We start from the raw sequence: 72,089 nt of genomic DNA, 5'->3' as shown, positions 1-72,089 counted from the left end.
TCTGATGAGGATGCCCTGAGCAGCCCCACAGTGTTAACCCCTTCACTGCCTGCCACCCCTCATTCATTAAAAAAGAACATTAAAGCATCTGATTCACATACACCTTTGCAGCCTAATTCTGCGGCACTAATTACTGAAGCAAAAATGCGCTCACTGTCTTAAGTTATGTATACACAAAGATATACAACAAGCCTTTATGTCGTTTCAATCTGAAATTACAGCTATTAGAGAACGTACCTCACATGTAGAGAATAAACTGGAGGAGCTGATATTTGCTAACGAGCTTGTTGAGATAGCCAATTCCATAGAGCATGCCCTAGAGTCCATAAAAATGGCCGATACTGAAGAACGATCCAGAAGGAATGACATAAGGCTAACAGGTATTCCTGAAACGGTTAAAAATTACGAACTTAAAGGTTTCCTCACCGACTACTTTACTGCCCTGCTTTCCGAGACCCGTCCACATGGCCTAGTAATTGACCAAGCGCACAGGCTCCCCGAGCCCAAGCCTCTTCCTAATTCTATCACATAAAAGACAGACTTATGGAAGCTGCCATGCTCTTCGTCGATCTATCCGCTACTACACTTCTATGTAGAAGAACATTCGCAAACAGTACTAAAATTTTGAGAGAAAATGGCATCACATATAAACGTGGTTATCTGGTGAAGCTGATTATCACTAGAAACGGAACGAAGTTTGTGTGACAGTCACCAGAGGAGGCTCTAAAACTCTGCACTGAATGGAATATTGCCTCACAAGATCCGCCTGGACCAAGTGGAAAAAGGACCTCTCCATATATCCATGAGGAGTGTTAAAGAAGTACCAATGGCAAGCCCAAATAATTTTCTTGCTACTCCCTGCCATGTGTAGGCCGGCGTTACCTTCCGAGAATATGTGAGCCCCGTTTCTTTTTCCTATCGGGTTGTCTGCTTTCTAATACCGCCATGCTTAGCATGAAAATTTCTAGTAATCCGAAATTCCAGTTCCCCACTAGGACTATGGTAATGTTGGTACCATTGACCCTTATGTTTATTCTGTTAATATTTTTTTAGTCCGTGTTTTAGGGCTAACTGCTTTCTTCAATACTACTGTATTACTGTGTAATGTTTACAGGTCCGAGAATTGGAATACATATTGTGACCGGATGTGCTTTGGCCGGAAGAAGGCTGGGGGACGCCCCGAGGTGATTATACTCCTCCAGGGGAAGCTCTCCAGGTTCCCTCCCAGCCTAATCCGTATTTAATGTAACATCCACGAATGTCAAAGGTTTAAATTCGCCCTTTTTAAATGTCACTGCTATGGAGATAGGCCAAAGTGACAAACGCGGATATAATAATAATAATAATCTTTATTTGTATAGCGCCAACTTATTCCGCAGCATATTCTATGTGTCGAAGAAACATTTAAATAAGGAGGATATTTTTAGAGTCAACCACAAATGATTTCCTCGAATATTCTCATGACCAGCAATGCACAAAAAATGAAAAGTGATTTTAGCCGTTAAGGACACGGTAGCATTTTCTGTCAAGAAGGCGATTGTTGACGACGGCGGACATTATATTATTCTGGTCTGTTCCATCAACAATACTTCTCTCAATAATAACCACAAGGTAGGCCCCTTAATACTAATTGTGACTTTAACAAACTTTGCTGGCCCTCTATGGATTCATTTACTTCAGAACCCACCAATCGACCTACCACTTTGGTTTCTCTCTTCCATAATAACTTTTTTGATTTGTGGTGTATTCATCACCCAACAGAACCAGACTACACTTTTTTCACACATCCTCATGAAGTGTATAGCAGAATCGACTTTGTGTTAGTGGAGAAAATCCTTATCAATAATATCCCTTCCACAGCCATAGGTACCTTATCGTGGTCGGACCATGCTCCTATAATGTCCATGCGAGACGTTTAACCAAGCTCGCATTAAAGCTTGGCATCTCAACAACTATATATTGCAACATCCAAAATATGCCCCCTATGGATCACAGACATTAGCAGATTTTTATCAACTATAATGACAATGGTGGGGGGGGGGTATCTGACCCCACCTTGGGATGCGCCCACAAGGCCTTCCATAAGAGGCCACTTTTTAAAAAAGAAACAAATTCTCTGGGATTTAACACTGCAAACACAATTATGTACATTGCATAAACGCAATATCTTACTCTACAGAAAGAGCCAAATAGAACTCTGCGGTACACCAACAACTCCACGAACTTCAGATCTATGACCACGATTTGGCTCTAAGAAAATTGAGAATGATCTACTACTGGCATGGCAATAAACCAGGAGTCTTGTTAGCTAAGCAAGCCAAAGTGCACTCCTTTAAACTCTGCATCCTCTATATCCACGGCTCGCAGAATAATAAGATTTTCATCCCCCAGGGTATTGTGGACACATTAGCAACATATTACAAATTATTATAGAAACTAGCTGATAACACCTATACTATCAAACCCGCACACATATCGATATATCCACATTCCTGAATACCAGAGTTGCCCACACTATCAGCATACGAAATAAACATTTTATTTCAAGCATTCATCACATCTGAGGTCTTGGAAGCTATTAAGTCTCCGGGCCCTGACAGTCTCACAAATGGAGTACTATAAAGCTCATACATAGATACACTTTGGCCCCTTACTTAAAGACCAGATAGGATTTATCAAGGGGCGTCAGAGTAGATGGCACACGCCGTTTTATAGATATTATCTCTATGATGTAGATCTGCTTGGGAAATTCCTTCTCTGCTCCTTGCTCTGGATGTGGAGTAGGCATTCAATCAAGTACACTGGGGCTACCTTAACCCCTTAGTGACGAAGCCTGTTTGCGCCTTAGTGACGGAGCCAAATTTTGGAAATCTGACATGCGTTGTTCAACGTGGCATAACTCCGTAAAGGCTTTACATATCCCAGTGATTCTGACATTGTTTTTTCGCCACATGTTGTACTTCATTTAGATTGTAAAAAGAGACCGATATTATTTGTGTATATTTATTAAAAGTACCAATATTGGAAAAATTTTGAAAAAATTGTCATTTTTTCACATTTTCAACCGTAATATCTCAAATATGTCCAAACATACTGTACAAATTTTTGATAAGATATGTATTTCCATCTGTTTACTTTATTCTGAATGCACACTTGAAAAACTTTTGTGTTTTTTTTAACCATTTAGAGGACGTACAAATTTAACATTACTTTTCAGCATTTTGAGGAGCACTTTGTTTTCCTGCACCAAGCCAAGTTTGCAAAGGCTCATAAGTGTCAGAATAATAGATACACCCACAAATGACCCCATTTTAAAAACTACACCCCTTAGTGTATTCACTGAGGGGGGTCATGAGTATTTTGACCCCACCAGTTTTTTTCAGGAATTATTTTAATTTAGGGGAGAAAAAATAAAATTTCATATTTTTGCAAATATGTCATTTTAAAGGCATATTTTTTCCTATAGGGCGCATGAAAATGAGGATTTACACACCAAAATGGATACCCCCGTTTCTCCCGTGCTCAGAAATATACCCATTGTGGCCCTAATCTTATGTCTGGATGCATAACGGGAGCCAAAATGAAAGGAGTAGTCGGTGTCTTTCAGAACATAAATTTTGCTTGAAGGCGTTTTAGGCCCCATAGCACTTTTGTAGAGCTCTTGAGTGGCCAAAACCAAAGAGAACCCCCACAAGTGACCCCATTTTGAAAACTAGACCCCTTAACGAATTTATCTAGGGGTGTACTGACCATTTTGACCCCACAGTTTTTGAATGAATTGAAGCAAAGCAAAAGGAAAAAATTGTGATTTTTGTTTTTTTGGCAATTCTGTCGTTTTAAAAACTGCTTTTTTGGTACAGCACACACATGAATCAAGACTTGCACCCCAAAGTGGATACCCCTGTTTCTCCCGTATTCAGAGACATACCCATTGTGGCCCTAATCTCATGTCTGGATGCACAACGGGGCCCAAAATGAAAGGAGTAGTTGGTGGCTTTCAGAACAGAAATTTAGCATAAGGGTGATTTAGGCCCCATTGCCCTCTTGTAGAGCCCTTGAGCGGCCAAAACGACAGAGAACCCCCACAAATGATCCCATTTTGAAAACTAGACCCCCTAACGAATTTATCTAGGGGTGTACTGTGTATTTTTACCCTACAATTTTTGAATAAATCTAAGCAAAGCAGTAGGAAAAAAATTACAATTTTCATTTTTTTGGCAGTTGTATCAATTTAAAAACTGTTTTTTTTGTACAGCACACATAGGAATGAAGACTTTCACCCCAAAATGGATACCCCTGTTTGTCTCGTGTTCAGAACCATACCCCTTGTGGCCCTAATCTACTTAAAGGACGCATGGCTAGGCCTATAATGGAAGGAGCACCCGTTGGATTTTAGGGTACAACGGAATAAATTCCAGGCCCCATTGCCCACTTGTAGAGCCATTGAGCGTCCAAAACTATAAAGAACCCCCACAAATATCCCCATTTTAAAAACTAGACCCCTTAACGAATTCATCTAGGGGTGTACTGTGTATTTTGACCCCACAGTATTTGACTAAATTTCAGCAAAGCAGAAGGAAAAAATTACGATTTTCATTTTTTTGGCAATTTTGTCAATTTAAAAACTTTTTTTTTTGTACAGTGTACATAGGAATGAAGACCTTCACCCCCAAATGGATACCCCCGTTTGTCCCGTGTTCAAAAACATACCCATTGTGGCCCTAATCTACTTACAGGACACATGGCTAGGTCTATAATGCAGGGAACACCCGTTGGATTGCAGGGCACAACTGAATACATTCCAGGCCCCATTGCTCATTTGTACGGAATAAAAATTGACTCCCTAAAATCCCCCCCCCTCCACGCCCTTTTCGGCGTTCCCCAAATCTTAGATAAAAGTAATAATGTGAACTGTGTAGTATTTCCAAAGACGGGTAATTATGGAGGCTGGTTGGGATGGGCACATAGGGCAATAAAATCGGGTATCCCCCCTCCTCTCATGCTTTTTGGGGGTCATTTTTTGACCTCAGTGGCGGGGATGGGGTGTAAAAAGTGGCGTTCCGTGAGTCTCCGTAAGCTTGATGAGGTGCGGCGGTCTCACACAGAAGACGCTCAACAAGCTGCTCCTGGAACTGCAGGAAGGCGAGCGTTCCCGGGGCTTCTTGTAAATTGCGTATTACAGGTAGCGGTCTGAATAACGCCGGGCTCACGCAGCCGTAGGTGGAATCTGCTTGTGGAGGCCCGCAGCGGATCCCAGCTGTGAGCCCGGCTGTGATCCTGCGTACGGCCGCGTAATGTACTGCGCATAACTGTCTACTCACACAGGCGGTCATGCGCAGTACACCTTTTTTTTTGTTTGCATTTCCCGCACCGTTGCTTAGCGATGACGCGGGTACCCGCAGCCCGTACACAATGTAGTTACGTATGGGCTGCAGGTATATCCATGACCATGGAGCGCAATGGGCTCTATGTTGCGGATATCCGCGGTAAAATAGAACCTGCTGCGTTCTCTTTTCTGCGAGTGGATTACACAATTCCAACCCGCTAATGTGAGCGGAATTGTGTAATCCAATGCGATTGATCCGCGTAATACCGCGGATCAGACGCATGCGGAATCCGTAATTCCTATCCGGTCATGTGAGACCGGCCAAAGGTAGATCGCTACCATTTTTTCACGTGACCGGGGGCCACCCGTCACTGCTCCAGGCTCTCGGTGACCGTTGGGCGCCGAGAGCAAGGAGATATTAAGTTTCCTGGGCTCCCCGACTCCTGCGCATGTGTCCGGTGTTTTGCCGGCGGTCGCATGCGCAGAATACGGGAAAGTTCACAGAAGAAGATTGCGTCGGGGTGCAAATATGGAGGCCTCTGGTAAAAAGTTTTATCTCCTCTCACCGATCGCATTGGTGAGGGGAGATGAACCTTCCCCTTTTTTTTAACTTTTACGTGATCGCCATTATTCTTTGGATAACGGCGAACACGTGATCAGGAACCGCTCACCGCGGCCCTCCGTGAAATCTCCAGGCTCTCGGCTAAGTTTTGTAGCCAGGAGCAGGGAGATTTTAAAAAACCACGGCTTTTGCGCACGCGCCTGCCACATTGGCGACGGGCGCGTGCGCAGAAGCTGGGGTGAGGTCCGCGGATAAATCCGCAGGCCTTAGGTACGTCATTTCATCCTCCCTCACGGATATGATCCGTGGGGGGAGATGAAACGCAAGCTTTTTTTAACTTTTTAAACCTTTTTTTTTTACTTTTTGCACTATTTTTTTTTTTTACCTTTTACCCCTTTTTTATTTTATTTTTTTTACTTTTTGCACTTTTTTTTTACTTTACATGATCACTGTCATCCATTGGATGACAGTGATCATGTCCCCAGTGACATCCCTCTGCTCTTGGCTACACATGGCAGCCAGGAGCAGAGCAATTTTGAATTCTCCGGGGCTCGAGTCAATGTGTCAATGTGTCAATGTGTCAATCATCGGGCGCGCATGCGCAGACGGGGATTTCGGGTCCCGGGACATCGCAGAGGACCGGGGGTGAGTATCTTCACCTCCCCTCATGGATCCGATCCATGAGGGGAGGTGAAACTTTACTTTTGTTTTACTTTTTCAACTTTTTCGCGATCACCGCTATCGCAATGGATAGCGGTGATCGCGGGCCCGGGGACCGCTCACAGTGGTCCCCGGTAACACCTCCTGGTTCCCGGCTACCTTCAGGAGCCGGGAGCCAGGAGATTTTAAATTTGCCGGGGACACCCGGGCTTCTGCGCGTGCGCGTGACGTCATCGGCTGGCGCGCATGCGCAGAAGGCCGCCGGCGGGTCCGGGAGGACCAGATCTCCGGGGGACACCGCCGACAAGCCGTGTGAGTATTTTCAGCTGCCGTGATGGATCCGATCTATCATAGCAGCTGAATTACTACTTTTTTACACTGTTTTATTTACTTTTTTGCGATCGGCGCTATTCATTTTATAGCGCCGATCGCAATGCCGGGGGGGACTGCCCGCATCCTGGGATGACAGCTCCATGCTGTCGGCTACCTGCGGGCACCAACAGCATGGAGCTGTCACGTCCTCAGGCCAGTGGGCATCAATCCAAAGAGGATGCATAAAACTACGTCCTCTAGGATTAAGGCCCACTTTCTGAGGACGTAGTTTCCCGATGGGGCCGTCGTTAAGGGGTTAAATAGGTCCTTTTGAAATTTGGCTTTGGAAACTTCTTAGTCTCTTCTATAATGGCCCTTTACTCTTCCCCATTGGCCCAGTCTCCACCCAATTCCACCCAATTCTCCATCTCCAATGCGACTTGGCAGGGATGTCCATTATTACCAATAATATTTGCCCTTTGCTCAGATGATCTGCTCATCTCCCAATATCTCCGGCATTAAAGGAGGCACTACCGAACATCGTATTGGGCTCTTTGGGGATGTGATTCTGTGATTCCTGACAGCCCAAGAGTTATTTTCGAATACAATCTCAAGTATTATTAAGAGATTTGGCTTGGTGAGCTATTATAAAGTCAACTCGTCCAAATCTTTAATGCTCAATATGGGAATCCCTGAAATCACTCAAACAAGACTACAAAACATATTTCTACATAAATTGTCAGAAAGGCAAATCCCATACTTGGGTATTACACTAACTTCCTCCAAACATCAGTTAGGCCCAGTCAACTTTAAGGCCTTACTATCACTGCTAGAAAAAGATATCAAAACCTATTCGAACTTAAAGATATCCTGATTAGGTATCCTGGTGCATCACAAAAATGTTACTACTTCCCAAAAATCCTTTATTTATTCTGCAACCTCCCTATAGTTATATAGAACCACATACTGAGCAAAATACAAAGTTTACTAATGTATTTCATTTGGCATACCAAAGGGTGGGAGTTGCAGGAAAAATTATGTATCTCCACTCCTCTCAAGGAGGTTTGGGATGCCCGTGCATAAAAAATTACCACTGTGCTGCTTTACTGGATCAAATGACGAGCTGGTGGTTAGACGATTCATCCAAACATTGGGTCCGTATTGAAGCAAGCATAGCTGGGAATCCTAAGTTTTCAATCGTGTTTCAAACATCTAGACTCTCCAATAAATGTCCTACCTCTAAATGCCCTATAATAGCTGTCATAATATCTATATAAAAAAAAGTAACTGCATCCCTAAATCTCCTTCCTCTCCAAATTCTTAGGATGCCTATGGAGGTGTCTCAGGTGTTGATACCAGACCTGGACACCTGGTTTGATAGAGGTATCTTTAGGATATATGATCTATATGAAGGAATAACACTCAAGTCATCTGCCCAAATAAATGAAGGTTTCTAGTTGCCTCATAGACAGTTCCATAAGTATCTGCAATTGCAGCATCTTCTCTTTCTATACTCTCCCCTCAACAAGTCCCCTCTTAATAAATTTAAGTCTTAATTAAAAAAAGCAATCCACGAGCCGAGGTGACAACACCGGCAAATAGCAGGACCCTGGTGGCTATAGTAATGAATACTACAAAATCCTACAAATAGAACTAATACCTACATTAACAAAACTGTATAATGACATGTACGCCCACAATTGTCAAGTTGACACGCTTCTCGACTCTAGAACTGTCCGTATATTTAACCCCTTAATGACATGGCCTATTTTGGCGTTGAGGACCAAACGATTTTTGGTATTTTTTCATCTCCATTTTTCAACAGCCATAACTTTTTTATTTTTCCGTCGACGCGGCCGTATAAGGGTTTGTTTTTTGCGTGGCGAACTGTAGTTTTTACTGGTACCATTTTATTATTTTTTTTATGATCGTAGAGAGAGAAAACGCATCAATTCTGCCATAGATTATTTTATAGCGTTAATTATGCAGCATAAATGACACACAAAATTTTTTTTCTGCAGGACGGAACGGTTACAACGATACCAAAATTCTTATATTTTTTTAGGTTTTTCCACTTTTCCACAATTAAAACCCTTTTTTGGAAATTACTTTTTTCTAAACTCACTGCATTCAAAGTCCTGTAACTTTTTTATTTTACAATGGACTGCGCTCTATGAGGGCTTATTTTTTGTGAGATGAGCTGTAGTTTTAATTGGTACCATTTTGGGGTACATACGTTTATTTTTAATCACTTTTATTACGTTTTTTTGGGAGGCAAAATGCATTTTAGCCTCAGTTTCTTAGCGTTTTTTTTAACGCTTTTTTGCTGTGCAGGATAAAAAGCATGTTCAATTTATTGTACGCTTCGTTACGGACGTGTCGGCACCAAATATGTGGGATTTTGGTTTTTTTTATGCTTATATGAGAAAAAGCATAAAAAACGTTTTTTTAAAACTTTTTTTTACATTTTTATTGTTTGTACTTTATTTTGCTCTTATTTTTACACCATCTATGTCCCTCTGAGCACTAATGATCGCTACGATAAGGCATGGCAGAACTTCTTTCCTGCCATGCCTTATCGCTTACTATAGCGATCTTAGGCAATGGCAATACAGGACACCGGTATCTGGCGTCCTGTTGCCATAGCAAACAGCCGGACTCTCGCGATGTTATCTGTGAATCCTTTTCCTGCCGCAATCTACTTAGATCGCGGCAGGGAAGGGGTTAACGCCGGGTGGGCGCATCTCCGATGCCCCCTGCTGTCGCAGTGGGAGGCCAGCTACTAGTGACAGCCGGCTCCCGCTGCAAGATAGCGCGAGATCTGCTATTATCTCGCGCTATCCCTATGACGTAAGGGTACGTCATTTTGTGAGAAGTACCCTGCTCCCATTACGTACCCTTACGTCATGGGACGGAAGGGGTTAGACCCTACTAAGACCCCATGCCAATATCGTTATACCGCCCAATTTCATTATTGAACTGTGACTATAAATATTTAGCAAAACTCCTGTTTGAGATAATCCCGAACATTATTCACTCATCTCAAAGAGCCTTTACTGCCCAAAGACAATTCAGCCAAAGTATCAGAACTGCTATTGCAACCACCATTGACACTAAATGCCCAAACGCCTCCTAAACGCTCCTGCTTAGCCTAGACATGGAAAAAGCATTCGATAAGGTGTCCTGGCCCTTCCTGCATTCTACACTGTGAAAGAGATACTTTGGCCTGAACTTTTGTAACCTCATTCACCATATCCAAGCTAACTAGCCACTACCCTGACAATAAATGGGCATAATACGCAGCCTATAGAGATATTCAGAGGAGCCAGACAGGGATGCCCTCTTTCACCCTTACTATTAAACCTCTGGCTAGATCCCTTTCTACACCATTTCCAACTGCTAACCTTACAACAAACAGCCCACCCATACCACGCCAACACTTCAGTGAAAACTTTTGTGGATGACGTCCTTTTGATTGTCAAAAACCCATCTGTCACTCTCTGGCTGTACTCCAGGACCTCCAAAAATTAGGACCCTTATCGGGATACACTCTCAACCTGGAGAAAACAGAGGTCATATTAATAAATGGCCCTATCACAACCAGAATGGACACTTCAATTTCCTTTTCAGTGTCAGACAAGTTACATCATATACCTAGGCGTACATATACCTACATCATACCACAAACTATATACGGTTAACATCGAACCCTATGTTACACTATTGGAACAAACCCTAATAAAATGCCACCAACTCCCACTGTCCTACATAGGCAGGTGCCACCTGATCAAAATAGTGGAATTCCCTGGTCTCCTAGATTTACTCCATGCTTTTCTAATATATCTCACCCTCAAAGATGAAAAAAGAATACTTTGATTAATACATTTTTTCTGGAAGGGAGGTAGAAATCGGATATCCTTTTATATTTTAGGATAACCGAAATGCAATGGCAGCATAAACCTTACCAATGTGTGGATACACCATAGCAGCACTAACAAGAATAATAACCGACTGGACACAACATCTGTATTCGTAGATATGCATATCGAAAAAAAACTAATACCATGGATAAGTCTCCCCAATTTCTGACATCCTCCATACCTGATGATACCTTAAGAATACCGGGACAATCCCTTACTAATATCAACATGGAAGGCATGGCAAAAACTGCGGAAAGCAACCTCCTCCCACCTCAATTTCTCAATATACCCATAGTTGCTGAAAAACGCAAACATTCAACACAACACACCCCACGGAGAATTCCATCAATGGCAGAAGGGAGGAATAATTAACATTAAATGCCTGCTAAACGAAAACACCCATTAGATGCTATCTCTCCCAGATCTTCAAAACAAATTCCTCCAAGTCCTTATAACCTTTCCCCCCAGTCTACAAGCGAAAAGTTACATAGACAGAACCCTGGCCAACGTGCCCCCACACGAATGGTCAAAACTAAACCACATATGCATGACACACCCCTCTAATATGGGATGCCATACAACCAGAGCCTACCAACATCTACATACTCCAATAGACTATGCCAGGTCCCAAAAAGTATTGGTGAAATGGACCACTGATTTTTCCGAGTTAACCATCCCGCAAGTATTGAAGGCCTTATAGTACAGTTGGTGTGTTGCTACGTTGAAATGACTCTGCAACTCTATCATAGGGCGTATATCACTCCTCAAAGAGGATTCAAAATGGAAATATACCCAGTTGATAAAATGTCTCTGTGTCGGGAGCTGCGGACGGGTCTTCTCCGCTGTCTGTGCGACTGCACTGTGATTCAGAATTTCTGGAACAAGATACACGGGTTTACCACCACGCATTTGACCTCGACTGGCCCCCTCAATCTAGTCTGGGCGATCTTTGGTTACATAGACCAAGATGAACAAAGATGTACACCATGGAGCTGAAAACTTCTACATATGGTAGCCATGGCCGAAGTCAACACAATCATGCAGACATGGATTAACACAAACCCATCTTCCTTTAAGCTCTTTTTAGAGAAGCTCACATTTCAGATGGACTGAATGTGGACTTCATCAGCAAAGGAGGTTTTTCGAAAGCTGGGAAAGCTTTATTAACATATTGCCCCAACAAGTAAGGGAAGCTATTAATGAAACCTTTAAACTAACATCTTGTTATATATAAAGAGAACAATAGGGAGGGACCCCTGATAGTCTTGTGATTGAGGTGATCCTGGGGGCGTGGGAGGGGACTCTGCATGTGCAGCCCCTACACAAAACTCCTGGGCACTATCAGAGCCCTGTTGGGGCCATGCAGGAGGAGACTCTGAAAAACTAACCTTAAGGCCGCCTGCAGACGGGCGGAAATCCCGCGGCGGTATTTCCCGCGGGATTTCCGTCAATGAAAGTCTGCATAGGAGTGCATTACAATACGCACTCCTATGCAGCCGGCCGCGGTTTGGCCGCGTGAAATCTCGCGCGGCAAACAAACCGCGGCATGTCCTATTTTTGTGCGGGTCTCGCACTCACCCGGCCGCCGGCTCTGGTCTGCGCATGCGCCGGCTGCGCGGCAGCCGGCACATGAAAGAGCCGGGGCCGTCAGGCGCGGGTGAGTACGCGCTCGTCACTGCAGGCTCTCGGGTCGGGTCCCGCGGCGAGAATTCTCGCCGCCGGATCCGACCCGCTCGTCTGCAGGCGGCCTTAATCACCCATGTAGCCAACAAAGTTTGCTGTTCAGCTTACATTTGTTATAGAGCTCCAGTTACAAGACTTCATAGCTCTCTTCCTCCCCAATCCTACCTCCATCCACCCACTTTTAATCCACCCTGCCCTCCCCTTTTTTTCTTTCTCCTCCCCCTCGCCCCTCCAACTTTTCCCCAAAACGTTTCCTTTATTAAGATGCAACAAGATATGTTATGTTTGTTATAAACTACATTTAAATCCTCAGAACCAGACATGTGTACCATAATACCTGCAAATGTTTACTAAGAATTGAGTATCCTATTGTACCTCTATCACTGTATAACATGCATTTACGCCTTAACCTACTTATGAAAAGTTAATAAAAACATTTTGAAGTAAAAAAAGCAATCCAAGGGGATCTCTGTAGCATACGCTGCACTAACATTTGGCCCTTTGTCATTTACACTTTTTTTCAAAACTAGACGGGGGGCAGGGAGGAATTCCAGGAATACTTCAGTGAGGACCAATGGCTGTCCGCCTTTCAATTAGGCTTTAAATCATCCCACTGTGCAGACGACTTAGAAACCAACAGAAAATTATTATATAGATGGCATTTGACCCCGTATCATCAAAGGTATCCCAACAAAACTCCAAGATATGTTGGAGATGTTATGAACAGGTGGTCTCTTTGCTCCACATTTAGTGGACATGCACACCTCTCAAGGTCCTATGGGACCAGATTCATTAAACAATTTAATTTTGCAAGTAGACTTAAATTGAGGCCGAAGTGTTGGCCTGCTCTCTCTTGGCTCGGGAGGATGTACCCCGCATGATCGTTTTATGATCTTTCATATACTAACAGCAACTAGATCAGCTGTAGCTAGGAAGTGGAGATCCCCAGTTGTTCCATCGCTGACTGAACTTTTTATGATGATCCAGCATAATTGCCTAATGGAACACATGATCGCCGTTAGATAGATTCAAACAGTAGAAGTGGCTCCATTTTTCCAGCCATTCTTGCTAATAATCCTGTGTCGGTCCATTGAGTCTAGCATCAGAGGGCACCACGATGTTTTGTATAGCATATAGTTATAACTGATTGGAGAACCACTTCAGGGCACACAGTGGCACAAAAGGTTACATAACTGGAATATATCTCGGACCACAATGGCAAAATGTATAGTATTGTTTTGAATATGATTGCCTCAGTCTCAGTTTTTTTATATGCTTTGTCTTCTCCTTTTTGTTTTTTACTATCCTTTTCTTGTTCTCTTATAAGATTCTCCTTTACAGCGAATTTACTCACAAGTGTATGCATAACTCATTACAAAACTAACACAGGAGTGATGTAGGAAAAACAGATGGAGTTATCATATAACATGATGTACAACATATACAGTATTAATATGCCCCGATGGCATCTTTATCTGCGCACCTTTCCCCAGGTTTTGCGCATGTGCCGTTGAACTGGATGCTGTTTTCTCCAGCAGGTTTTGGGGTATTCTGTAGCTTCCTAATTGTGTAGTATGGCATGCGCACGCCAACAACCAAGTCAGACACAAGATTTAAGTCTCAAGTCTAAACTGGATCTGGGCGTACAATGCTCAGAGCCTCAGGTTTATTGAAACACATAATACCTGCCCTTTATGGGCGTATAACACATTACATCAGTAACATATATAATTCTCATTCGTTGGGCCATATAGAATCCCCCCCCCCACCTCGCTCTCAAGTCCAGTATATATGACCCAGCCTTTGTCTCTTCAACATGTGGTCAGGCAAAAGTAGTTTTCTTTGTCCCAGAAGTTGAGGGTGGGGGAGGGCTGGGAAAACGCCCAAAATGGATACAATTCTTCAGTCTTGCAGTACAGCAATGTGACATTAACCCTTTTAGAGGCTGCAGAGGAGCTTTACATTAGGCTAACGTTATAGAACACATATTTCACCATGCCATTGTCCAGCAATTACCATAATGAGATTATGCGGCCTTTAGCCTCTACAGAGTTCAATCACTACAGCTGCATAATACATCTAGTTTATACAATTCAATAGACATTTTACGCTAATTAATGATCATGTCTACTACACCGTAAGCAAAATGGCAGACGCAAGCGCAGAAGCTGTGGAGGGCATGGGAAATTTAAAATCTCCTTGTTCCTAGCTATCATAGATAGCCGAGATCCTGGAGCTGTGACAGGACGCCTCATTGAGCAGTCCCCGATCACGTGATCGCCATTATCAAATGGTATTAAAAGGTAGCGATCTACCTTAGGCCGGTCTCACACGACCAGATAGGAATTGCAGATTCCGCATGCATTTGATCCGCAGTAATACGCATATGAATCAAACGCATTGGATTACACAATTCCACTCACATTAGTAGGTCGGAATTACGTAATCCACTTGCAGAAAACAGAACGCAGCATGTTCTATTTTACTGCGGATAACCGCAACATAAAGCCCATTGTGCTTTATAGTCGCGGATCTGCCTGCAGCCCATATGCATTACATTGTATAGGGGCTGTGGGTACCCTTGTCATCGCTAAGCGCCGGCGTGGGAAATATAAACAAAAAAAGGTATACTGTGCATGACCGCCTGTGTGAGTACCCCCATTGTAGCCCCAGTCTGCTTACTGGACACATGGCTAGGCCTACAATGGAAGGAAAACCCACTGGATTTCAGGGCACAACTGAATAAATTCCAAACCCCATTGGACACTTGTGCAGAAATAAACTGACTCCCAAAAAAGACCCCCACCCCTCTTTTTTGGCATTCCCTAAATCTTAGATAAAAGTCAAAATGTAAACTGTGTGGCATGTCTCAAAAGAGGGGTAATTACGTATGCCTGGTTGGGATGGGCACATGGGGCAATAAAACCTGCTATCCCTCCTCCTCCCATGCTAGCTGCAAACCTGACACTTTTTTGGGGGGTATTTCTTGACCTCAGTGGCAGGGATGGGGTGTAAAAAGTGGCGCTCTGTGAGGCTTTGTAATCTTACGGAGTTCTCCAGGCAGCAACAAGCTGCCTGGAGAACTGCAGAAAGACGAGCGTTTCCAGGGCTTCTTGTAAATTACATATTACAGGTAGCGGTCTGAATAACGCCGGGCTCACACGGCTGTATGTGGAATCTGCTTGCGGAGGCCCGCAGCAGATCCCAGCTGTGGCTGAGTACGGCCGCGTAATGTACTGCGCATAACTGTGTACTCACGTAGGCGGTTATGGGCAGTACACCTGTTTGTTAATATTTCCAGTGCTGCCGCTTAGTGATGACGCGGGTACCAGCAGCCCGTACAAAATCCAATTGCGTATGGACTGATGTTATAACCGTGACCATAGAGCACATTGGGCTTTATATCCGCAGTAAAATAGAACATGCTGCATTATTTTCTGCGAGTGGATTATGTAATTCCGATCCGCTAATGTGAGAGGAATTGTGTAATCCAATGCCTTCGATTGATCTGGCATGGAGGCTCTAGTACCCTGTTGTACTGCCTCTAGCTTGGATACAAGATGTGATACCGGTGGGCATGGAGGCTCTAGTAAACCTGTTGTACCACCTCTAGCTTGGATACAAGATGTGATACGGGTGGGCATGGAGGCTCTAGCTTGGATACAAGATGTGATACGGGCGGGCATGGAGGCTCTAGTACCCTGTTGTACCGCCTCTAGCTTGGATGCAAGATGTGATACAGGCGGGCATGGAGGCTCTAGTACCCTGTTGTACCGCCTCTAGCTTGGATATAAGAAGTGATATGGGCAGGCATGGAGGCTCTAGTACTGTTGTAATGCTTGTATGCGAGATGTGATACAGTTGGGCAGGGAGGCTCTAGTACCACCTCTAGCTTGGATACAAGATGTGATACAGGCGGGCATGGAGGCTCTAGTACCCTGTTGTACCGCCTCTAGCTTGGATACAAGTGATACGGGCAGGCATGGAGATCTAGTACTGTGGTAACGCTTGTATGCGAGATGTGATACAGTTGGGCAGGGAGGCTCTAGTACCCTGTTGTACCACCTCTAGCTTGGATACAAGATGTGATACAGGCAGGTATGTAGGCTCTAGTACTATTGGACCGCTTGTATGCAAGAGGCATAAAGGTTCCATCTTGTATACTGCAGCATATTGCTCCACATTTGCTGTAACTGAGCCTCTTGATTGTGCAAACTCATAAGCAGTTGAAGTTGGCGTCCCAGATGGTCCCATACATGTTCTATTGGCGATAAATCTTGCAACTGGGCAGCCACAGAAGTGTGACAATGTTGTGGGGGCAATCAAATATGTAGCATAAAGTACAGCAGCATAAATGGTGCAAAGGGTTCCTTTAAAAAAAAACCCTTTATTGTTCCATAGATAGATGTACAGGCAACGTTTCGACCATTTAGGTCTTTCTCAAACAGCTATCTGTTGAAACAGAGCAGTAGGTCCATGCTCCGGATGACCTGTTGATAAGTCAACAACCCACGTGTTGGCTATGCATTGATTCGTGATCTATAACGCCCCCCCCCCCCCCACACACACACACACTTTGTGTTGGGATTAAGTGAGTGCTGCTCGATACTCTATATTTTTGAATGTTGTGTGTGCGGCCGAGCATTATCCTGCTGGATGCCGCCATGAGAGGAACACATGTGGCTGCAGGATGTCCTGAACATATCGCTGAGCCGTCATTGTCCCTCTTACCAGTACTAGGGGGGACCGACTGTCATATAAGATGACCCTTCAGACCATCACACCAGCAGGGTGATGAAACTATAGGTTTTAGGTCTTTTTCCGCTTGTGTGGAGCTTGTTGACCACTAGACGCCTCTACGACGCAGAGATGTCACCCCATTACCAGAGTCCGAGAGGGGCGCATTATTGGGATGTGAGAAGCTGGATGGTCGTATCTATGAATTGTCCCCACTGACCAGTGGATGTGTGAGGGCGCACACAAGGTGACCGGGCTCAGGACACCTCCTACAGACCAACTGTAGAGAGGCGCATCTGACCAGACTGTTAGGAGGTGTTGGGACCAGTGGATGTGTGAGAGCACACAAGGTCACTGGGCTCAGGACGGCCCCTACAGACCACCAGTAGAGAGGAGCATCTGACCAGACTGTTACGGGGTGTTGGGACCAGTGGATGGGAGCACACAAGGTGACTGGGCTCAGGGCGCCCCCTAGAGACCACTAGTAGAGAGGAGCGTCTGACCAGACTGTTAGGGGGTGTTGGGACCAGTGGATGAGGGCACACAAAGTGACCGGGATCAGGACCCCTACAGACCACCAATAGAGAGGAGCGTCTGACCAGACTGTTAGGAGGTGTTGGGACCAGTGGATGTGTGAGGGCACACAAGGTGACCGGGCTCAGGATGCCTCCTACAGACCACCAGTAGAGAAGAGCGTCTGACCAGACTGCTAGGGGGTGTTGGACCAGTGGATGAGGGCACACAAGGTGACCAAGCTCAGGACGCCCCCTACAGACCACCAGTAGAGAGAAGCGTCTGACCAGACTGTTAGGGGGTGTTGGGACCAGTGGATGAGGGCACACAAGGTGACCGGGATCAGGACCCCCTACAGACCACCAATAGAGAGGAGCGTCTGACCAGACTGTTAGGAGGTGTTGGGACCAGTGGATGTGTGAGGGCACTGACCGGGCTCAGGATGCCCCCTACAGACCACCAGTAGAGAAGAGCGTCTGACCAGACTGTTAGGGGGTGTTGGACCAGTGGATGGGAGCACACAAGGTGACTGGGCTCAGGGCACCCCCTAGAGACCACCAGTAGAGAGGAGCGTCTGACCAGACTGTTAGGGGGTGTTGGGACCAGTGGATGTGTGAGAGCACACAAGGTGACTGGGCTCAGGACGCCCCCTACAGACTACTAGTAGAGAGGAGCATCTGACCAAACGGTTAGGGGTCGTTGGGACCACTGGATGTGTGAGGGCACACAAGGTGACCGGGCTCAGGGCCCCCGACAGACCACATGTAGAGAGGAGCATCTGACCAGACTGTTAGGAGGTGGTGGGACCAGTGGATGGGGGTACACAAGGTGACCAGGCTCAGGACCCCCTACAGACCACCAGTAGAGAGGAGCGTCTGACCAGACTGTTAGGGGGTGTTGGGACCAGTGGATGTGTGAGGGCACTGACCGGGCTCAGGATGCCCCCTACAGACCACCAGTAGAGAAGAGCGTCTGACCAGACTGTTAGGGGGTGTTGGACCAGTGGATGGGAGCACACAAGGTGGCCGGGCTCAGGGCACCCCCTAGAGACCACCAGTAGGGAGGAGCGTCTGACCAGACTGTTAGGGGGTGTTGGGACCAGTGGATGTGTGAGAGCACACAAGGTGACTGGGCTCAGGACGCCCCCTACAGACTACTAGTAGAGAGGAGCATCTGACCAAACGGTTAGGGGTCGTTGGGACCACTGGATGTGTGAGGGCACACAAGGTGACTGGGCTCAGGACGCCCCCTACAGACTACTAGTAGAGAGGAGCATCTGACCAAACGGTTAGGGGTCGTTGGGACCACTGGATGTGTGAGGGCACACAAGGTGACCGGGCTCAGGGCCCCTGACAGACCACATGTAGAGAGGAGTGTCTGACCAGACTGTTAGGAGGTGTTGGGACCAGTGGATGGGGGGAACACAAGATGACTGGGCTCAGGACCCCCGACAGACCACCAGTAGAGAGGAGCGTCTGACCAGACTGTTAGGGGGAGTTGGGACCAGTGGATGAGGGCACACAAGGTGACCGGGCTCAGGACCCCCGACAGACCACCAGTAGAGAGGAGCGTCTGACCAGACTGTTAGGAGGTGTTGGGACCAGTGGATGTGTGAGGGCACACAAGGTGACTGGGCTCAGGGCGCCCCCTAGAGACCACCAGTAGAGAGGAGCGTCTGACCAGACTGTTAGGAGGTGCTGGGACCAGTGGATGTGTGAGGGCACACAAGGTGACTGGGCTCAGGACGCCCCCTACAGACCACCAGTAGAGAGGAGCATCTGACCAGACTGTTACGAGGTGTTGGGACCAGTGGATGGGAGCACACAAGGTGACCGGGCTCAGGACGCCCCCTACAGACCACCAGTAGAGAGGAGCATCTGACCAGACTGTTAGGAAGTGTTGGGACCAGTGGATGTTTGAGGGCACACAAGGTGCCCGGGCTCAGGGCGCCCCCTACAGACCACCAGTAGAGAGGAGCGTCTGACCAGACTGTTAGGGGGTGTTGGGACCAGTGGATGTTTGAGGGCACACAAGGCGACCGGGCTCAGGGCGCCCCCTACAGAGAGGAGCGTCTGATAAGCACCATCCAGAGACAAGTGCCACCATCATTGCACTCCTGTGTCTGCCAGAAGTTTCTAGGTACTTTCGGGGAACCGGGTGTCTTCAGTGATGGATCCAGGATTAGTTTGAGCGCTGATGACGGCCGTATTCGCTTATGGAGATCTAGGGTGAGCGCCTCAATCCTGCCTTTGCTGTGATGGTCTGTGGGACCATCGCATATGATAGTCGGTCGACCCTAGTAAAGGTACAATGACAGCTCAGCAATATGCTCAGGACATCCTGCAGCCACATGTGTTCCTCTCATGGCGGCTTCCAGCAGGGTAATGCTCTGCCGCACACAAGGGGGATGTGTATATTATACATACAGCTAGTTCGCTGGCGTCTGCTCGTGGCCGTCTGTGACGCTCCACACATTTACCTGCTCTCCTCAAGGCCTCTACAAACACATATGGGGCTGCACCAGCGGCCGCCATCATCAGTACCCTGAGGCCGCGCTCCTGCCCTGCGTTCACACCGCTCGGTTACTCGGCGAGGCGCCGCGCACGTTTTATTGTTTATCTCTGTGGTGAACCTTTTGCCGCCATAATGAAGCCCTCCGCGTCTTTGTTTGAGGTAACTGCGCGCCTTTTCCCCTCCTCCTTCGTATCCGCCCACCCAAAGCGGATTGGCCAATTCCTTGCACCACGTGGTCTAAGCCCGCCAATCGCCGAGCTTCGCGCTTTTTTTCGAACACTTTTTAAACTTCATACATATTCATGGTATTCTTGCGCCGTATGAAAGAGTCCCCCGCAAAGAATCCCTTTCAGTCTTCTTAGCCCATGACCGATCCTGTGGAGATTAGCTCGAGCTAAAGGTAAGAATCATTCTTTCTTAAAACATGCCTCTCTACGATTCCTTTCCCGAGAGTTCAAACGAGCCCGGTAAGTGAAACGGCGGAAGGATACGGCGGACGCGCGATGGCGGTCAAAGCGCTTGGTGCTGTGTTCGCGCATGCGTAGTGTTGATCCTGCGGAGGCGCCGATTTGCTAGTAACGGACAGCGGGGCTGCTGGGATCGGTGGAGTCCGGCGGCGGTTTCGGGCTCTGTTGTCCTTAATGGACTGAGCGGACCGCATCGGAAACCATTTTCGGACTGTTCAGGTTAGTGATGGCGCGTTAGTTGCGGGGGTGAAGTTTGCTGGTGAGGTGGCAGCGAGCCCGCCAAATTGCTCTGGCGCGTCGTCTTTTTAATATACGGTTCTTCTACAGCAAGCGGCCGGAACCAAAAAGCTTCCAATTGCGTTGCTGGGCCGTAGCTTTAGTAGGGGCTTTGTGGAGGGCTTATGTGGTGGTCCTTGTGCGGGGAAGGCAGAGGGGAAGGAGGCGGCAGCTGCTGGGGCACGTCCCACGGGGAGAAGCGCCATAACATGGGTTTAGCTGGTCCTTGAGAGGATGTTTACAGTCTTGTGAAACCCATAGCAACAAGACTTGTGGAACTACAACTCCCAGCAGTCAGTGGGCAGTAGTAGTTCTGCAGCAGCTGTGAAGTCACTTGTTGCAGACAACCATGTCTAGGAGCCCGTTACCTGCCTTCATCACCATGGACAGCAGACCGCCGGCCAGCGCTGCCACCGAATGGACTTTAGGGAAAAAGACACAAGTGCCGTAAAGCGTCGCCGTCCGCTGCGAATCGCTTCCCGGATGGCGGTGACAACAGCTGCGGCTCTCTCGGTTCATCTGGCCGCACTAAAGGTTTACGAGGAGCGAATACGACCCGCGACCGTCCACAATATCGGAGAGCGCCATCTTGGGCTGTTACGGTCAGGCAGGGCGGATCTTCTGCACGGAAAACCTGCGGCTGTGTTTACGCAGGCGAGTGCGATAGAGGTCCGAGAAAATCAGTACCTCACCTGCTATGGCGGTGTAGGCTGGTGTGCCGCGCACCACAAGAGCATGCGGATTGGCGGCACGCAGTATCGGGCATGTATGTGCGTGTAATACGCACCCATGATGTGGGTGTTTTGTTTTTTTTGTGTGTGTGTTTTGTTTTTTTCGTAATACAGGGATCCAGCGGCGTGCCCTCTGACGGCGGCGCGAAAATCTGACCTATGTGCGCTCTGTCCCGTAGACTTGTATAGGAGGGCACGCATCGGGCTCTAAGAAGAGTCCGATATTTTTTGCGCCGCGCGCCGACCTCAAAGAGGGACATTGCGAGAGGAGTATAAAAACAATACAGCCACCAGCCCCCGCTTACACCCCCTAACATACCTGCGGCGCGGACGTGACGGGTTCCCTTTAAATGGGGGGAGAATGCATCAGCTGCGTAAAAGGTTTGTATTAGCCGGCTCACACGGCCGTAAAGCGTTGCGGGGCTCCGGAAGCAACCTGCCGCTGTAGAGCCGGCCGTGACCCTGCGTATAGTGGCGAAACTACTACGCGCCACCGTGTACGCAGACAGCTTGGCGATGGTGCGTATACCTGCCCCCATACGCAGTTGGTGGATACAGGTGTGTACGGATATATACAACAATAGTGAACAGTGGGCTCTATCACATAGATCCGTGGCAGAAGAGAAAACGCTGCGTTGTTTTTTGCGCTTGCGTATTACACAATTCGGACACGTTGATGCGAGCAGAAATGCGTAAGACAATGCAATTGATTGCCTGCGAGTTACCGCGAACCGTACGGGGCCGTACAGATAATTGTCCCGCGTAAACGCGCGCAGAGACCGGGCGTCCCGCGTAAACAGCAGTCGGTCACTGTCTGTCTGCTTAAGGGGGGGGGGGGGCGCTACGCTCCCCGTCTGCTCCGCCTCCCTGCCGCTCTGTCACACTGGAGCGAGGATTGTTTACATCACTGAGATGAGTGTCGGGCATCGATCTGTATAAATGAGATTTAGGTCCAATCTCAGGGCTCCTTCACAGCGGCGATCGCGACAAAGGCGTAGGACTTTCTAATAATAAACGCCCAACGCATCGCAGGAAAGTCTCAGGTTCGTGCGATGCAATACAAAGGAGGCTTCGGAGGGAAACATGGGAGATAAAAAGATGAGACATCCTCAACATCACATGAGTGAAAACATCGCAAATGTGACGGAAACCAATAAAATTGGTCTGTTCCATAAGTCTGCGCTTTAACTCTTGCAGCGCGCTTTTCTTGCAGTGTGAAGCCCTTCTCATACTGGAGCTTCTTGCCGTACTGATCATCGCTCCCGTCAACGAGGCCTGCGCTCCAACATGGAGTCTGCTGTATTTTCGTGGGTGTTTTTTTTTTTTTTTTTTTAAACGTACCCCATTACAGTGATGGGGTGTGTTAAAAAGTGGTCTGTTACCCTCAAAATGCTAAGTGTGGGGGGGAACGGAGAACCACTAACCCCCCTCACACCGGCATGCTTTACAGGTTGTGGGCAGTGCGGCAGATGAGTTGTATGTATGTGCACCCCCTCCCCGCACATGGTCTGTCCTCGGAGAGGACTTGAAGGCTGGGGACATGTGCGCAGTGTAGTGACAGGCGGCTACTGTAGATGAGGCTCCATATATAGAGGGTCCTCGACTGTCGGAGCTCGTCTGCCGGGTGATCAGCAGAGGCCCGAAAGTTATGTCTTGTAAGTGTTCATATTCTGGACACATGTGGATGTGTGACCTGCACCCTCCGGGGGGCGCACGTGTGTGTTTACAGCTCTCTGCTGGTAATAGTAGAACTTGTATCCTCCTGGCCCAGGATGGGGCCGTTATCTCTGTCTGATTATTCAGGTTTACACCGAACAATTCATTTTTTCAGGATTGACGAATTAATTGTGCATATTTTTTTTTCTTGTAATGTAAGGCCTCATGTCCACGGGCATAATTGAATTGCGTGATCCACGCGTGTCGCCCGCAGTTTAGTCAGCCCATAGACTGCACACATTGTTTTTCCCAATGTGCGGCTCCCTGCACGGCAAAAAAAATCGCAGCATGCTCCATTTTCTGTGGATTCCCGCACGGACGGCTTCCATTGAAGTCACTTCATATGGCCTCTAATACAGGCGGACTATAGTAGCTCTGCCAGCAAATGTGAGCGCAGTTGTGTCCTTGCAGAAGTGGGCAGCCGTGCCATTCAGAACTCTTGGGGTACCTTTACACTGTCCGACGGTGTCCGAATAATTGCTTAAACAAGTTATTACGGGTCTGACTGTTGTCTCGCGTGTCCACGGGACCCAGCAGGGCAAGTGAACAAGAATCGCTCATTTGTTGTTACTCAGTCTTGCGCTGAACTAAAAATTGTTCGCCGTTCAAACAGACCGATGTCCATCTATGAATAACGGCCTGAAGGAGGTGGGCGGTTGGCAGAGATCTCGGCGCGCTTCGCCTCCATTCACTGTCCAATCGTCCGATCTAAAAGTGCCCTTAGAAAGCTGAGTGACAATCCATGTAGGGGCTCTAATGTAGCAGCATATGCAATCCACAACTCGTATAACGGCGCCCGCTGCTCTTGGGGCATGCTGTGAGCTCCCGCCTCTGGCCCTCCCTTACCTACCAGAAGAACGAGGACTTGGTCCTGTTTGCCAATTCCCTGCAGGAAGCCCTCGTTACAGTGGAGACCGCCATGTGGCCATTCTTCTCACTTGATGTCACCCGCATTTATCAGACATCTTCAGTGGACTGTGTATGAATGACTTTGGATCACTTGTTACAATTTGTAGACCCCACTCAAGCCCTCGTACGCCATACAATGTAGTAACTAATGTATAATACGTTAGTTAATTGGCTAGTTGTCACTAAAGTGAAGCCGCCTTTTGTTTTTCCTCCCTAGGTAAGTGTGCTGTGAAGATGCCGCTACATGGGGAAATAGTCGTAATAAAAAGAAATGGCTCAGATGGGACTCACTTTCCGCTGACTGCAACAACCTGCTTGTTTGGAAGGTATGTGGGTGTTGTGGGGTTTTTCTTGCTCGCTCATGACATGAGGAAACGGAGATCAATCTAATCCTTGTTCCTTGCATTACAGGAAAACGGAGTGTGACATCCGCATTCATCTGCCACATGTCTCCAAAGAACATTGTAAAGTTGAAGTCAAGGGCAACGGAGAGGTAAGGAACCGCTTATTGTACTAATGAGGCTGTTGATTAGAGCATTTTTGCTTAGCACAACCCCTCAGATCAGGAGACCACCTCTTGGAGGGAGCAGATACTAGAGAAAGTAATCGGCAGATGTTCTAATTCGCCCCTGCAAGATGATGCCCTGTATATTGGCATTGCATGTAACCTCTTGAGATTAAATGGTCACTGCAGACAGTTGCCAGCTGAAAAGGGAGCGATCAGAGTGATCGCTGTTGGCAATTGATGCGATTGGCCAATCAGTAATGACTTAAAATGCTCTGACAGGCTCATTTCTGTCGGACAGTTTGTCGGAATTGCGAGTGTTGAAGAACAGCCCTCTCAAAGGCCACAGTAGTGTAAAAATAAAATTACTATCCTATTACCTTTCAGCTGCTCACTGACCTCCTACGGTCACCCAGTGATTAGCTGCTTGTCACCATGATGCACTCCAGTAGTGCATTTGGGAGCCAAGTCTCCCTGCTCCCCCCACCCCCTCCATTAAAAAAAATAAAAAATGCTAATAATAACTCAGATTCTAGGAACATTTTAGGTCTATATTGATATAAAATAAAATCCTTAAAGGGACTCTGTCCCCATCTTTTTGCAGCCCTCACTGAGAGCACCATATGGTAGTGCCTGTCATACTGATTACAGTGATATGTCTGCTGTGTATATCTGTGCATGACTTTTGGAGAAACTTGCATTTAATTGGTATCAGTCAGACACAGAACTAGTCTTGCACATTCAATGAGCTGCAGCTAGCCATCCCCACCACATCCTCCAGACCGTGATTGGCCGCAGATAGCTGTCAATCAGTGGCTGGTGGGTGGCGTAGGTGGGTGTAGCTAGCTGCAGCTCGTGTATGTCCAGGACTACTTTTAGTAGTCCTCTATGCATTTACTGCTACTGATAAAAGGCAAATTTCTCAAGCTACTGAACGGATCCACTCAGACTAATCGGTGTCAGAGGCACTGCCTTATGCTGCCCTCAGATAGGAGTGCAAGAAAGATGGTGATAGTCTCTTTAAATTCCAAGTTCACGAACGGTTACAAAGTTCAACAAACAGCATTGTCATGCTGCTAAAATTATAACATGGTGAATGTAGTGGAACTAAATTACCACAAAGTGACGCCTCAGGGGTTAAATTAAAGGAGTATTCTGCAAGGGGATAACAACCGTAGCTGATCAGAGGGGGTTTTGACTCCTAGCACCTCCACCGATAGCCAAAATGGGGGTCTATAGTTCCTGTTAGAGACTGGCAAATAGAGCGGTAGCATGCATGATCAGCCACTGCTCCTTTCGTTTTAGTGGGGACTTTGAAAATAGAGTTCAAAAACTCGGCTATCTCTGGAGTTCCTGCTAAAATGGGAGAAGTGATGGCGGAGCATACATGCCACTGCTCTATTCATTTAACAGTCTCTCACAGGGACTATGGACCCCCGTTTTGATCTAGTGGTGTCCCAGTAGTTGGACCCCCACAGATCAGCTAATCCCCTATACTGTGGATAAAGGAGTAAAGTGTATTTTGGTAATACAAGGTTCTTCTCTGTCCACAATGTAGGAGATAACTAGCTGATCCGTGGGGGCTGACTGCAGGGGTCACCCCTCAAGAACCAGTGCGAGGGGTGCGAAGTCTGAGACTGCCAATGAATGGAGCTGCAGCACGCACGCTCCATTCATTTCAGTGGGACAGATAGCTGAACGCTTGAACTGTTATCTTCGATGCTTCCATTGAAATGGTGGCTGAGTAGGTGCGTGGCTGCTCTGTTCATGTGCCAGTCTACCAATGACTAGTTCCCCTTTTTGGCAATTGGTGTCAGCAGTCATACCTCACCAATTGGCTAGTGATCCCTCATCTTCTGGATAGAGGAAACTTTATATTACCAGAAAAACCCTTCGTAAGTGGCTTACAAGAAGTGTCCATTGGCTTGGATTCCATTGGGCAACCATTTTCTCGCCATTTTCAAAATCTCAATGGCGGAGAACATTCATTGTTTATATCTGGAGGCTGAAAACCTGTTCATGTAATAAGGAGTTTACAGCGATTGTACCCAATGGAGGTAATCCTCTGCAAGCCAAAGACAACCGCAGCACAAACTTCCTGTGATAAGTTGGGTCCCTTGTTTTGGTGCGAGTAAAGCGGAGTCCAGGCTGTCAAGGGACTGGGTACAATTGTAGCAAACTGAACTTCTGTACAAGATTTTCAGCCTCTGGATTGAAGCAGGTTTTGCAATTGGTGAGGAATTGAAGCAAAGTGTATTAGAAAGTTACAGAACTCTTCAACTGGAGGAATGGATTGCCTTGTGTGGATAACGCTGGTTTCTCTCCATATTTAAGAGTTATGTTCAACTTAAAGTTAGCAAGTAATAGTGCGCACCAATAAAAAAAAAACCTCAAGTACTGTAAACTCATTTTTTTTTAGGTGTTTGTTACCAACTTAAGCGCCGTAAACCCAACTCAGGTCAATCAATCTGCTGTTAAACAACCAGTACGTCTTCAGCATGGAGACATCATTACAATTATTGATCGCTCATTCAGGTAAGTGTAGATTTTGTATTACTTAAAGGGGTTTTTACCACTAAGGATGTTTATCCTCTATCCACTGGATATGCGATAAATGTCTGATCACTGGGGTGTTCTACTATTTGGGCCAACAGTGATCCTGAGATCTGTGCACCCTGAATGCCTCCTGTAAACGGAGCATGATACGCATTTTTGACTGCTCCAGTAACTTCTATGGGAAGAAGAGAGATTGAGTGGTGATCAGGCATGTGCACTGTTGCTCCATTCAAATGGGGCATTCAGGGCGCACAGATCTTGGAATTGATGGGGGTCCGAGCAGCTGGACTCCAGCAAATCTAACATTCACTCCGTATATTGTGGATAGAAGATAAATGTCTGATTGGAAACCCCTTTAAAGGGGGCAAAAAAATTGAAACGGGTTTTATATTAGAATGAACTATATTAACAGATTTGAGAAACCCCCGGCACAACAAGGAAAACGGCGATCAGCAGGTCTCGATTCGGATACCTTTAAGGTGAGGATTGATTTGTGAGTGATTTTTGCATAGCTTTTGAATGTCTAGTGATGTACTAATTATATCCCCCTCCCACTTCCAGGTCTTTGCAAGTACCCAACCGTCAGACACAAGTATGTATCGGTTTTAGTTTTTTTTATTCTTTCTCACTTTACTGTCATTTTATTACTTTATTAAAGTGTTTGTCGCCCTGTTATGTAAATCGCTAGGATTATTTAAAACTCTGGTATTTTGTCATATCTGTTGATCTCCCTGGTTCAAGACTCGGCCTTTGGCTTTTAACGACTGCCCATACGTGATTTCTTTTTAGTGGCCATTAAAGGGCTTTAACCTGTAATGCCATAAAGACAACTGCAGAATAGTGGGTATACGTAGGATCATGTAGCTCCAGGTTATCGTACATCCTAGCTGCCAGAGGACATGGCAGAAACTTTCTACAGCTTCTGCTTTCAGAGTTCTATAGACACGGCCCTCAATGAATGTTGTGCATAGGAAGCACCACTCCTATTGGTGATCGCCAGGACAGCTGGGAAATAGCAATGCTGCTATGTCTAACTAAACCTGGCGCTGCCCTAATTGTGACTACTGCCATATCGGAGCCAGTTTCCTCTGTAAAGGCCCATTTACACAATAATCGTTATATGTAAACACAGGCAGCCGAGCACGGTTCGTTCACTTGTCGTTTATGGCTGGTTTTTAGCCAGCAATAAAATAGTCCTCAGGCTGTTCACAATTCATTCTATTTGAATGGGAATTGTTGAGCCTCTTGAGTGGCTGGAGTGCATGAGGGGAGGGGGGGAGTGTTTACCTTTCCAAACACAATGAGTACGTTGTTTACTCATGCCAGCTGAAGACAATGGATTTCTTCACACTAAAATCCTCCAGGCCAGATAAACACGCCCACCTGAGCAAAGGACGAATACAGAGTTTACTTTAGTTAATGAATGAAACGGATGATTTCAAGCAATTATATTTTATGCAAAAAAGTCGTTCAGCCATTTTAGCGCTAATTGTTGCATGTAGAATGACCATTAGGGCTGCTAATGCCATCTTTGGTTACAAAAGAAATGTGGCAAAAAAAGTTAAGTTTAAAATTTTTAAGCTTGTTTTTCCTTTCATACTCTAAACACAGTAATTGTGCTTTGTATATGTGTAATATATTATACACTCGTTGTGAAAAACGACTCCCCTAGAAGTCGTCGTTTTGCTCCAAAACTCTGCAGTTCCATCTCAAGCAGATAATGTAAATGATGCGTTGTTGTGTTTAGATGGACGGTCTTGTCACCAGATGCCCTAATAGCAGTTCCACCTTTGACCAATAAAAAGGCTCTCGGAGGCCCCTTGTGTGTGTAGTGACCTCTTCTTCCTCCGCTTGTGTAGTGTCTAGTGGCCAACAAGCTCCTCTACGACCCAATCCAAGAGATGTCACCCGTTACCAGAATCTGATAGGGGTGCATTATTGGGATGTGAGGAGCTGGATGGTCGCATCCATGAATTGTCCCCCACCTGGCTAGACTGTTAGGGGGTGTTGGGGCCAGTGGATGTGTGAGGACACTCAGGACGCCCCCTACAGACCACCAGTAGAGAGGATCAACTGTTTAGTTGTCTGCCATCCAGACACAGGTGGCGCCATTGTTACAACCCTGTGTCCATCAGAACAGTTTACTGGCGCTTGGTTGAAGGACATTTAGTCTCGCGGCGCCCATTACGTGTCCTGCCTTTGACACCCATCTTCACCTCCGTTTTGCAGTGGTGTCGTGAATGACGATACTCGACTACTACGAAGTAAAACCAGGTTGTCTTCAGCGACTAATTCAGGTTTAGCTTGGTCATTCAATACAGCCTTTGCTGTTGAGCAGCACATGGTCCACACTGCTGGTGTGATGGTCTGGGGGCTATCATATACAACAGTTGGTCCCCCCTAGTAGTAGTACGAGGGACGATGATGGCTCAGCGATATGTTCAGGACATCCTGCAGCCACATGTGTTCCTCTTATGGGGGCTTACAAGAGGCAGCAGGTTAATCCTCGGCCGCACACAGAAGGGTAATAGAACATGTATGGGATGCAGACTTCGACTATCTAGAGGTTCTGTTACAGCTCTCCAATTGTGGAGCTATATGCCGCGGGATACCATACTATGCTCCCTTGTATCCCTGCTAGAGGCGGCCCAACAGATTACTAGATACTCCCTTCAAGGAGTTAGTTTTCCCCTATAAATTATCCTTTGGCTCTATTACAACCACTCATTTTATATCAATGTTTAATCAGTTTCATTCCATTCTGACAACTCCTAGATGGATTTTTATTTGGCAATGTGTGTGTATATAATATTTACCATTTATGGAAGAGAATTATTTGTAGTAAAGTCACTGATAGGTGGCGCTGTAGCTCTGCATATCACATTACAAATGTTCAGTAAGTCCTTGGTTTTCACCCAAGATCTCCATTCACAAAACCAAGTATTCCAACTTTAATTGCAGCAACATGGCAACAAATACTGTCCTTCTGCATCAGTGTCAGATCGGGTCTGTCACAGTAGACCCGATCTGCTAAAGTGCCACCTAGTGGCGACTTCTTATAGTCGGCTTTTTTTTTAAATAAATATCGCGGGCATCATTTGAAATAGCTGTCTGAGTTAGCAAAAGTTTAATTTTGCTAATCAGTATATTAAAAACCCCACACTGTGGCAAAAAAGCAGCAAAAGGTTTTAATTGCTTTTTTTAAAAAGTTCTGCCCATTTAAGCAGCAGGGGTAGAAAATGGCATGTTCATTAACACCTTCACACAATAGGGCCAATGGAGGCTGTTTAACACCTTAGATGCCACAACAGGACTTTTATTAGTTCTCAAGTGGCATTGTCTCAGTAACCCCCTTGAGCCACCGAGTACTACTGCTCTGTGCATGAGAGGTCCACAATTCAACCTGGAAGCGCTCATAGCATATTGGTACTTGCATCTGAAAAAAGTACAAATTTTGGCATGCAGTAAAAAAAATTGCAATATAACAGCACTTTCCTATTTTGATTAAGCAGATCAAACCGTGCGGATTGAAAGTCTAACCAGTAAATCCCAACGCAAATCAGAAGGCAATATCATCCGAACTACTCAGTCACGTCGATCGCTGCAGATTTCCTCTTCGTCGGAGCCCAAGAATGATCTATCGCCCTTTGGTGAATTGTACGAAATGCTTAAAAGTAAAGTTGCTTCTCAGAATGGTAAAACTCCTGTGAAAGAGAAAGGCAGCTCCCCAAAAAATGTAGCACTTAAGAGAAGTCTTCAAACTCAAGACAGTTCCCAGTCTCCTGTGTCCCCCAAGCGTAATGCTAGGAGAAGTCAATCAAATGACAGCCCGGTAGCACGTCCCAAGGAGGTTGTGGAGCCGCGATCAGCTTCTGCTGGAAGAGTCAGAGAGGCTTCAAAGAGTCCATCGAGGAGTCCTAAAACTTCCACGAAGACTGAGCCTTTCCAAGGAGAAACTGAACAGACAAAACGGAGAAACTCCAGTAAGCGGGATTCTCAGACATTGCCTCAGGAGCAAATCACTCCTAGTGTAAATGGTGGTGTAGAGAAACGGTCTCCCCGAAGATCTGGCAGCCAAGTCCTAAATGGGGTAGCCCCTAATAACACCAAAACGGATGCCTCTTCCACACCTCGACGCCGAAGCAGTCAGCCTGCCTCCGAACAGCCGATAGTAAAGAACCTAAACGGCTCTCCTCGAGGTAGACCTCCTTCTCAAGGAAGACTGTATGCATCTCTCGATAAATCTCCAAAAGCAACACCAAATAAACCTTCTGTGACCGAGAGCAAAACTAGTGCAGGTACGTTCTATGGTTATTGTTGCATTAGGTTTGCACAAACTTGTTGATAATGGACATGGGGTAGATGTAGTTGCTAAAACTAAGGCATTCCTTTTTGGACTTTTAAAAGGGTTTTTCAGGCAAAATACTGTTAGTGAGTATGCTGCAGAGAGTCAGCGTGACTATACCCGGACTGTATGTTCGCAGGACTGAATTTTACAGTGGGCCGGACTCTGACTCCGTGCAGCTTCCATTGCAAATCCACATTGCATTACTTTTTCAATGGGAATCGGCACTGTATACATTACAAATCCCTGTGCTAAAAGTGACTTGTCGCTTCTTGACGCATATTCTGTACTGTATCCGTGCTTAATCGGAATGCAGATTTGCCCTCCTGAAAAGGGCTAAACCCGCCTTTGTAGCTGAAGCATGGCCATGGCAGGAATGTGCATCTTGGCTCCCTGTTGCAGTTTAGCGGCAGAATTTATGCAGAAAAAACAGCACCAAATTCCAGCATATTAAAGTACTCTTAGGCCCCCTGCTCATGGGCGGAAATTCCGCGGCTGGATTTCCCGCAGAATTTCCGCCTGTGGCCACTGCCACGGGATTGATTAGAAAACGCAAACCTGGGCAGACGGTGGTGATTTGTCCGCGTGAAATCACACGTGAAAAACAAATCGCGGCATGTTGTATTTCTGTGTGGGTCTCACAGAGGCCCGTACAGAGATGTCAGTGGTGACGGGGCGGCTTCTCTCTGCGCATGTGCCGCCCGGCCGGCAGCTGGCGCATAGCAGAGAATGAAGACGCCAGGAGCGGGTGAGCCGCTGGCCTCTGCAGGGGGAACGGGACCGCATCCAATATCCAGAGTAACCATTGTACGCCGCATGGACAGCCGCTAGTTGGGCTGGGAGTGACTCAGTGAGGTGCAGGTAGGTGGTCTCGGGTAGCTGAAGCCATGCTGACAGTTGCTGGAGGCTGGGTCGGGGAGGATCCATAGAGCGCACACGATGATTGAGGTGGTTCCAGAGATACTCAATTGGGTTCAAGCCTGGGGAAATTAGGGGACCAGAGAAGTACTTGGAAGTCCTGCTCATGCTCTTCCCACTACTGTCAGACATTTCTAGCCGCATGACATGTCCCTTTCGTTTTTTGCTTGAAGATCCCATCTGCCCAGGGAAGACAAACAGCATGTATGGGTGTACAAAAATCCCCCAGACCATAACGTTGCCGCCAGTGGCTTGTGTTCTTCCAGCAATGGTTACAAGATGTTTGTTCTCTGATGTTTCTCGCCTTACATACCAATGTCAATCCATTCAATGAAGCGGAAAACACGACTCATCGGAGAAGGCATCCCTTTACTAATCAGCGGTGGTACACTTCTTATACTGACATGCAAATTGTAGCCTCTTCTTCCTATGCACCTTTTGTTAGCAGTGACCATCCATCTGCTTAAGAGCTCCATTCACATTAGGGTTCACTGAACTATTCTACAGACACGTCTGGTAACCGCCTTGTTTATGTTTATGGTGAGCTGCTCCACTAGTGTTCTCGGTCGGCCCTCACACACCTTCACAACAGACGTTCACTGCTCACATCATTGGCGCGTGGTACTCCGCAGTTTTCACATCTGTTATTCCCAGTGTGCCATTTGTCCAATCAGGATACACTTTCACCACAGCAGCATGCAAACCATTAACGAAAACTGCGCTGTTTGAGGAAAAACCTGCTACCGTTGGCCCGAAAGCCGAAAATCTCCCCGTTTACCTGTGACAATAGTCCCTTTCTTCATGGGCTATGCGCTGCGGACATCGAAAGGAGGAGGTGGACATAATGTGGCTCAACGGTGTAACTTTACATTTATTATAGTATTTAATAGTGATAAACCTTGACCACGGCCCCTTTGGTCACAGGAAAAAACTGTCCAAAAGCTGTGTATCTGCAAAAAAGTTTGACGTCAGCCTTAAAGGGGTTTTGCAAGATTTACATTGATGGCGTAGCCTTAGGAAGGTTATCAATGAGTGATCGCTGAGGGGTCCAATCCTGGGAAGTCCACAGATAGCAGAATGTGCCAGCAACCCCCTTCCCTGAAGCAGCTAGAATGGCAATGTGCATCCATGAGTGGCTGTGCCTGCTAATGCATCTTGTGAATGAGGCTGATTGCCATATCCGGTACAGCTCCATGGAAGTCTGTCTGTGTCTTTACTGCACTGAAGCCAGCCTGTTGATCCGTAGGGCTTCCAGGGTTCCTGAAAAGTTCCCCTTTTTAGTTAGAGAAGCTTTTAGTTGTATGGCCCACTCGCTTTATGGGATAGATCAAATATTCAAACTTTCATTGCTAGCCTGATTTAAGTGGAGTTTTGGAAAACATTTTAGCATTTTATTGCAACTTGTTGCTTTTTCTTTATAGCTGAACTGAAGAAATCCCCAAGGAAACGAAGAAGTGATGAACTTTCTCTTCCGGACCCACCGCCTAAAAGAAAGAGGGTCTCGTTTGGAGGACACCTTAGTCCAGAGCTTTTTGATAAGAGACTGCCTCCAAACTCCCCACTTAAAAAAGGTGCAACGCCTGCTCGACGGAGTCTGTTGATCAACTCTCCTCTTACTGTTGTGCGCAAAAGCCTCGGCCTTAAGAAAACTGTGATCAGGGTAAGCAATCAACAGAGTAGAACATCCTTAACTTTATAAAATCCTCAAGAAGTCTCTTGCTGTGTAATACTTCCTGTAACGAATCAGAAATAAAGTATAGAGTGCATTAAAAAGAAATGCCGGATAAAAGGTGTTTTCTAGGAGTAAAGCATTGATCTAATCTTTGGATAGATATTTGATAGTTGGGGGTCATCTGATGCCATCACTTATGATGGGCAATCTACTGGGGCATATGTGGAACTAATTCGTAGGCCCCAACAGAGCACAAGCTGTCCCTTTGGTTGCCATTGGGCTGGTATATGTTGCTATACCTTTTATTCTGTTGTACCATAGTCACCCAGTAAAATGTATGCTGTTTTTCGCATGGTTGATGTATGCCTGTATAGGGATATCTGTTGGAAAATCCTGTGGACACTGCAAATACATTGACAGTCTATTCCTCCTTTTATAGATGTTGTACTCCAAAATTCAGTCAAGAACATTTTTTTTTTCTATACCTTTTATAGGAGATTTTTGAACAATCTGAAAGTTCCTCTATTACACCTACAACACCAACCAGAGCCTCTAAGTCAAGTCCAGCAAGAAGTTCTTCTGCTAAAGGTTCTCCTACCACAGCCAAACCATCTGCTAAATGTCCGTCACCAACTGTGTCTCAGACCTCTGCAGCACTAACTCCTGTGAAAAATCTTCATACTAAGAAGTCTCCAGTAAAAATGCCAATCAGAACCTCTATCAAGCTGACGCCAGTTAAAAAATCTCCGTCCGCAAAGTCACCTGTTAAATCTCCATCCATAATTTCGAAGAGGTCTCCTGTGGCCAAGACGCCAACCACAGCCAAGAGATCTCCAATGAAAAAAACACCGTCCCCGGTGGCCAGGACGCCAGCTCCAGCAAAGAGGTCTCCAGTGGCCAAGACGCCAACCTCGGCCAAAAGGTCCCCGGTAAGGAAGACACCGTCCCCAGCCAAGAAGACTCCTGTGGCTAAGACGACACCGTCCCCAGTAGCCAAGAGGTCTCCGGTGAAGAAGATGCCATCCCCAGTGGCCAAGGCGCCAACCCCAGCCAAGAGGTCTCCGGTGGCCAAGAAGACACCGTCACCAGCTAAGGCAAAGACATCCCCGGTGAAGAAGACTCCATCCTCGGTGGCCAAGAGGTCCCTGGTGGCCAAGACGCCAACCCCGGTCAAGAAGTCCCCGGTGGCAAAAAAGACACCGTCACCAGCTAAGGCAAAGACATCCTCGGTGAAGAAGGCGCCAACCCCAGGCAAGAGGTCCCCGGTAAAGACGCCGGTGGCCAAGCCGCCAACCCCGGCCAAGAGGTCCCCGATGACGAAGATGCCATCCTCGGTGGCCAAGAGGTCCCCGGTGAAGAAGACTCCGTCCCCGGTGGCCAAGACGTCAACACCGGCCAAGAGGTCCCCAGTGGCCAAGACTCCAACACCATCTAAGAGGTCCCCGGTGACGAAAATGCCATCCTCGGCGGCCAAGAGGTCCCCGGTGAAGAAGACTCCGTCCCTGGTAGCCAAGACGCCAACACCGCCCAAGAGGTCCCCAGTGGCCAAGACTCCAACACCGGCTAAGAGGTCCCCGGTGACGAAAATGCCATTGGCGGCCAAGAGGTCCCTGGTGAAGAAGACTCCGTCCCCGGTGGCCAGGACGCCAACCCCGGCCAAGAGGTCCCCGGTGGCCAGGACGCCAACCCCGGCCAAGAGGTCCCCGGTGGCCAGGACGCCAACCCCGGCCAAGAGGTCCCCGGTGGCCAGGACGCCAACCCCGGCCAAGAGGTCCCCGGTGGCCAGGACGCCAACCCCGGCCAAGAGGTCCCCGGTGGCCAGGACGCCAACCCCGGCCAAGAGGTCCCCGGTGGCCAGGACGCCAACCCCGGCCAAGAGGTCCCCGGTGGCCAGGACGCCAACCCCGGCCAAGAGGTCCCCGGTGGCCAGGACGCCAACCCCGGCCACTCCTACTACTCCATATGCTAGAGGTCGATTCTCTATTTCACGTATAGATACACCACCAGAAGTACAAGTTCCAACTTCGCAAACGCCAAGGCAATCTCGTAAATCGCTAACGGTGAAGAAAACTCCTCGGAGAAGCAGGAAACTTGAAGCTTTTGAACTTATTCGTTCTAGAAGGAGAAGCGGTGCCACTGAAGCCAACTTGCTTGGTAAGTCTTCATAACTTTATAGTCACAAAGGGAATATTTTCTTCTTGTTTCAATTTGGTAATTTATTTATTTATTTATATTTTTTTTCTTCTTTTAGTGTCCAGAACCTGGGCTGATGTGGTGAAAATTGGAGTTGCAAAATCCCAAAAGAAGATTGATAAACGCGTGCCAAAAGTAGTAGCTACAAAAAAGAAACTAAAGCATAAGGTATGTTTTGCGGTTGCTTTTTGTTTTGAGTATTTGAAATTTGTGGGTCTCCTCCCCCCCCCCCCTTGTCTTGTGGGTCCAGCTGTTACACAATAACGGTTACATTAAATATTTCATGCTTTGTTTTCAGACTCCAATGAAAAAAATCAAGAATCTGACAAGCACAGGTCATGCCGACTCTCCTGCCACAATCCTTGTAGGAAGAGCTCATACAAGACAAGTGAACCTAACTGGATATGTCCCTAAAGTCATGAGAAACCAGGCTGTGAAACTTGACTCTGCCCACAACGAAAGCTTCACTGGTAAGGATTACTGTTCTGGTAGATGGCACCACTAGTCTGAAGCCTCCTTAACGAGGACCTGTTGGCTCTCCCGATACATCTGTTCTAGTAAATACTTGCATTCTACATGAACTAACCATTCTGAAGCCTCTCTTCATAGAATGCCATTCCTCTTATTTCTACTGGAAATGTATAAATTGGCAAGTGGGTGTTACCGGTTGCATTCCTATACACAGACAGTATCGAACTGTAGGGACATACCACTTGAGAAGAGGAATGGTAATACCCTGATGCATAAATATACAAGAGCAAGAACAGAAACGCTATGGGGGATACAAGTATTTCCCAAAACAGATGTGAGGAGAGCTTGACCCGGTTGTCTTTAAAGAACTCAAGCCATTGCAGGATTAAAGGGGTTTTCAGAGTTAATTGTTAGGTAAACTGTTCCCAAATGGTTAAAGGGGTGGTCTCGCGAAACCAAGTGGGGTTATACACTTCCGTATGGCCATATTAATGCACTTTGTAATGTACATTGTGCATTAAATATGAGCCATACAGAAGTTATTCCACTTACCTGCTCCGTTGCTGGCGTCCTCGTCTCCATGGTTCCGTCTAAATTCGCTGGCAGCTTGCTTTTTTAGACGCGCTTGCGCAGTCCGGTCTTCTCCATTCAGCACGAGCCGCTTCAGTGTGCTCCCCGCTACAGCTCTTCTGCGCATGCGCAGACGAGCTGTCACTGCTCGGGAGCGCGCTGAAGCGGCCATTCTGCACCATCCTCTGTTAGAGGAAGGTGCAGAAACTGGAGCTGCCCAGCCCAGCAGCCCCGAGAAGCCTCCCAGGTAAGTGATGGGTCGGGGGGGGGGGGGGGCTGCCGCTGCGCCGGGCTGCGCCGGGGGGGGGGGGCTGTCGCTGCGCCGGGGGGGGGGGGCTGTCGCTGCGCCGGGGGGGGGGGCTGTCGCTGCGCCGGGGGGGGGGGCTGTCGCTGCGTCGGGGGGGGCTGTCGCTAGGCCGGGGGGGGCTGTCGCTAGGCCGGGGGGGGCTGTCGCTAGGCCGGGGGGGCTGTCGCTAGGCCGGGGGGGCTGTCGCTAGGCCGGGGGGGGCTGTCGGTAGGCCGGGGGGGGCTGCCGGTAGGCCGGGGGGGGCTGCCGCTGCGCCGGGGGGGGCTGCCGCTGCGCCGGGGGGGGCTGCCGCTGCGCCGGGGGGGCTGTCGCTAGGCCGGGGGGGCTGTCGCTAGGCCGGGGGGGGGCTGTCGCTAGGCCGGGGGGGGGCTGTCGCTAGGCCGGGGGGGGGGGCTGTCGCTAGGCCGGGGGGGGCTGTCGCTAGGCCGGGGGGGGCTGTCGCTAGGCCGGGGGGGGGCTGTCGCTAGGCCGGGGGGGGCTGTCGCTAGGCCGGGGGGGGCTGTCGCTAGGCCGGGGGGGGCTGTCGCTAGGCCGGGGGGGGCTGTCGCTAGGCCGGGGGGGCTGTCGCTAGGCCGGGGGGGCTGTCGCTAGGCCGGGGGGGGCTGCCGCTGCGCCGGGGGGGGCTGTCGGTAGGCCGGGGGGGGCTGTCGGTAGGCCGGGGGGGGGCTGCCGCTAGGCCGGGGGGGGGCTGTCGCTGTGATGGGGGGGCTGTCGCTAGGCCGGGGGGGGCTGCCGCTGCGTCGGGCTGCGCCGGGGGGGGCTGCCGCTAGGCCGGGGGAACTAGCGCTGGGCTCCGGAACCTAGCGCTGGGCTCCGGGGCCTTCACCTGGGCTGAGGGTCTAGCGCTGGGGAGCCGGGGGCTAGCGCCGGTTACCTGCTGTCTGGTCGGCGGCTGCGGGGCGTCTGGTCGGCGGCTGCGATGCGTCCGGTTGCCATGGAGACACAGCTGGCGGCGTCTCGGGAGCGCGCACGTCGGGCTGCAGCGAGCGACGGGGAAAGAGCCGGCGGCCATCTTGAGGAAACTTTTATAAGTTGCTGAAACGCTGGAACGGTAAGTACGAACCAGCTAGAAATGTCATTTACAGGGGGGCTTTGTAATGTATGTTTAATGGGGGGGACTGGGAAAAAAAAAAAATTAACTGCTTCCTCGAGACATCTCCTTTAAGTCTCCTCTGTAACATATTGTTTAAAGGTTGCAGCAGACTGAGTATGGGATATCCTAGTTTGTTGCAGCTAATGGCAGGGCTCAGTGATCGATGCGCTCTCATTGGTGCAGCAGCTTGTGACGTCCTGTGCACACGATGCTACAGCCTGTAAACCATTCCTCGGAGAAGAAATCTGGAGCTGCTAAGGACATTGCGGGAGCAAGGAAAGATGAGTTTTAGCTAGTTTATTCTTAACCTGGGGATCCTTTTTTTTACCTACCAGTTAAGTAACTCAGACAACCCCTTTAAGTAGCTATACTGTGTTGGGGTACATTTATGGCCCAAGAATTTCTCAAAAAAAAACCAACCCAAATCTTGCTCTTCTAAGTAGTAGTACCCAGCGATACTGAGTGAGAAATCGCTCATCAAGTTGCTAGTCATTTTGTATCACCTCACTGAAAACTGGCAGATTGTTCAGTGGGGGGTGTAAGGGGTTGGAAGAAGTTTCTTGTGTGCTCCACCTCCATTTCCCTGAATGACTGTCGCTTCTCTGTGAAGGCACAGAAGCGAAAGGAGGACTATGTAAAAGTACTCTCAGTGTCTAGGTAGTGAATGCGGTCATCTCTTCTCTCGAACTCTGGTTGTTTCATTAGAGATGCCTGTTGAGAGGGTGATTTGGAAAAAAAAAATGGATGCAAACTTGTGTACAAAACAGTTTTGGTTTTTGAGAAGCAGCGCCACTCATGGTTTGTTTCAGGTATTGCAGATCAACTAAATTGTGTTGAGCTGCAACATAATACAGGCTGTGTCCAAGAGTGCTGCAGTTTCTGGGACCACTTTTTTTTTTTCTTCAACTTAAAGGTACTAATTGCTTAAATCTGTGCAGTTTTGGGTCTCTGGCACACTAGCATGTTTTGGGGCCGTGTGCTGTCTGTAATTCCACACAACGCAATTGTAGCCTGTGGGGCTATAAGCGGATAGTTTTTCACACGGACCAGTGGTTTGCGTGAAAAAGCTCATGGCATGTCCTATTCCTGTCCACATTACACGTGAGAAATAGGACATGTCAATTAATTGTCTGTGTCCTGTCTGATGCGAGTTACACTTGAGTGTGTCGGGTGCAACTCGCAGTTACGGCTGTCAACTTTAGACTTTTACTAACTTGGGTCCTTATTTTTGTTGAATCCTGTTTTCTTATATGAAGGTGTGGCTGAATTATTTAGCACTCCAGAAAATAACAAAAGGAAAAGTAATCGACTGGAAAGCTCCAAGACCGATTCTCCAAGCTCGGTGGTCGTGGAGATGTCGGTGATGCAGACTCCAGAGGAAGCAGGTTGGTGGTCTGATTGCCGTTGCTAGCATTTTGATGGGAAAATATTGTAAATGGGAAGCGTTTCACCTGGTGTCACCATAGCAGTGTTGGATGGCAGCATTCTTGCAAGTCAGTGTTAGACTCCTTATACAAGCCTTGTAACAATAACTATCACTCTTATTTGCATATTACACAAAAAAGCATGAATGGCCTTATAAGTCTCCTCACTCACAAGTCTAGGTGCTCTGCCTAAGGAGAAAAGATAGTGTTCCTGACTCAGTTGGCCATGTATTACATGAAGAGCCAAAATATGAATACTGCCTTTCTGTTAGGCTGCTGCTATTGAGATGTTGAAGTGAAGTAAACTTCCCTTGTGAAAACTTTCTCCTTTTGGATTTCAGGAGCCATAGCTGCCATAGTTAATATTTTGCAAGTAATCAATGAAATTCGGACACAAAGCCTGTGGACCCAATCTGTCCCTCATTTTATGTGGCCTGCCGACCATACAACATACCTGTGCAGCATAGGGGGTCGCTGTTACTACTGAGGCCGATAATGGGGGCACTTGCTACAGGACCCACCTTGGGGAACACTATCGCTACTGGAGCTACCAATATAGGGGACTCTTATTACTCTGCCCGCTTTGGAGGTGGGGGGGTGGGCCTTACTACTACAGGGGTCACTTGGTATATAGTCTTACAATTACAATAGGCCCTTTGAAGGCAACCATAAGGCTGATGTGGCCCTTAGTGAGAATGAGTTTCACACCCCCTGCTGTGGGTGCATCTCCTGTTGCAATCTGCAGTCAGTGAGCGATGCAAATGCAGTTTGGTCGCTGACTGCACGTTTAACAGAAGTTATTAATATCAGGCTAGTGACCCATTTAGATTACGTTCAAATATTGTGGACAATCTGCAATATTTCCCAGTACATGCACTGTGGCTGAGATGGGAAGAAATCCCATCCAGAAACTGCATAGAAAATCGCAGCATGAATTGACCTGCAGGGTGGATTTTAAATCTGCAGCATGTCAAATTCTGCTGCGGATTTCACCTTTTTCAAGTGAGGCGATTAAATCTGCACCAAATCACGTGTAACTTGTGTATTTTGTAAATTTCACTACCTGTAACATAGCCTATATGTTTCCTTGACTTATATTGCTAAACAATGAGGGGATGAAATGTAGATTAAGCTAAATAAATACTGCTGCATCGCTCCCCAGCTGCCCCTCCGGTCCTCTGGTGGTTTATTTACTTGCTTTGCAGCAGTGTTGTGGCTTGTTAACCCACGTGACCCTTACAGCCAATAGGAGGCTTGACACAGGATGTCCATGTGACATCTTTATGGGACCTCCTCAGGCCAGATGACCCGTGACATCACATAAGCATATAGCTGAAGTACACTTTGGGCCAGAAGGAGCATAACAATGTAATATAAAAATAATTCTGAGAACCCCTTTAAAGTTTTACCTTTGATTGCAGGTGAAATGGTGGTTTCACCATTAAACAGTTCTAATACTACACGGCGTAAGCAATACAGTCGGGATGCAGTCTCTAGGCTTCTGCAAAGTCCTGCCCTCCCAAAAGTGCCTACGGATGACAATGCCAAGCTTGATCTGTCACAGACATCACAGAAACCTAAGCGGGCATCTGCGGGTCACTCTGGCATCAAACGCATTATGAGATCGCCGAAACAAAAAGGGACACCAGTTACCGACTCTCATGCACTAAGGAAACTGCTGAGGACACCGAAAGAAAGCGAATCCCCTCAGGCTTCTTCTCGGAGATCCACCAACCTTGGGGTGCTTGGCATTGACAGACTTGTAAAAACGCCCAAGCAAAAGGGGGCACCTGTGGAAGATTTCACTGGTGTCCAAAGAATTATGAAGACCCCCAAACAAAAAGAAGAGCCTGTGGAAGATATGATTGGAATAAAGCGAATAATGAGAACACCCAAGGAGAAATCGCAGCCAGTGGAGGATATGGTCGGAATTAAACGCATAATGAGAACCCCTAAAGTGAGGGGAACGCCGGTTGACGATATTGCACTAAATCATTTAATGAGTACTCCCATTGAAAGCATCCAGTCAATCGAAAGTACCCGTCCAATAGAAGAAATATTTGGGATAAGAAATTTGATAAAAACTCCACCAAAGCGCAAAGAGGTAATATATGGTTTATAAAGTTATTCATACAGTTTTCTAAATACTTTTCTCAGCTGTTTTAAACACTTTTGGGGAAAAAACAATTTTATGCCAGCATAACACTATTAAAGAAAACCTGTCATGTGAACCCCATAAACTACATTACGGGGCTCAGAGCTGAGCGAATAGTGTGCTTGGGGAGCTATCTCCATACTTGCTTGACACCCCATTGTTGTGCTATGGGCTGTGAAGTTGGTACGCACACCAGGGGTGCCTCTCCCATTCATCTCTGGCAGCGTGTGCACATAGAGCTGTCCGGAAAGAATCAAGCTGTGTACACGTTCCAACTTGATGGGGACAATGCACAGGAACAGGGCGCCTGGTGAGTATGAAACACAGCCCCCTGAAAACAGTTTCCTTACCTTTTGAGCCCCATAACTTTTTTTAAGGTGCTCAAACACGATGACCGCTTCCCTGTAAAACATGGATATCAGAGAAGGGTCTTAAGGAGAAGGCAGTCGATAGATATCTATATAATGTTTTGTTTTTTTTCTCTGCAAAACAACTTTTTAAGCTCAAGTTTTACTAGTTCTAGTTTGACTACATACAATTCTGTTGAGACTGCTTTACAATTTCTCAGAAACTTGTTTAGCATTTTGTATTCCAGTTTTATGGCAACTAAAGTATATAACTTTTTTTTTTTTTTTTTTTTTTTTTTTTTTTAAACAGGCTATATCAACAGATCTCAGCAATCAGACCGCAAATTGTAAGTATAATGTTTCTAATCCATTGAGTAAATCTAAGACCTGTTGGAGCCTAACATCTCCCTTTTGAAGGGGTATTCCCAGAATCCTGTTATCACATACCTATAGGATGGGTGATAAAATTTTGTTCAGGTGGGACTTGCAATGGAGACACCCACTGATTTTGTTGAGAAAGTTAGTTCTGTGTCACTCTTTGCTGCAACCCCTGCAGTGAAGGAGCTTTAAATGTGAGCGGCAGCAAAGCATACGTGGTGCCACACCATTCACTTCAATGGGGTGTCAGAAACAGCAGAGTACAAATGCTCTATTCAAGCTCCTCACTGAATATTATGCAGTGAAGAGGAGCGTTGGATACAGGACTCCCGAAGTTCTTGGTATTAGAAGTGGTGGTCTCCTACTCTTCAATCAGTTTTTTTCATCTATCCGGTGTATACAGGATGAAACGTGGCTCTTTAAAGGGTTATCCTCTATCCACAGGTATGAGTAGCAGATGAGCACTCCTGCTGCTCCCTTCATCTCTATGGGGCTGCTGTCTCCGTCCAAGAGTTCAGCTATGTCCTGCAGTCCCATAGAGATGAATGGTACATGCTTGACTGCTTTTCTATTTACATGGGGATGTGGGACATCCGTTTTAATGAGTGGGGATCTCAGATCAAACAGTTATCCCCTCTCCTGTGTGGGTAAGGGATGGCTTTCAATCTTGGGATAACCTTTTGAGGCAACACAAAGTTTAAACCTAGAGGAGCAGATTGTTATCTGGTATCTTAAGATGAAGTGTAAATTTTGAAGACTGGTAGTCCACATAGGACATTTATAAGGGTGTATGCCGGAATACTGTCGTACAAAAGCCACACACTTTTGCGCAAGCTCCGCTTCTGCAAAAATTCTGAGACTTTTCTGCCCTGGCCGCTTTTTTTTTTCCTTTAGGAGGGACATGGCCACCTGGATTAACAGATTTATATATCATTTACACCAGAAACTGGCATAAATGATACCAGGAATGTACACCAGTTCAGACCTGCTGTATATCTCTCAGAAGGCACACAGAGGAGCCAGGGATGCGCCTCTTCATGTATTCTGTGTACTGGGGAAAATTGTACTAAACCCGGCACAAGAAATGCCGAGCTTAGTATATTTCCTCCACGGTCTTTAAACTCCATGCTGCTCATTTAACAAGACCCGTGTTTGTGATCTAAAGCAGCGCTGCAGTTTGCGATCTCTAGAATACGTTACAATATGAAGTTCTGAAGGAAAAAAAAAATGCCTTTTATTTTAGCCTCAGGAAACGTTTCTGTTCATCGAGGAAGAGGTAGACCCGTGAAACGGTTAAGCCTTCTGGATGACAGTACATCAGGTATAGTATATTGTGATGTACGCTTGTGCCTTAGAGAGGCAATGGTCTTCTGAAGCATGAAGTGGCCATTTCCTGCACTAGGGTTTCAGCTGTGTTAGGGCCTTTTCATTTTGTATAAGGGCTTAAACACGCAGCAAATGCGTAAATACGCTCACCGCTACGGAGCGCATTTGCACGTGCACCAGTAAAAGTTTTTTTTTTTTTTTACTGTTCAAACACTGCTATTGCACGTGAGTGGGGGAAAAAAAACCCCCAGAAAACACAAGCGAGGGCAGGACCATCTTTTCCTGCAGGTATAAAACATACATGTAGGAAAGATGGGACAAGTCCTATCTTTTTCGCGCAGGAGTCATGGCTGTGAGAACTAAGCCATTGAAATAAATGGCTTTGCTTCATTGGGTTTCACGGCTGCAAAACCTTCCGCAAACGCAGTAGTCTGTCTAAGCCCTAACAGTGATGGTCTGACCTCGGACTTCACTAGTGTGTGTGATCTACATATGTGTATTGGAAATGCAAAACTATCATATTGACTGGATTTCTCCCTTAAATGTAAATTCTGGTGACCAGAGCCTGCGAGGAGTAATAATTTTCAATTTATAACCATAGGTAATGATTCTCGCTACACCGTGCAGTCACCGATCAGGCAAGAGTCTGTTACACACAACAAGCAGGAAGTTAAATCTACGCAAAAGAGAGGCCGACCTTCCAAGAAAAAAAGCATCTCTTCCTTGGGTGAGTCTGCAGTCGGATATATAGTCGCACATGGCTTTAGTGTGACCCCAATACTGCATCACAAGAACCTCCAATAAGTTCAAGCTGTTTTTGCTTTGCTGCACTAGCATACACTACTCAGAAATACTACATTTCCTGTTATTTATCTGTGGGTAGTTTCCATAATACCTCTGGCATTGCATGTTGGCAGCATTATATTTCCTTGCTAGCTTGCATTCAGACATGGTGGATTTTGGTTAGCATCTGTCCCATAAAAAAAACCACACCAACGGTGCTGATTTTGGTGCATAATTTGACATGCATTTTATTGCAGATTTATGCTCTGTAAAGCCCACAGCAGATTCAAGATCTATGAAGGCACTCTAAGGGTTCACATGGCAGAATTCAGTGTCTTTTTGTTGCAGAGCCGCGCACTGCTTTACCCCTTTCAATGGGCTAAATCCATGTGCAGAATTCCGATGCGTTTCCGTGTCAAATTCTGCAGACACATTTTGCCCATTGACTGTTAATCAGAGTGTGGATCCGCAGCAAAAAGCACAGGTAGGAAATAAGATTTTTTTTTAAAAAAAACCTCTTGCCACATTTATAATGTGGAAAAAAAAATAAATTAAAAAACACATTTGGTATTGCTGCGTCCATAAAAGTCTGATCTTTTATGGTAGTGTTATTTACCCCGCGTGGTGAACTTGGTCAGCGGTGAAAAAAAAAAGCCAGAATTGGACTTTTTTTTTTTTTTTTTTTTTTTTTTTTTTTTGTCGCCCCCCCGTCTACAAGAAAAAAGTGATGAGCAATCAAAAAGTCATGTACTCCAAAAGGGTACCAATTGAAACTACGGGACATCCAGCAAAAAATAAGCCCTCCCACAACTGTGTCAATAGAAAAATTTAAAGCTATAATTGTGAGAAGATGGCAGAAAATAAATATATTTTTTAAAGATCTTTTAAAAGTAGTACAGCAGAAAAAACAAAGGTATCCTAGTAATTGTACTGACCTGTAGAAGAAAATGATTTTTGCTGCGGGTTTTGGAGCGGCTTGGCCGCATGTTTTCCGTTGCGCCCGGGGCTCCCATAAAGAGCAGTGCGGCTGCAACGAGGAAAAAAAATTAGACCTGTTGTGGCTGGGGAATCCACGCCGGCTTTGCCGTGACAGATTGGATGTCCTGTGTGGACGAGATTTTTGACCAATCTCGTCCACATGGCTGGTTAATCCCAGGACGGCTTGATAGGCAGTCTGCTAAGGCAGCCCTGGGGCCTTTCAGAAGGACTCTGGCTGCCATGACACCTGTATGGCTCCCTGTGATCTTAAGTGGGATTTAAATGCCACTGTCAGAATTGACAGGCATTTAAGGGGTTAATAGCCGCGAGATCGGTCACACGACCTATTGCCTGCGGGTGGCAGCTGTAATAAACAGCGGACGCCCGCACTGTATGAAGAGAGGCCGCCCCACGATCTCTCTTCATACATAACCCGACGCTACAGGACACAAATGTACGTCCTGGAGCGGGAAGGGGTTGAGGATATTTTCCAGAACTTCAATACTGATGACTTTTTCTGAGGATAGGTAATCAGCACCAGGAAAGTGGAGGTCTGCTGCTTGAGACCTCTGACAATCGACAAGTCAAAAGTTGCTACGGCAGCCCTCACTTGAATGAGACTGAACTGCTCTCAGGCCACGTGACTGACGAATGTGACGCCACAGGCCTGAGAAGAGACCCGCGGCCTCTTCATTCAGCTAAATGGTGAGGGTCACGAGCAGCAAGCCCCAACGATTAGATATTGATGATCTGCCCTAAATAGGATAGCCGTTGTTGGGGTTTTTCGGGACTTAGAGCAACACACTGAATCCGGCCTTGTAGTACTAAAACAGGAAGTTAGTTGGTTTCTTTAGCGTTGTGTTCAGTATTGCTGAAAGAACTTTGATTATTTTCATTGCATTAAGCTCAGGTTTATCCACACAAATTGTGTGAAGCTGAAGTAGTTTACAGGTTTTCCAGCTGTAACTGGTCTCCCAGGATAGTAAAGCAGTAGACTAATTGCAGTCTTGGCTCAGCACAAGTCAAGCTCAAAGCCCATTTACACCACCATATATTCAGATTGTGTGTTGTCTGTGTATTCCATGTGTGTCATTGCGCTGTCTGATGCGAGATGCAAATACGTTTCTCTGGCACAACTCGCAAAAGGTTCGTCTGAATACGTACATAAGCTGTAGTTGGCAAATTAAAGTCAGCTTTGTTCTAACACGCTGAAATATTTTGTTTGCAGAAGTGCCTAAGGAACATGTTGTATCGGATGGTGAAGCAACCTCTCCAAGAGTGAGAGGAAGACCCAGCTCTACTGTGAAATCTAAAGAATCTGCTTCCGATCCTGAAGTGTCTTCCGAATCTCAACGTGGAAGACCTAAAGCCACAACAGAAAAACCCAAGGAATCCTCTGTTCTCCTTGCTGACAGTAGCAGTGATGGGGAAGTGGTTTCCCCAAGACGTAGAGGAAGACCCAGCTCTGCTGTGAAATCTCCTAAAGAATCTGTTTCTCATGCTGAAGTGACTTCCCCAACTCGAAGTGGAAGATCTAAAACCGCAGCAGAAGAACCCAAGGTAATGTCTCCAGCCTCTAAAGGAAGACTTAGCACCACAGCAGAAGCTCCCAAGGAGTCTACACCAGATGCAGTCACTGAGGAGACTTCCCCCAGACGTAGGGGAAGACCAAGCTCCACTGCTAAATCTCCGGAAAAAGCTGTTGTAGCATCTGATGCTGAAGTCGCTTCACCAACCCGACGTGGAAGACCTAAAACCACTGAAGAACCCAAGGAATCTGTTCCCATTGCTTATGGCAAGGTAATGTCTCCAGCCCATAAAGGAAGACCTAGCACCACTGCAGAAGCTCCCAAAGAGGCTGTGTCTGATGCGGTCATTGAGGTGACTTCCCCAAAACGTAGGGGAAGACCAAGCTCTACAGCTAAATCTCCTAAGGAGTCGTTTTCAGTATCTGTTGGAGAAGCGGCATCCCCAACAAGCCCTAAAAACAAAGTAGCAGCTTCTGTGGAATCTGTTCTCGTTGCCGAAAGCAGTGACGGGGAAGTGGCTTCTCCAAAACGTAGAGGAAGACCCAGCACCGTGGCTAAATCTAAAGAATCCCTTTTAGTCTTGGATGCCAAAGTGACTTCCCCAACCAGACGTGGAAGACCTAAAACCACAGCAGAAGAACCCAAGGAACCTGTTCCCATTGCTGATGGCAAAGTGACCTCTCCAGTCCGTAAAGGAAGGCATAGCATCACAACAGAACTTCCCAAGGAGTCTGTATCTGATGGGGTCAGTGAAACGACTTCCCCAAAACCCAGGGGAAGACCAAGCTCTACACCTAAATCTCCTAAAGAATCTCTCCCAGCTTCTGGTGCTGAAGTGACTTCCCCAACCCGACGCGGAAGATCCAAAACTACAACTGAAGAACCCAAGAAAGCTCTTCCTGTTGATGATGGCAAGGTGACATCTCCAGCCCGTAAAGGAAGACCTAGCACCACAGCAGACACTCCCAAGGAGTCTATATCTGATACGGTCAGTGAGGTGACTTCCCCAGGACGTAGGGGAAGACCAAGCTCTATCACAAAATCTAAAGAATCTCTTTCTACTTCTGATACAGAAGTCACTTCTCCAACTAGACATGGAAAGCCTAAATCCATATCCCAAGAACCCAAGAAATCATCTGTTGCCAGTGACAGCAGTGTTGGTGAAGTGGTTTCTCCAAGACTACGAGGAAGACCCAGTTCCACTGCTGAAGCTCCTAAGGAATCTCTCTCTGGTTCTGAAGCTGAAGTCGCATCCCCAACTCGACGTGGAAGACCTAAAGCCACAGTAGAAAAACCCAAGGAATCTGTTCCTATTTCTGATAGCAAAGTGGTATCTCCTTCTCATAAGGAGTCTCTATCTGATGCTGTAAGTAAGGTGCCTTCCCCAAGAGGTAGAGGAAGACCCAGCTCCACTACAAAATCTCTTAAAGAATCTCTTCCGGGTTCTGATGCTGAAGTAACGTCCCCTAAAAGTGGAAGACCTAAAACCACAGCAGATGAATCCAAGGCATCTGTTCCTAATGCTGACGGCAAGGTGACCTCTCCAGCTCGTAAGGGAAGATCTAGCACCACAGCAGAACCTCCCAAGGAGTCTGTATCTGATGCTGTCAGTGAGGCGACTTCTCCAAGACGTAGGGGAAGACCCAGCTCCACTGATAAATCTCCTAAAGAATCTCTCTCTAGTTCTGATGCTGAAGTCACTTCACCAACTAAACGTGGAAGACCTAAAGCCACAGCAGAAAAACCCAAGGAATCTGTTCCCGTTGCTGAGAGCAAGATGGCTTCCCCAACGCGTAAAGGAAAACTTGACACCAGTGTTGAAGTATCTAAGGAGTCTGTGGACAGTGATGTCAGATCCTCAAGACGTAGAGGAAGGCCAACCAACTCTGCAGTTATCTTGGAACCTGTTGCAGTTTCTGACGTTACTGCCCCAACTCGCCGTGGAAGACCCGTCAAAAGCACTATAAAAACATCGGAGAAGTCTGTTCCCAGTGCCAAGCCATCCCTAGCACTTAAAGAAAAACCCAGCATCCCACCAGAAATCTCCAAGGAGTCTGACAGAGGGACACCTCCAGCCCGTCATGAAATTGCCAAGGAGCCTATTCCAGTTGTTGAACGCAAGACTGTGTCGCAGACGCGCAGGGGAAGACAAAAGGACACTGTCGATTTGCCGCAGGTGCCTTCAGCTGCTGATGTGCAGGTGACTCGTGGAAGCAGATCTAAAGGTGTTGCGGAGGCACCAAAGGATTCTCTTCCAGTTTTGAATGATGTGGCCATTTCTCAAAAGCGCAGAGGAAGGCCAAAAGTTGCAGATGTTACTAGTGAGGCAACTGCACCGACACGGTCAAGTCGGTCTAAGGATACAGCAGGGGAGTCTGCTCCAGCCAAAGAGGAGGTAACCTCACAGAAGAGCAGAGGAAGGCTCAGAAAGGCAGATACGCCCAAAGAATCTGCTGCAGTTTCCGAAGTGCCTTTACCTGTGCAAGAAGTGAATCCTAAAAGCACAGAAAATGTTGCCTCACCCACACGCAAGGGGAGATCTAGGACTGCAGAAGTGCCCAAGGAAAACGCAGCCGTTTCAGTTGTTGCATCACCTAAAAGGAGGAAGCTTGAGACTACTGAAGGTAAGACTTTTCTTACAGTTTTAGGACGGTTACACACAAACCTATTTCAGCCACCTTTATCTGTCCGTAATACAGACTGGCGTCCCAGCCTTGCGAAAGATCTTCCGACCCAAACTCAGAACATCCTAGATTTCTATGGTAATCTGAGTTAGGGTCAGGAGACCTGTGGTGGTCAGGCCAGGGCACGTGGCTGAATGTGTTCATGTGAAACCAGTCTAGGGGTGCATTCACACTTTGCTAATTTGCGGCGGATTTTGTTGCAGGTCTGCAGCAGATTTCATCTTTTCAGCTGAATTCAAATTTGAAGGGGTGAAATCTGCTGCAGTTTTGCAACAATGCAGTAAATAGGGAAATGTGAGCGCGCTTAGGCTGAAATCACGTGTGCTTTTTATAATGGGGCAAATCAGTTGAACTAAAACTTCAGACACAATTTTTCTGCTGCTGAAGTATTTTCTGCAGTGAACTGTGGAGTTTTATCATAAACTTTATGACACGGCCTATTTTTGGCTGAAGGACGCAACAATTTTTGGCGGATTTTCTTCTCCATCTTTCAAGTCATAACTTTTTTTTTTTTTTTTTTTTTTCCGTCGACGCGGCCATTTTTTGCATGTCATTTTGGGGTACATAGACTATATCGTAAAACTTTTTTTTTTTTTTATATATATATATGATGGCATCAATTCTGCCATAGATTATTTTTTGTTTGTTTTTTTTGTACCGCGGTAATCATGCAGCATAAATTACACAATCCTTTTTTCTGCGGGTCGGTACGGTTACGACGATACCAAAATTCTTACCTTTTTTTTTTTTTTTTTTTAAAGGTTTTTCCACTTTTCTGCAATAAAACCCCCTTTTTTAAAAACTTTTTTATTCTAAATCGCTGCATTCAAAGTCCTGAAACTTTTTTATTTTTCTATGTACGGAGCTCTGTGAGGGCTTATTTTTTTTGAGCGATGAGCTGTAGTTTTTATTGGTACCATTTTGGGGTACATACGGCTTTTTTTGATCACTTTTATTGCGTTTTTAGCATTTTGCCTCAGTTTTTTAGTGACTTTTTTTTAACGCTTTTTTTCCGTGCACAGTCAAAAGCATGTGCAGCTTATTGTACGCGTCGTTATATATGTGGGGTTTTAATTTTTTTTACTTTTTTTTTTTTTTTTTTTTTTGTTTCTCTCTTCCATCCGGAGCAGAGATTGCAATCCTGAACTGAGCCCTGATGCAGGTGTGAAAGTAGCCTCACTGTTGCACATGTAGAAGAGATGTGTCTTTATTTTACATTTGTGCATTTTCTCTTATTCTGTACCAAGTATAATTGTGATAGGAGCTAAGCGTCTATTGGTGGTTGGTCTGCACTGGTCTGTTTGGGAAGCCTGTGAGAACTGGTCTGCTGAACAAGTGGAGTGCAATAGTTAATATCTGAACTCCAATTTGCACTTTATCTATAGAAATCTACATGGAATATTGAGTAACTTTTTAAATGCACTGATCTGACTTACAGCCTATATAAGGGTATTTAGATGCTTCTCTGCGATTTAAAAATCTGTTCCATTCATCTGAATGGGGCAACAATCAGTTGAACATCTGAACGTCCTATCCTGGTAAATGGGACAGCTTCAAAGAGTTTGGTAATGGATGTGCTGCTTGTGAGTTAACCCTTAAAGGAGATGTCCCGCGCCGAAACGGGTTTTTTTTTTTTTAAACCCCCCCCCCCCCCCCCCGTTCGGCGCGAGACAACCCCGATGCAGGGGTTAAAAAAACCACCCGCACAGCGCTTACCTGAATCCCGGCGGTCCGGTGACTTCAATACTTACCGCTGAAGATGGCCGCCGGGATCTTCTACCTTCGTGGACCGCAGCTCTTCTGTGCGGTCCACTGCCGATTCCAGCCTCCTGATTGGCTGGAATCGGCACGTGACGGGGCGGAGCTACACGGAGCCGCTCTCTGGCACGAGCGGCTCCATAGAAGAAAGCAGAAGACCCGGACTGCGCAAGCGCGGCTAATTTGGCCATCGGAGGCCGAAAATTAGTCGGCACCATGGAGACGAGGACGCCAGCAACGGAGCAGGTAAGTATAAAACTTTTTATAACTTCTGTATGGCTCATAATTAATGCACAATGTACATTACAAAGTGCATTATTATGGCCATACAGAAGTGTATAGACCCACTTGCTGCCTCGGGACATCTCCTTTAATACTAAATATAAATACTTCTAGATCTACAACGGAAAGTTTGACTCCTTTATACCTCTTTTCTGTAGGAGAGTTGGACTTGTCTCAAAGAACATCTGAAGAAGAAAATGAAAAGGCTGCCAAATCCACTAAGAAAACCGGCCGTCAGAATCTCAAAAAGTCGTCAAAGCAAAATGCGGAGGATCAACAAGTGCCAGAACCTGAAGAGCTCATAGCATCAGGTGCAGAAAGCAAAACCCAGCTGCCTTCAACAAGAGGAAGAAGAAAGGGCACACAAAATGAACCAGTATCTGCTGAAGGTAAGCTTGTGTACTCTTGCTAGTACATGCATAAAAGCCACCTTTTGGTCCTGGAAAAAATGCCATCCTGGGCCTGGAGGGGGCAGTTATATTGTTTCTGAAAATGTGACCCAGAACCAGTCATACAAGATGCAATCTTCAGACTATCCAATAGTGTATTGGTAGTGCTAGACTTCCTATACACTATACCTGCTTTCTGACTGCCCCAGTACTAATCATGTGAACAGAGATCACAATCGGAGCAGTGCAGTGTATGCATTAGGTAGTTAGAAAATTGTGGTAGCCATCTTCAACGTACAGAACTGGTGGGTTGAAGGGACATCGACAGAGAAGAACGGCCGGTAGTATCCCGCATCCTGGTCCCGAGACGGAAAGTTGTCCCAAGACTGGAGGGTCGCTTTACTTTTTTGAACTTCTACATTTCAATATGTACCTTCCCATGCTTTTTACAGCTCTTTACCAGCAGATGTGCAGAACATTTGCCCACAGACTACTTCATTACAATGCCCTAATGTGTGTGTTTTTTTTTTTATGTTTTCAGGAGTTCTCAATTCAAGTTTGAAAGATGAACATCCAGAAAGATTAACTGCGCAAACGTCACCGGTGGCCAGAAGAGGTGGAAGACGTAGGAACACAGAAGAAACGTCTAGTGAGTATTGCAAATTGATATTTTTGGGTAGAACATATTACTAAATTGTCCATAAGCAACTCATATATAATTTTTGTCTATTTTTATTTTTCTTAAAGCTATTGAGCCTGATGTTGCCAAACCAAAGACATCCAGACTGGAAGCAGGAAGTAGGATCCAATCAAAGTCCAAGGATGTAACAGAGGATGTGAGGGAAATCCTAGATTTAACAACTGAGTCTGTTAAGAGTCCTGAGCCCAAGTCTCCCAAAAAATCAGCTAGACAAGCAAAGAACCCGGTGACTGAACTTCCTCTTGAAAGCCAATCTAAAAGTTTGCGTGGACGGTCCAACAAAAAAGATAACTCTCCTGAGAAGGCTCACTCGGCCAGTTCTGAAACTGAGGCTTCTCAGAAGGAAGTACCTGCCAGGGGAAGACCTAGAATTGTAAGAGACATTAGTAATGTATCTGTTTCTAATGAGCAGACAAAGGAATCTAGTGCTCCGGTGGCTAAGCCGCAAAGGGGTTCAAGAAGAAATCAAACTTTATCTGAAGAGCAGACTAAACCTGTCGCTTCAGTGGATGCAGAATCTCCCACAAGGGGGACACGGGGTAAGAAGGCACCTGACAGTAGTGAATTACAGTCATCTCCTGAAGTAAAAGGTAGAAGGAATGCCAGAGGTAAAACTGTACAAAATTTGGATGAACAGACTATTCCTAAATCAAAGACCAAATCTGTACAATGGCACCCTCTGCTGGCCACTGATGTGCAAAGCACTGCTGAAGTGTCAACTGAGGATTCCAGTGAAGTATCTACCAGAGGTGGTCGGTCTAAAGCAAAGGCCAAGCTTGATACAACAGAGCTACAAATCCCTGCTAAGAGATCTCGCAGAGGAAACGTTCCGACACAAGTTGAGGAAACTGCAGTAGCAGCCAATCCCGAACCCCTAACCATATCAGATGTTGCACCTCCCAAAAGAGGCAGAAAGGCAAATGTACAACAGAAAGGGGAAGATACAGGCGCAAAATCAGCAAGCGAATCCACCGATTCCACAGAAGTCGTTCACACAAGTCCACAACGGGGCCGGCGAGGAACGTCTTCTCGGGCAGTAATCACCGAAAACAATGAGCCTTCCACTGCAAGAAGACAGAGAGGAGCTTCAGCTATTAAGACAACCCCAGAAAATGAAAACACCCAGTCCCCTGTTAAACTTAAAACCCAGAAGGGAAGTTCAGATAAAACTGCTGAAATTCCAACAAAGTCTAGAAGGGGAGTAAAGAGGAAACTTCCAAACTCTGAAACAGAAAGTGCTCCTCTTGATGAACCTGAAAAGCCTCCACAAATAAGCGAGTCCGTCCTCGTGGAAACGGAAAATATTCCTGCTGGTCGTGGTAGGAGAAATGCCAAAACTCAGAAAGGTGAAGACGTGCAAGAAGCAGTGCCAAAAAAGCAAACACTGACCTCTGTATCTCCACCAAAGAGAAGGAAAACAGGTAATTTTCTGCAACTGAAGAGAAAATAATTTCCTTACATCTGAATGGCATTGTTTCTGCAGTGTGCATGACTTTCTGCAAACCCCAATCGCATGAATGGGACAGTAGCAGAAATGTGTGCATATAGTTTGTGTGACTATACCCTTGTTAGACCACCTGTAGGATTCCTCAGACTATTTGGCAGTGTTTACCAATCTATTACCATAGGCAGAACTCCTGAAAGATGTTTTTACTCGTTGAAGCCCTAGAATCCCATTTACTACTTTAAAATCATAGTATTTTTTTTTTTTTACCTTGGCTTCTGTATAGAGAACCCTCAGCTTGGGGTAAAATATTTCCAGCATACATTGGTCTATCCGGGGACATTGTAATATGAAACTAGACTCAACATGCAACGTTAAACATAAAGTCTGAATCTGTGGCACACACAGATTAATGGAAAATTCGACCAATCGGCAGAGATATTTCACTGGTAAAACGCCTAGATTACTGAAGTGCATGCACTGATTGGTGGTCTAGTAGTGCTTTTCTCTAGTAGAGGGCAGTCCTATGTGGTGTGTGCCACGTTTTACCTGTACCTGATCCTTTGGCCACCAGGTGAGAGCTGCTCCATTCCCCCCCCCCTAGTATACTGTACAGGACCCTGAAGATGCTCTTGTTAGCCTAGTGATTGCAGCTGATCTTTCTAACTAAGGACTTACTTTATCTGTATTAGTTATCTGCTTCATTTTCTTTAAACGACCTGGAGAAACCAAGATGGCCACCTCAGCTTTTCTGACTACCTGATGCACACTGTGTACTACTATGCATCATTAGTCTAAAGCACTATATCGGCTTTGATTAACCAATCAGATCAGCATGTAGAGTCTTAGAATAACCATGCATAGTGTGCTTCAGATTGTCAGAGAAGTGGTTCTATACACCTATATGAGGCCGTCTTGATCGGTTGGGCAGAGCAGAAAAGCCACAAAGACAGCCAAAGTGGCGCTGCAGCCCTTTTATTCTATTAAACAGTGAGGGCCTCGATAGCAGGACCCCCACTGTTCAAAACTTTTGGTGTGTCAAAACTTTTACGTGCAGTTACTCTTTAAAGGAAAGAAAGTAAAATTCTTCACCAGGATGTCCTCAGAATCCTGTTCAGTTAAAGAGGTAATCTCAATCGCTGCTTCTTTCACTGATTTATCCTCTGGATAGGTCACCAGTAGTTGGATGGGGATCCGCTGCTCAAGCCTCCATTCATCAGCTGACCGCCCTGCCCGATGTCTATGCAGCGGGCGGGATGTGCGTCGTCAGAGGAAGCCAGGGGGAAGCGCCTGAGGGCCATTATCAGGATGTCACATCCTGTCCTGAGCAGGAAAGTCCATCTACTGATAACCAATCCAAGGGATAGGTCATTAGTATAAAAAGACTGAGATCGATACTATTCTCCATGACCAAGATGGAACCCTTGATAAAGAAAAGGATTTTTCACTAACTTTTCTCTTTTGCCCATTTTGTTTCTTCAGAGATGGCTCCCACGGCGGCTCAGAAAAAAAACTCAAGACAACAAACGTCTAAACTTGAGAATGAGAAACCATCTGCAGCCACCCGAACCAGAACAAGCACACGAAGCAGGAAATAGCAAAGTCCGTCTCCTTCATTCTTTTTGTTTCTTCATTTTGAAACTTGTAAATTAAATTATAAAGTTTTAAACTTCACAAAAAAAGTACTTAAATGGGTTAACAGAATTCTAGATGTTTTTAATTCTTTAGCTCTGCTTCTTAATTGTTCGCAATGGAATTGTACATTTTTTTTATATTCCAAAGTTTTTTAATCTTATTTTTGTCATTAAAAAAAGAAGAAAAAAAGCTTAAGCTTTACATTTTACGCAGATGAATGTGACTGGAAGAAAGGGAATGAAAACTTCACGGCCATTTCTGAAATTCAATTTTTTTAAAAACATGCTAAGATTTTTTTTTTCTTGCGACATGCATGTTATCTCGGTGTACATGTTGAATAAACTGAATTTGCCAGTTTTTATTTTATATATTGCTTTTGCTGTGGTTTATAATAAAGTATTGGAATGACTTTTTTTTCATTAACCTGTTACATTTGTAATTTGCTTTACTTAATGTGATGCAAAGATTGTAATCGAATCATTCCAGTTTGCAGCTTTCTGTAATTATGCCAAGCACACAATGTCTTAAGTGTGTCCATTTATAACCATCTATATATTTAAGTGTTGTTTTTTTCTTTTAATATTGGGGGGGTTTAATATATGTAATATAATATATAGACTGGTCTGGTCTCTGTTCACAAGGGTAGCTAAAAAGTCATTACTGCTGTTTGCCAGCTGAAGGCAAGCATAAAAACCTTCAAAAGGGGTTGCCTAGGATGGAAAGAAAAATGGCGCTATGCTTGGTGTTGCCGCTCAAGCTTCTGCGGCTGAGCTGCACTATCGGACATGGCAAGTGGGGAAATTCCTAATGAACTCCTCCATCCTTCGTTTTATTACATAGTGTAAAAAAAACAAAAAAAAAAGTTTTACATTTGTATTTTTGTGGTTAATGTGTTTTTTATTTTATGCAACTTTTGTTCTCAAATATCTCATCAGCTGCAACAAAATACACAACAAGGACAGCCCAGGGAATGTTAAAGAGCAATGCGAGCCCCGTATTCCGAGAGAATGTAGCGTAGGCCCTTTTGCGTCTTGTAATGCCTTTTGGTACCATGTGGTGGCCTTCACAGTGAATGCACAGCCGCTGCATTTTATGAACTGGTGTATTTGAAATTTCAAGTAATTGGTTGAAGTTTTGATTTTGTTTAATGTATTACAAAATTAAAAAAAGCTGACTTGCAAAGTACAATTCCCTTTTTTAGGCTGGTTATTTATCCACTTGTAAGAGAAAATGAGATGGAAGATTGAACGGATTTTCTTAAATTATGGTAGTGGTAGTTAACGGGGTGGGGGGGTCTCAAATACAGACTTTGACTCAATTAAGGTACAGCACTGTAAACTATGCAATGCTAATACTTTTTAAAGATCTAATGGTAATAGGTTAAAGGGATTTTCAGGGACTAGACATTTGGGATCTCTGCTGATTAAAGAGGCTATGGGCTCTTCCTGGGCATGTCGCCTGAAAGCAACTCTGTTCCATTCAATTGAATTCGATTGAACTGCAATACCTGGCACAGCTGCTGTACGGCGTTGTGCCTGGTATGGGCTGAAATGGCCCTTTCCCAGAGATTCTCAAGTGGATTCAAGTCTGGATAATATGGGGGACAGGCAATAGAATCAATTATTTATAATCCAGGGTGGCCACATGACTTCATACACTGTCCTCCACAGTCTGACATAAGTACAGGGATGAAATCCTTAGAGCCTAACAGACAATGGTTCCTCGAGTGCAATCATTTGGAGGTTTGTGTCACCCTCAAGGATGTGCTGTGTCAGATCATCACTGACCCACACCCAAACAGGTCATGCTGGATGAGGTGGAATTGACCCACAATCTCTTCTGCTTCCTAATTGGACAGATTGATATCCCTGAAGTGTAAATGACTATGTTGCTTATATGTATGTGAAGCCCTTGGTTTCCAATGGATTCTTTCAGGCTACAGAACACATGTGAAACAACCCATTGGAAACCATAAGCTTCACATACATGCATTTTGTAGCCCGTGTGAAAGAGGCATAAGGCTAATTTCAAAGGGGACGAGTGCGATACTAGCTGTGAAACTTTGCCCGATATTGTGCTTGCCAACAAGCGATGGCCCTGCGGATGCAAAGAGTGATTGTGCTTTTTAATAAAGATGAGCGAATGTACTTGGTTCGGGTGTTTTTGGACTCGAGCAACGCTTTTTCCGAGTAAGTGCCTACTCGGACGAAAAGATTCGGGGGGTTGCAGAGGGGAGGGAGGGAGAGCTCTCTCCCCCTTGTTCCCCACTGCTAACCCCCACTCCACCACGCCGCCCCCCCCGAATCTTTTCGTCCGAGTAGTCAGTTACTCGGAAAAAGTGGTGCTCTAGTCCAAAAACACCCGAACAGAGTACGTTCGCTCATGTCTAGTTTTTAACCCTTTGCAATCCAATTTTGGATTCATGGTTTCCTAGGGGGCTTTCTCTTTCTACCATTATACAATGGCACCATCTGCTGGCTAGAACCAGTACTGCGGTATGGGACATGCTGAAAAGGCAACAACAGAGCGGTTGGCAATATACAGTAAGAATACCCTGCCGGATGTCTTCTGACATTGGAGCTGTACAGTCTTTAATCAGAATGTCTTCAGACAGTGGATTGGAAAGGGTTAAAAATGCATCACTTCAGGGAAGCGGCAATCCTTGCCGTGGCGGAGGATAACAGGATGTCTCCCATTGTTTTCAATGGAGAAACCTCTCATCGCACTCACGTGTACCTCACAGGCCGTGCAATGCTTTGCCAACTCTATTGAAAACAATTGGCAAGGCGTTCTGAAGAAATTCTCAAAGATAGGACATGCTGTGATTTCACACTTGGGGGGGGAGGTGGATGTCTATGGCGGGCAAGTTCAAAAATGGAATATGAGAGAGTAGATATTGATCCGAATTGCAGTATGAAATTTTGATCCATGTAACTGCAGTGTCAGGCGTCCCTGAACCGGCTGCTACCTCTGGAGGTGTAAGTAGCCCATTGGGTGCCTCATGCATGCTATTGTATCTTGTGTATGTACATTTATATCTTTTCCCTGCTGTTCATTTACCAGGGGGACAAATGTGGTTGGGTCTACAAAACCCGAAATGAAAAAAAAAAAAGCGAAGCACCAGCATATCCTAAGCTGTTATGCATAGCTCAAATTATTAAGGAGGAATCTGGAGACTTCATGGAGGATATTGGGCTATTGGAGACGAGGTGCACTCTGCTCTAGCATCCCACAATGCGCCGTCTACTTCCTCTATTCCAAGTGTTTAAAGACAGCACCTTGAAAAATGATGGAAGAATGCAAAAAATAAAGATTATTAAAAAAAAAAAAAAAAGAAATCTATAAATTAAATGAAAAATGGACTTGCCTACAGTGTGCAGCTCAGCCTGTCAAGGGGTTGGCTGCCATGCCTTAGGTCCAAAAGGGCAACACAGCAAGGATGAAGTTGGGGACACTGTACAGAGGACATCCGAAAGGGAGAGCTGATGCAGGGAGGATCCTGAGATGCTGTGAGGGTCTCTGACAAATATCAAAGGAACCACAATAAGTAAAAAAAAATCCCCTGCATTCAGAGATCTAAACCAAAGCACTGAAACACCAATGTGGACTGTAGTACAACACAGGAAGAAGAGGTTTTAAGAACAATCCAAAAAGACACCCCCTGTAGTCAAATGACATGAAAGCTAGTATCGGCAGTCTTCGCTTCAACCATCCAGCTCCTGCAACATCTGGGCTGGGTCCTCAAGTGGGAAAAATCAGAGACTGCCCCCAGCCAAAGATAGTCCTTCATAGGAATAGTACTAGATTCTGTGAAATTGCATTTGTTCCTCCCCATAAATAAGATTCAGGACTTACACCTTCAGATCAGGGAGATTCAGCGGCGGAGGCTGCAGCGTCCGAGGAGCAGGCCCACAGCTGTGGAAATGGGGTAGATAAGGATAACTATGACATGGTGGTTCTACTATCTCGCCTGGGGGTAGTTTGGGACCCATTCAAGTTACTGCGAGAGGTCGCCAGTAATTTTGTCACTCGTGACGCCACCATTCCGTCCTCTGCGGTGAATCTGGATGACGTTAATAACTCATTCCACACACACGGAAACTTTTTGAACAAACTAGGAACAGTTGGTAATGTCCATTTACTGTAACTTGTCAAACTTCCATAACATCAGCAGACTGGCACAGATACAATAAAATAAAGTGGTGTGACAGGGAGGATTCTCGGGGTCTTCCGGACAACCCACAGTCGCAGTAATCTGTATAATCTCGCTCAGGGCTACTTTCTCTCTCTTTTACTCTCTACCAGTCCACACTTACATATACTTGTCTTTGTGCTTTTAGCCATACCTTCTCTCACACTCTGTACTTAATAGTAGCACAGGCACATCCTGGGTAGGCTGATCCCAGGCCAAGCAGAAAGGAATTGCTTGGCTTCCTCCATTCTCACACCACACAGACCGATCAGTGTCGCCCACATACTGACCTCTCTGGCTGACTTGTCAGAAGACTTGATGCTTGGTTCTCTCTCAGTAGCATCCTTACCAATATTATATATATATATATATATATAATGTCATATATATATATATATATATATATATATATATATATATGACATTACACATGACATACAACATGATACATTTCTCGCACATGACCCAGACATTAACCCATTCAGTGATGCAGACGTGCAATACACATACGAAATGCACACTACATATAAGACATGGACAAGACAATGCACGAAACAAACAACATTATGGAGGGGCCGCACTAACTGGGCCACTCACTACAAGGGTCTGTTCCAACAATCAGCTGTGTCCCTTCTAGGGAAGCTAACCTTCTGTATCCTGGCAGTAGCTTGAGCCCAGTCCCACACAAGAGCGCTTCAGAAAGCAATCATTTTTACAAAGAAAAATGACAATAGGGAATGCAGTAAAAGTTGGTGGCTGTTAGTTACAAACCAACCTGACAAAGGGCATACACTGGCTACAGAACCCAGTAAGACAGAGTATGACACACCAATGCCTGCAGCTAGGGGGCTTAGGGGAACTATATTTTCAGGGAACCCTGTCCCAGAAGGTCAGCAATCGAATTTCAGGGAGCTCTATGCAGTCTGAGAAGCCCTTCCAAAATATATCCAAAGATCAACAACTGAAGATATTTTCTTACAATGTCACGGCTGTTGCCTACATCTGGCACCAGACAGGAACAAGGCACCCCTCCCTGCAGAGCATTGTGCAAAAAAACTTTCCCCTGGGCTAAACACCATGCTCTTTCCATCTCAGCAACCCACTTGAAGGGAGCTCTAAACATAAAAGCATATAACCTCAGCCATCAACTCATAGACCCTGGGTAGTGATCCCTTTCCCAGGACGCTTTTCAGGCCCCAGCAAACAAATGGGGGATCCCGCAGATAGACCTCTTCGCTTCAAGAAAAAAACACAAAGGTTCTTTTCCCTCAATCCAAGGGACCACCCGGTGGCAATAGACCCACTAACACACAACTGGGGCCAAGGGCTAGACTATGCTTTACCTTCAATCCCCTGATTGCAAGGGTACTTCAAAAATTCCTTCAACAAAGGTGCACCCTGATGTTAGTAATCCCCTTCTGGTCCAGGAGAAGCTAGTTCGGCCTATTGAAAAGCTTGAGCGTGCAGGAGCCAGTGCACCTGCCAGTTCATCCGGATCTTCTGACTCAGGGTCCCCTGACCTACCCAAATTTATCCAGCCTCCATCTCTCAGCATGGATACTGAGAAGTCCATGCTGATGAATAGGGGCTTTTCAGAGAGGGTGATGCAAACATTTTTATGTAGTAGGAAGGAGGTAACCAACAAAATCTACCTCCAAACATGGAGAAAATTCGCATCATGGTGTGAGGGGAAAGATTTCCTGTTCATACCATTAATTAATTCTGGATTTTATCCAGGACGGCCTAGACATGGGCCTTTTTCCCAGCATACTAAGGGTCCAGGTAGCATTCTTTTGCCTATTCTATGATGCTAAACTAACGAACGTTAGATGGATCACTAGATTCCTAAAGGCAGCAGATAGCTAAAAATCTAGAATTTTTAACCTGTTCCACTCATGGAATTTGAACTGGATTCTCAGAGCCTTATCCTCATCTCCGTTCGAACCCCTAGACTATATTCCTATCAGAGCCTTGACCCTAAAGACGGCATTCTTAGTAGCCATCACTTCGGCACGGAGGGTAAGCGACCACCAGGTCTTATCAATCCACCAACCATTCTGTAGGGTCACCGAAAATAAAATCAGTTTTAAACTAGGCCCCTCATTTGTACCTAAGGTAGCATCACCCTTCGATAGGTCCTAGGACATACGAATTCCCTCTTTCTGTAATAACCCGAAAAATAACCAAGAGCAGAAGTTTTATTGCCTTGATGTTAGGAGAGCTGTCTGCAGTACATCCACAAGTCTGGAGGCTGGGCAAGAATCTGTTTGTCCAGGTCTTTGGCCACAACAGGGGAAGAAGGCAGCTAAAAGCTCTATTGCTAGATGGATTTGCTCAGCATTCACCAAAGCCTATGTAGCACTAGATAAAACAATCTTGGGAGGGCCTTAAAGACCACTCTACTAGGGCAACTTCATAGGCAGAATAGGCCTTTGCTTCCGTAGAGCAGATGCAAGGCAGCGGTATGGAAAGATCTGCACACCTTTACTAAGTTATAGGTTAGATATTCGAGCAGATGAGGAGGCAGACTTTGGACGCAAGGTTCTCTCAGCTGTGGTACCGCCCTGATTTAATTTATTTGGTACATTCCAGGTGTGCTGTCATGGACACGACAGGGAAAAGGTAGATTAGATTTACCGGTAATCGTTTTTTTCAGGAAGTCTCCACGACAGCACCCGTACATCCCCCATAAAATACTTTACTACGCTTTTAAGCATACCTTAGAGTTAGTTATTTCAGTTGGGCGACAGACATAGAAGCCAGGGTAAAGTCTGTGGATAAATCCGGGAGCTTTAGGTACCTAATTTCATGATATGATCCGTGAGGGGAGATGAAACAATTTTTTTTTTGGTTATACATTTTTTAAAACTTTTTAAAACTTTTACATTATCGCTGTTATCCGTTGGATAGCAGCGATCATATGACTGGGAATCACATACAGCAGCTCCCGGTGACAGCTCCCTGCTCTCGGCTACTCATATTAGCCAGGAGCAGGAAGATTTTAAATTTCCCGGGCCTCCCGGCCCTCTGCGCTTGCGCATGACGTAATGCGTCTGGCGTGCAGACGCCGGCGGCAGGTCCTGGGAGGACGAGGAAGACACCGGACATCGCGGTGGGTGGGGGGTGGGAGTATTCTCAACTCCCCTTACGGATCTGATTTGTAAGGGGAGCTGAAACTTTAACTTTTATTTATTGTACATTGACTTTTATGGGGTCCTGCGGCCCGGGATGACAGCTCCAGGATGTCGGCAACCTCCAGTAACCGGCAGCATGGAGCTGTCACGTCCAGAGTCTGCAGGGCTTTTATTTCCAGAGGCAGCATGTTTTTACGTCCTGTGGGAATTAAGGCCAGCAGGCCAGGACGTAAAAACGCAATTGGCTGGTCAATAAGGGGTTTCCCAGCTTTAAACTATTGAGATCCTATCATCAGGACAGAATACCAATAATTGATCAGCAGAGAGGGCCTGGTTGGTGCCCTTGTGCAGGAAGCTGATTTCTGTAAGAAGTAGGCAGCTCTGTTCCCACCACAGTGGCCAGGTTTGGTATTGCAGACTCTTCCATTCATTTCAGTAGGAACTTTCCCTGCAATATTAGGCCTTGTCACTGAAACAGGATAGAGCTGACTGCTTTCTGCCCAAGCACTCTGCCTAACATACAGTTGATCTGCTGGAGTTCTGGGCATCGAACTGCCACCAATCTACTATTGATGGCTTATCCTGAGGATAGACCATCAGAGGTTTAAAGCTGGAGAATTTCTTTAATAGGCAGTTGTGAATACAGAGGGCTTTTTGTATCATTCTGCAGCTTAAAGGGAATGTGTAATCAGATCTTTGATTTAAATTTTTTTTTTAAAGAATTTTTGATTTTCTTTTTAATGTAGATTAAACAAAAACCAACTAAATTCTGCATTTCTCACATAGAGCACAGTCTAATACTAGTCTATTATGTGAAGGCTATGGGCCTAAACATTTCATCTTGTCTCCTATGGACATCTTTGATATACCCTTGTACATTCATGTGTTTGCACGGCAAGATTGCATTGTTACAGGAATAGAAATATAGAATAATATTCAGCAAAAGTATATAGAACTTACATTCTTCCTTATCTGTTCAAGGGTCAGTGTGCAATAGTGTCCAGTAGAGATGAGCGAGCACACTCAGATAAAGCAGTTACTCGAGCGAGCAACGCTCTTCTGAGGAGGATCGGGAAGGGGGGGGGGGCAGGGGGTGAACAGGGGGTGGTAGAGGGTGATAGCGGGGGGTAGAGAGAGAGGAAGGCAAAAACCCCTCAGTAAAGTAGGAGCCAATATTCCCGATTTAAGGGAACAAAAAATTCCTTCGGGGCTCCAATCTGGCAATCACCGACCCTTCTGAAGTCATTAATGATTCCAGGCTTTAGTAATACATTTCAACAGTGGTTCTCACCCAACTTGCCACCCAGTGCAAGAGTTGGCTCAGCATTTCCGTCTCTCACTGGACTTCCCTCCTAGCCCAGCTTCCACACCCTCCTTTATTTAAACCCCACCCTAGGCTCTTGATTTGCGTGCAAGACCTGGGCTCGAGTCTGGGGGTGACCCTCCTATCTGCACCTCCCACCAAAACTCCAGACCCAACTTCAGAACTTCATCACCGAAGCCAACCATCTCCGCGAAGCCTATCCACCATCTCCCCTTAGATGATTACAATACTTCTATTGTGTTTTCCGCTGAATTAACCGTTCAGTTTTGCAATTCCGTCTTTCATCTGAAGGAAAGTGCTAAAGGCTACACTGCAAAGTGTTCTGAAATACGATGCAAAGAGATATTTTTAATAAGCAAATGGAGCATTACAACTACTGAACAAGGAGGGAGGGAGACTGGGTTTTATTTAGTAGCTAATGTACAGCATCGTTACCCTGGGGGCCTTGTATTGCTACCGTCAATCCCATCCCTAATTAAATAAAAACATTAAACCATCACATCTTAAGTACCTGATGTAATGCTGTGTAATTACAATGCATAATCTTGGCCAGTGTTGGAATGCAGTTTGTTTCCTTCCATGAGGGAATGACCTGTACAACTTAGCATTCGCAGTTAAGAGATTTATCTGAATAAAAATTATCCCATAGGGTCCCGGCACATTGTAATTTAGATCACCTGGTTTCTCAATCCCGATCTGTAGAACAAGATTTTGCACAAAACTGCTCATTGTAGTACAGTCAGGTTCAGAGCACTAAATCATATGGGAAATGTATATTTTACCAATAATTAAAGGCAAAATATGCTCTGTTTGCAATTAGCATTTATTTTTCCGTTAGACTCCCTTTTAATGGATAGCAGAGCAGATCAGAGCTATATTATGTGCCGGAACTGGGGCTCATCTGGAAATTTGCATTGCACAGTAATACACTGCAGGGAGTTAGTGCGGCGTATACTTATACTTTATAGCAGCTGTGATGCAACATCCATCATAAAACTCTTACCAGCTAATAACTGCAGAGATATTCTGCGGTATATCTCTTAATGGCACGACCGGTGGAAGGTCTGTAAAGCTGCTTGCACCCTACGCTCTTGTATAGCACTGCCACCTGCGTACCTGACCTATGCATTTTAATGGCTCTTCTCAGGAAGAGTCGGTACATTAATGTTCTTCAAGTTTTCAGGCCTCTTACCTGTGGCTTTCGTTTTTCTGGTAGTTTGAAGTAGTAATATGCCCCGGTAGCGCCTGGCAAGTCATGTTATTATCCTAAGCTCTCACTCACGACCTGAAGGTTGTGAGTTCAATCCCTGAATGGTTCAGGTAGCCTCAGGTTGACTCAGCCTTCCATCCTTCTTAAGTTCGGTAGAATGAGTACCCAGCTTGCTGGGGGGTAATACATAAATTACCTGGAAGCGCTGTGAAATAAGTTGGCACTATATAAATAATAAGTCCCTTTCCCCCCTTATTACTGAAACTTGCCAAGGAGTCAAAACCACATGACTAGCGGTTAGGGCCATTTCACATGAGCGATTCGGCTTACTGTAAAAGTAGCAAAATGGAAAAAAAAACTTTGGAGTTCACCTGTCCATAGAAATGAAGGCCTTCAGTCTTTAATCTGTTTCTCAATTCTTCATTTAGAGTTTTTTTTACACTGAACCAAAAATGTTAAAATCTCATCACACTTGCATGAAGCTGGCGTGTACGGTACATGCGAGGGCGGTGTGATTTTTAACTCGCCCATAGGAATTAATGGGTGAGTTTTCTACTATATCGCAGAAAAATAGGCGACAGTTTTACTATCTTGCAGCGAATTAACCCATTAGAAACAATGGCTTAACACTTTGCGTGAGTTCTGTGCATTGCGCAAAAGCATGAAACTTGTGGGAACGTAGATACGGCCTGATGGTGGACGCACACTGGCGATTTTTTCTTTCTTGCGCTGCGAGAGCACGAGAAAACTCTCCGCGGCATTCTATCCCATTGCTTTCAATGGGATCGGCACTGCTGCCGATCCCATTGAAAGCAGTGGTTTCTGACAAGCCCCGCGGAATGATATCGGAGAAGGGCTTGAAATATAAGCCCTTCCCCGATAATCAGCAAAAAGTGTTTAAAAAAAAAATACTTACCTAGCCGGCGCTCAGACGCGCCCTCCTGCTGGCTCCCTGCACTGCTATTAAGCTCTTTCAGCAGTTGGGGATTTAACAATCCCCGCCTCCTGAAAGGGCTGTGCTGATTCGCTGAGGGCTCAGCCAATAGCAGCTACTGCTTAGTTATTGGCTGAGAGCTCAGCCAATGACACATAGCCCTTAGCTATTCATACTGCGGGGCTTGGCAGAAACCATTGCTTTCAATGGGATCGGCAGCAGTGCCGATCCCATTGAAAGCAATGGGATAGAATGCCGCAGACTCTCGCGGGGATGAAAGAAACTCCTGTCACAGCTGTGGCAGAAGTCCACGGCATTCTGCATCTCTTTTCAATGAGGCTAGCGCTGCTGCCTCTGGCCCCATTGAAAAGACTGGCGATATGCCGGCGTCATGCCGATATCCCGGCGTCATGCCGTTTTTTTTCTCGCACTGCGCTGCGAGACTTTAACTTTACTGTCGCAACGCAGTGGAGAAAAAAAACACCAGTGGGTGTCCACCCTTAGGCAGGCACAGCGGAATACAGTCCTGGCAGCAGCGGCGTCCATGCTTGCCTGATTTCTTTTCTCTTCATCTGTACTGCAGATGGTGCGCGCTGCTCGCCTTCAGATATGTGCAGTACAGATTTTTTTTGGGAGCATGCTGCAATTTTTGCTCCGCGGGTGGAAGCCGCAATTGGTTTCCGTTCGTGTGCAGGAAGAATCACTTTTCCACAGCATGCTATGGACGGTATTTGCCGCGGAATCCAGAGGTGGACGCCAGCCGCGGATTCCGCAAAGCAAATACACCCGTGTGCAAGCGGTCTTAGAGGGGTTTTCCAATTAAAGATATTTAGCCCCTACTAGCTTGTTGCCCGCGACTTCATCCACGTAGAAATTGTATTTTTTTAATCTAATCTGTGTTTTGCTCTATATTGAAGAGTAAAAAAGTTGAACTAGCGAAAGGAAGTTGACTGCAATCTGCTGTCAGCGCCGTTCTGTACGTTTTTGGTCTTGTCGTCTTCTGCTTGGATATAAAGGTTTTGTGGGCAAAATCTGTCATTTTGTGTCGCACAGCCCAACTTTCATTTCTTACACACTTGGGTTAAAAAAAAAGCTGCGCCCTTATTGGTTGCTATGGGCAACACAGATTTTCTTAAAAATCTCAATCCATTTTAATATGTCGTTCATTCACGTTTTAATCCCAGGTAACGCTGTGTATCCCTGCTAGCTTAATAATCGCATACGTGCGGAAACGATGTCTGCCCTCACACGTCTGCCATTTGGTGTAGGCATAGCTTGTGATGTGTACCCCTTCCCCTCCGCCTCGCCGCACGGAGGTGCGTCTGCGCATCACCAAATAAATCTGTCTTGTCGCGCTCCCTGGAGGACTCTATAACTTTTCGGGATAAACCGTAGCCGATGTCCTTCCTCAGGATGCAGCTATCTTCCTGCCAAGTTTCATCAAAATCGCTTTAGCGGTAAAGCTGTGAATAGAGGATAGGGAATAAACGTCTTAACGTCGGAGATCCAACCGCTGGAATCCACAGCGATCCTGAGACCTGAACACTATGAGTGCCCTATATAAATGGAGTGCTGGTGCGCATGGGATGGAGATCACTTTTATGGGATGGAGATCTCTTTTATGGGATGGAGATCGATCAATGCTCTCAGCAATCCTCCTCAGTTCCATAGAAGTCAATGCAATGTCACTTCATTCACATGGGGCATTCAGAGTGCACCGATCTCTATATCACCGGAGGTTCCAGCAATAAGATCCCCTGCCATCAGAAATAGGAAAATGTCTTTGAATCTCAGGTCAGAGCCATTTGACATCTTTAACCCCTTAAGGACACGGCCTATTTTGGGCTTAAGGACGTAATGATTTTTAGAGATTTTCTTCTCCATTTATCAAAAGTCATAATTTTTTTATTTTTCCGTCGACGCGGCCGTATAAGGGCTTGTTTTTTGCGTGGCGAGCTGTAGTTTTTATCGGTGCCACTTTTGGGTACATTTGACTATATTGTAAAACTTTTATAATTTTTTTTATGATCGCAGGGAGAGAAAACGCCTCAATTCTGCCATAGATTTCTTTTTTACAGCGTTAATCATGCAGCATAAATGACACCATACATTTTTTTTCTGCGGATCAGTACGGCTACAATGACACCAAAATTCTTAAATTTTTTTTTGTTTTTTCCCCTTTTCTGCAATAAAAATTTTTTTGGAAATGTTTTTTTTCTAAACCACTGTATTCAAAGTCCTGTAACTTTTTTATTTTTGTATGTACGGAGCTCTGTGAGGGCTTATTATTTGCGAGACGAGCTGTAGTTTTTGTTGGTACCATTTTGGGGTACATATGGCTTTTTTGATCACTTTTGTGTTTTTAGGGAGGCAAAATGCAAAAAATGAGCATTTTGCCTCAGTTTTTTAGCGTTTTTTTAAACGATTTTTTCCGTGCACAGTCAAAAGCATGTGCAACTTATTGTACGCGTCGTTACGGACCCGACAATACCAAATATGTGGGGTTTTAATTTTTTTTAACCATTTTTTATGCTAATATGAGAAAAAGCATTAAAAAAGTTTTTTTTTTTCCTTTTTGTTTTACATTTTTTTTTAATTCATTTTTTTAATCTTTTTTTTTACACAACTTAAGTCCCCCTGGGGGACTTTGACCACAGTACTGCCCATCGCTGTGATAAGGCATGGCAGGGCTACTATTATACAGCGATAATAGGCATTGGCAATACAGGATGCCAGTGTCTGGCGTCCTGTTGCCATTGCGATAGGCTAGGCTCTCGCGATAACATCGCGGGAGGCGGCTGAAGACACAGAGGGAGCGCGCTCCCTCTGTGAACTCTTTCCCTGCCGCAAAATACTTAGATCCCGGCAGGGAAGGGGTTAACAGCGGGACGCCGGCTGTGACGGACAGCCGCCTCCCGCTGCGGGATAGCGCGAGATCATATTTGATCTCGCGCTATCCCCAGGACGTAAGTTTACGCCCTGTTGCGTGGAGTACCCCCCTCCCAGGATGTAAACTTACGCCCTGGAGCGGGAAGGGGTTAATAGACTTAATTTATACAACACTAGGTTATATACCCATGCGTTGCACAGCGCTATAAGTGCAGGGATTGGTTATTAAAAATTGGGCTTTCAAAGTTATTTCCTTCTTCTACATAATACCTGATGTTACTACAGCATTTTGCAGCGGTTCCAAAACCATTCGTTCATCAAACATTTGGTGATGAGGCGCTGCGCACTCAGCACATCAACCTTATGTGCAATCATCTTCAGTAATACTTCTTTCAGCTGAATTGTTCATTAATGTCATTAGTTGCTACATAAGTGCCACCACCGGACACGAAGTCGCTGACATGCAAAAAGTTTGTTTTGGTGTTATATCGTAGACAGCAGCCAGTTTTGCCCGACCTGATCTACGAGTTATGAACGTCTTCATGATGATTAAAAATATGCAAACCCAAAAAGAGGGGGCTCAACTGGGCAAGGCATACAATGTTCTTACAGCTACAATGCGGGTTAGAGATGAGCGAGCGTACTCGTTTAGGGCGATTTCGCAATCGAGCACCGCTTTTTCCGAGTAACTGACTACTCAGGCGCAAAGATTCGGGGTTGCCGGGGGGCAGGGGGCAGCGTGGTGGAGCGCGGGGTAGCAGTGGGGAACAGGGGGGAGCTCTCTCTCCCCCCCCCACTCCCCTCTGCAACCCCCCGCTCACCCCTGGTGCCCCCTGAATCTTTTCGCTCGAGTAGTCAGTTACTCGAAGAAGCGGTGCTCGATTGCGAAATCACCCTAATCGAGTACGCTCGCTCATCTCTAATGTTATGTTTTTAGGTTAAAACAATATTAGAGATGAGCGAGCACCAAAATGCTCGGGTGCTCGTTACTCGGGACGAAATTATCGCGATGCTCGAGGGTTCGTTTCGAGTAACGAACCCCATTGAAGTCAATGGGCGACTCGAGCATTTTTGTATATCGCCGATGCTTGCTAAGGTTTCCATTTGTGAAAATCTGGGCAATTCAAGAAAGTGATGGGAACGACACAGCAACGGATAGGGCAGGCGAGGGGCTACATGTTGGGCTGCATCTCAAGTTCCCAGGTCCCACTATTAAGCCACAATAGCGGCAAGAGTGGGCCCCCCCCCAACAACTTTTACTTCTGAAAAGCTCTCATTAGCAATGCATACCTTAGCTAAGCACCACACTACCTCCAACAAAGCACAATCACTGCCTGCATGACACGCCGCTGCCACTTCTCCTGGGTTACATGCTGCCAACCCCCCCCCCCCACAGCACACACCAAAGTGTCCCTGCGCAGCCTTCAACTGCCCTCATGCCACACCACCCTCATGTCTATTTATAAGTGCGTCTGCCATGAGGAGGAACCGCAGGCACACACTGCAGAGGGTTGGCACGGCTAGGCAGCGACCCTCTTTAAAAGGGGCAGGGCGATAGCCCACAATGCTGTACAGAAGCAATGAGAAATATAATCCTGTGCCACCGCCATCAGGAGCTGCACACGTGGGCATAGCAAT

General features: G+C 46.1%; 1 protein-coding gene across 4 annotated transcripts; it reads left to right on the top strand.

Annotated features, from left to right (window-relative positions):
* Positions 1–20,787: 20,787 nt before the first annotated feature.
* Positions 20,788–57,956, top strand: MKI67 (marker of proliferation Ki-67). Of its 4 annotated transcripts, none has more exons than XM_066601220.1 (21): positions 20,788–20,913; positions 24,544–24,652; positions 24,738–24,819; positions 27,251–27,366; positions 27,800–27,866; positions 27,949–27,979; positions 30,900–31,685; positions 34,072–34,310; positions 34,817–36,476; positions 36,574–36,683; positions 36,814–36,985; positions 40,213–40,341; positions 41,802–42,484; positions 43,193–43,229; positions 44,504–44,581; positions 45,188–45,313; positions 47,576–50,500; positions 52,759–52,989; positions 53,531–53,638; positions 53,737–55,110; positions 56,616–57,956. In XM_066601220.1, exons 2-21 carry the CDS (start codon positions 24,561–24,563, stop codon positions 56,729–56,731), a joined length of 9,162 nt encoding a protein of 3,053 aa, XP_066457317.1. In that variant the 5' UTR covers positions 20,788–20,913; positions 24,544–24,560; the 3' UTR covers positions 56,732–57,956. The 4 variants fall into 4 exon arrangements, with proteins under 4 accessions (XP_066457317.1, XP_066457318.1, XP_066457316.1 ...); XM_066601221.1 differs by having other exon boundaries at positions 30,897–31,685; positions 53,534–53,638; XM_066601219.1 differs by having other exon boundaries at positions 30,897–31,685.
* The last annotated feature ends 14,133 nt before the right edge of the window (positions 57,957–72,089 follow it).

This window comes from Eleutherodactylus coqui, chromosome 4, assembly GCF_035609145.1.
Source record: "Eleutherodactylus coqui strain aEleCoq1 chromosome 4, aEleCoq1.hap1, whole genome shotgun sequence".
Lineage (NCBI taxonomy): Eukaryota > Metazoa > Chordata > Amphibia > Anura > Eleutherodactylidae > Eleutherodactylus > Eleutherodactylus coqui.
This window is presented reverse-complemented; position numbering and strand designations above follow the sequence as displayed.

Excerpts from the sequence above, each read along its gene's own strand:
- MKI67 (XM_066601219.1), top strand. The coding sequence starts at position 24,561 with ATGCCGCTACATGGGGAAATAGTCGTAATAAAAAGAAATGGCTCAGAT. Across the intron at positions 52,990-53,530 it reads TGAACCAGTATCTGCTGAAG|GAGTTCTCAATTCAAGTTTG; the intron begins GTAAGCTTGTGT and ends TTATGTTTTCAG. Across the intron at positions 55,111-56,615 it reads ACCAAAGAGAAGGAAAACAG|AGATGGCTCCCACGGCGGCT; the intron begins GTAATTTTCTGC and ends TTGTTTCTTCAG.